General features: G+C 46.4%; 1 protein-coding gene and 1 long non-coding RNA gene across 2 annotated transcripts; one reads left to right on the top strand and one right to left on the bottom strand.

Moving 5' to 3' along the window:
* Positions 1-3210: 3210 nt before the first annotated feature.
* Positions 3211-4516, top strand: CPLX2 (complexin 2). The gene is made up of 3 exons (XM_052647040.1): positions 3211-3241; positions 3385-3560; positions 4319-4516. The coding sequence occupies exons 1-3, from the start codon at positions 3211-3213 to the stop codon at positions 4514-4516; spliced, it is 405 nt and encodes a 134-aa protein (XP_052503000.1).
* A 19409-nt stretch (positions 4517-23925) lies between these two features.
* LOC128054408 (uncharacterized) lies at positions 23926-64805 on the bottom strand. The gene is made up of 3 exons (XR_008200004.1): positions 64685-64805; positions 53744-53871; positions 23926-24047 (listed from the first exon to the last, which is right to left on the bottom strand). It is a non-coding gene; the product is annotated as an uncharacterized LOC128054408 (long non-coding RNA).
* Positions 64806-72089: the final 7284 nt, after the last annotated feature.

Raw genomic sequence — 72089 nt, 5'->3', positions numbered from 1 at the left:
AAGAACTGAGTCACAGAAGCAAGAAAGGAGACGGCTTTGGGGATACAGTGGGGTGGGGAGCAGTTCAAATGTTTCAGAACTGCTTCAACAGAAGAGCTGGGAAAAGGGCCCAGTAGATCATCTGACTTTGGAGAGAAACTTGCCAGATCAGCAAGTTAGGGATGAGGCAGGAACTAAAGCCCAGGTGCCCTGCGGACCAGTCTGAAACATGTCCAATGAGGCTCCTGCGCCCAGGAACTAAGGCCCAGGTGCCCTGTGGACCAATTTGAAACATCTCAAATTAGACTCCTGCGTCCTCCACCACCACCTGGCAATTTCTTGAGCTGCATGTAAACACAGAGAAGAAACCCAAGAGTTCCTGAAATCATTTGATTATTATTCGTTTCCTGTTCTTAGAAATGCAGTCTCTTTACAATATTTTTAGTCAAATGAAACATCTTGATTGACTGAGCTGAGCCGCCTTCAAACTCAGAATTCTGGATCAGGATGGGATCTCCTGCATTTCCTGGAAATCCTGTTCCTTTCTGGAGTGTCTTCATAAACATGCAGTCAGTGATGGCTGGCATTAAGGACCAGCCACACACCAGGCACCTGACCAGTATCTTACCTTCCCCTTCTAACATCGGCGCAGGGTTAGCCTTTAACACCCCTTCATTTTGCGGGGAACAAGCTGAAGCTCTCCCAGAGAGCCACAGCCAGTGAGGACTGGGGGTGGGGGCAGGATTTCAAACCAGGTATGTCTGATACCAAAGCTGCTGGGGATGGTTTTCAACTCCATCATGACTTTGTCTCCTCAAAACAACCCATCAGGTGATGTGTTCACGTAAAAGTCCTCAGATGAACTTCCAGGACCATTGTATGCAAAGATCTCAGTCTGCTGATATGTCTCCTCATTTTGAAAGAAATGAGGAAAATCCATCATCAGAAAACAGCCAGTGACCTTGAACTCAACCTGGTTGTAATATCTGGCCTGACTCCTCTGCCACCATTTCCTAGGACCCCTTCATCCTCCTAGCCAAGCATAAAGACCCCAAGGCTGTGTAGAATAAAAGGCCTCGGGGAGTAGGTCTGGCTTCAGTTGACCATCAGGGTACACGACACTTTGATTAGCTCATGGATGTCCCCTCCACACCTGAGAAAGAATTTGTGGTGGATTTGCCTACAAAGGCACCAGTGAAATGGAATGATTAAAATAAAAAGAAAGCGTCTGAGAGTTAGAACATCTGGGTTCAAATTCTCAGGGATGCAGGAAGAACAGCGTAAGAAGGAAGCCAAGGGTAGAGAAAGGCTCTAGGCTACCCCTCCACTCCCACCCCGGCTGGAAGAGTTCCATTTTTATGTGTTTTGCATAATGAGATTCCCATTAAGAGTTTATTTGGAGAAAATCTTCTGAGGCAAAATAATAACAATAAAAAATATAATAGAAACTGAAAGTTGGTGATTTAGGGAGAAGGAAAGGAGGACTAACATAAGCTGAGTGCTTACAACACCCAGTGCTTGGTACTTTAAAGGCCTAAGCCCCAAGAAGATTACCATGTCTCCAACCCCCTATGCATAATTCAAAATAAAAATCATTATTAAGCTATGTAATAGAAAACTTACATGTATGATGCAATGAAAATAACTAATTTCTCCATTTGTCTAATTTCAGAAGTCTAGATATGTTCAACATAAGCTGGCTGTTCTCATTTTTCCATCCACTTCTGATTTGCTGGGGCCCCAAGTGCAAGCTCAGTCCTTCTAGGGCTTGATGCAGCAACCCAGGCTGGAATTCTCTCCAGTCTCCACAGCAGCTCTGAGAAAGGAGGCACTGCCATCTCTGTCTTACAGAGGAGGGAACAGGGGCTCAAACAGATTGGATTACTTGCGTGGAATTCACACAGTAAATAAGGAGTTCAGTTCAGTTGCTCAGTCGTGTCCAACTCTTTGCGACCCCATGAATCGCAGCACGCCAGGCCTCCCTGTCCATCACCAACTCCCAGAGTTCACTCAGACTCATGTCCATCGAGTCAGTGATCCCATCCAGCCATCTCATCCTCTGTCATCCCCTTCTCCTCCTGCCCCCAATCCCTCCCAGCATCAGAGTCTTTTCCAATGAGTCAACTCTTCGCATGAGGTGGCCAAAGTACTGGAGTTTCAGCTTTAGCATCATTCCTTCCAAAGAAATCCCAGGGCTGATCTTCAGAATGGACTGGTTGGATCTCCTTGCAGTCCAAGGGACTCTCAAGAGTCTTCTCCAACAGGGTAGCAGTTAGAACCCAGCTCCACCTGCATCCAGATTCTGCACTTTCTACAGCTTTCCTGGACTCAATCAAATTAAAACAATACAGAAAAGATGAGGGCTTTAAAATATGGATCAGAAGTCATTTGACAGCATCTACATGCCTGGCACAGAGAAGGCGATGGCACCCCACTCCAGTACTCTTGCCTGGAAAATCCCATGGTTGGAGGAGCCTGGAAGGCTGCAGTCCATGGGGTCGCTGAGGGTCGGACACGACTGAGTGACTTCACTTTCACTTTTCACTTTCATGCATTGGAGAAGGAAATGGCAACCCACTCCAGTGTTCTTGCCCGGAGAATCCCAGGGACGGGGGAGCCTGGTGGGCTGTCGTCTATGGGGTCACACAGAGTCGGACATGACTGAAGCGACTTAGCAGCAGCAGCAGCATGTGCCTGGCACAGGGCTTCACAATAGCTCAGTGGTTAAAAAAAAAAAATCCACCTGCAATTCAGGAGACATAGGAACCATGGGTTGGATGCCTGGGTCAGAAAGATCCCCTGGAGGAAGAAGATCCCTGAGTCAGAAAGATCCCCACTCCAGGATGCTTGCTTGGGAAATCCCACGGACAGAGAAGCCTGGTGGGCTGCAGTCCATGGGGTTGCAAAGAGTAGCCAGACAGGACTGAGGGACTGAGCATGTTCACGCACTCACGCCTTGCATGAAGCAAGTGCTCAGGAAAGAGTTCCTTTCCATCCCCTTTCCCTGAAGTACCAAGCACTGGGTCTTAGCGTCTGACTGATGGTGCCTGATGCTGAACTAGAGTGAGGCGTTCCTCTGTCTGACTCCACCAGCCTGCCTATGCATAGGCCTCACCCATCTGACCTCCAACTCTTTTTGCAGGTAGCCGCATCGCCCCCAAGCCAGGCCTGCCTGGAGCCCTGCATGCAAATTCAGCCGCTGGCTAGGGCACACTAACGCGCGTTGTAGGCATGGACTTCGTCATGAAGCAGGCCCTTGGAGGTGAGGCCCCAGCCCTACACCCCCTTCTCCCCGCCCCCCACCCGCTCCCCACTCCCAACCCAGAGGCCTCAGTGCCCCGGGGCTCCCTATGCCAGCCTTGCTACCATGACGCCGCCTCTTCCTCCCCCAATCCTCCCCGACAGGGGCCACCAAGGACATGGGGAAGATGCTGGGCGGAGAGGAGGAGAAGGACCCTGATGCACAGAAGAAGGAAGAGGAGCGGCAGGAGGCCCTTCGGCAGCAAGAGGAGGAGCGCAAGGCCAAGCACGCCCGCATGGAGGCTGAGCGTGAGAAGGTCCGGCAGCAGATACGGGACAAGGTCAGCGCCACCCTCCTGCCCATCCTAGAGTGTAGGGGGTAGAAGAGGTCCCCCACAACCTCAGCTTTCCCTGAATCCCAGCGCTCGCCTTAGGCCTAGTTCCCTCTGAGCCTCACTCTTTTCATCAGAAAAATGCATGTCACAGAACACCCTCCCTCAAGGACCGTTTTGGAGATTAACTAACATAGTGCACACAGTACCTGCTCCCGAATGTTTGCTGCTATAGGTCCATGACCTTGTGCCCGAAATCTGGAGACCATACAAGTTTGGAATCCAGAATTTAGATGTTTGGGGGAAGGACTATAGTGCCCCGAGCACTGTCATGCATCACTTCTGGTGGGTTTGCAGCTGCCACCCTGTGCCAAACAGTTCAATATTTGTCTGCTTGCCCTGCAGAAAAACCAAGGCTCTAAATAGCCTTCCATCAGCTCAAGACAAGTTTTGTCACCAAAATTAGGCCCCAAGCATGTGGGAGACCCTTCAGTTTTCAAATCTTGAAAGATATCAAACAAAAGCAGAGAAATTATGGGGCCAGGTATTTATTTTAAAAGAAACCCCACGCATCGTCTCTCTCTTGTTAAAAACCCACAGAAGACAGGCCCAATCCCACAAGGAAGATGCCCTTATGCCCATTTTACAGATGAGAGGCCCGAGGCTTAGCAAGTTCCCATGGGCTGCCCCAGCTGCACGTGCATGACTGTGAGACTCAGCTCTCCCCTTGCCCCGTTCACGCTCCTCTCCACCCTTCCCCTCCCCAGTATGGGCTGAAGAAGAAGGAGGAGAAGGAGGCCGAGGAGAAGGCGGCCCTGGAGCAGCCCTGCGAGGGGAGCCTGACCCGGCCCAAGAAGGCCATCCCGGCAGGCTGCGGGGACGAGGAGGAGGAGGAGGAGGAGAGCATCCTGGACACGGTGCTCAAATACCTGCCCGGGCCGCTGCAGGACATGTTCAAGAAGTAACCGGCCCCCTCAACCCCCGGCCCCATCCACGTGTTACTTTTTTTTTTTTTGGTTCTTTCTTTTCTTTTTATTCTGTTAAGTCTCAGTTCTGAAGGGGAAAACCTCAGTTGGCCTCTGCCCCACTTCCCCGGCCAGGGGCTCCTCCCCCTCAGCACTCCTTCATGGCCCCCTTCACCCAGGGTATCCCGCCTCCATCACCTCACTCGCAAGCTGCTTGAAAAGAAGACGACAGCTTCTCTCCAACAGGAAGTGTTGAACCCAAGGCGGGAGGCACTGGAGGCCCCCTCCAGAAGCCTGAGGTTTGTGCCGGTGTGGTGATGCACATACATTCCTTCACGCGCCCCACTGCCAGGAGGACCACTGTCCCCAGCCAGCCAAAGTAATGACACATTCCAGCCCTGCCCAGCATGCTGACCTTTGGCCTCTAAATCCCCGTGGGCCTCCAGGTCAGGGCAGGGGTTGAGTGGCCTGGCTCTGAGAAAGGGAGTCAGGGTAAGTCTGGCCTATCAGGGCCTAGCCTGAGGCTGGCCTGCTCTGTTGTGGCCAGGCCCGGGGCTGGGGCTCTCCTTCTTGCCTCCCTCTAATGACACCCGGTCCAGGAGCACCCCTCCACCACCCCCACCCGAAGAGGCACAGCCCCTGCCAAGCCAGTCCCTCCACACGGATCCTCTGTGGACTTTGACTCATCTATGGAGGGACCCCAGGGTAGGGCAGCCCCTTGTCCCTCCCTCCACTCCACTTAGGTCTGGAGCCCCACTGCCAGGCTGGGCCCCCCCAGCCAAGGGGCTGCCCAGACCCCCAGAAAACACTTGGAGCCATTGGGCAGTGATGGCCCATGCCGTGGGACTCCCCCACTGGCGCAGCCTCGCTGCCCCCATTCTTACCCACCCCTCTTCCTCACATTGTCTTGTTCACGGGCTTCCAGGGCTCCACAGTCCCCAGGAAGACCACTGTTGACCTTCCTGGCCAAAGCCCCAAGCTTTTGGGGAAAAGCCAGTTCCCACTTGACAGAAGGTGTCTGTTCATTCATCTCACTGGCCAAGAACAATCTCTCCTCTAGGATGTGAGACGGACATTTGTTCCCCCCACCCCAAATTTTCAAGGCCTCCTTCTCAGTCAGTTGTGTGAGACCGAGGGAGTCATGGAGCACATGAGAGAGGAAGGTGTGTGCCCAGCCATGCATGAATGTGCATGGTGGAGACTGTATCAGCAACTGTGTGTCCAGAGGTCATACATATAGCCAGCCCTATGATTAGTGTCTTGAGATTTTGTGTGTGTGTGTTAGTCATCATCTCTGTGTCAGAGACCCATGTGTGTTAGGCAGCCTTGTATACGTATGCTTGTTTGAGGTGGTATGTATGAGTTGAGATTGTCAAATGTGCGAACTAACCATCTCGTATGTGTGTTACAGCTTGCATGAGTTAGCTTGTATCTGCAATTGTTTTCAAAAATAGTGTATACATCAGGAGTGATAAGAACGTGTTAGATGTTGTAAAAGTACGTGTTTGAGAGAGCTGTCAGATATGCTGAGACTATTGTATGCATGTGTGTGGGCTCTGAAAAAGCAGTTGTGTGCTGGATGTGTGCTTGGGGAAAAGGAATATAGGTAAGATGACTGCTCTTGGACCCAAAACCACTAGTCACGGGTGCCCACATCCAACAGGAGACCTTGTCCTTGGCCTGGAGTCCTCCTGCCCTTGGGGGGTTCCTGCCTGAAGTCCTAGAAGTCCACTGAGACAGACCCAGGCAGTGCCCCAAGAAGCCATGCTGGCCCCCACTAGGGCCTACCCCAAAAGCAGGGGCCAGGGAGGGGGCGACTTGCCTGCCCCGAAGCCCCTGCCCCATTGGCCCCAGTTTGCATTCTGCAGGTTTTCCATTTTAGTGAATTTATGCTTTTATTTCAGGGACAGACATGTGTCTTCTCTGTCTGTTTCCAATAGTTAAAGCCATATCAGTTAGACTGCAATACTTTAAAGACAAGACAAAACAATCCATATGTTTAGGGAACCTGAAAAGTCCCCTGGTCTGTCCCTTCTCTGGGGAGCAGGGCCTCAGCAGCTCCAGTTCCCTGGACATGCCCTTCTCCCCTGTCCCTACCACCTCCGCTGTGCCCCCGTGTCCTGCCCCCCAGGGGGCCTGTGTCTGTGCCTGTGTCTGTGATGGGGAGCCACCTTGCACCCCTGTTGTCTGCTTGTCTATTTGTGTCTGTTATCCTGGGCAGGATGGTCATTCTCAGGGGCCCTAGGGGCCTGAGGCAGAAACAGACGGGGTCCAATCTTGGGGCCCTAGACCTCCCCAACCCTGTATGTAGGTTCCACCTAGACACAGGGATGGGCCCCAAGTGTTTAGAGAGGTCTCCCTCTTGACAAGGGCCCACAGACCTCAGAGGTGGTACCAAGGCACAGAGAATGTGAGATGGGCAGTGGAGATTAAGGCGCAGGGGGCTTCAGACGCACAGGGGAACCTAACCACACATGCAGGACATCCCAGGCAGGCCCGAGGAGCGCCAGACCCTCAGAGGGTGTCTCTCAAGTCTTCACAGCCCCTCTGCACCCCCAGAGTGGGCTCAGGGCTTTTCCCAGAGAGTGCCTTCCAGGCTATCTGGCTTCAGGCTGGCGCACATCCTGGACTCCTCCAGCCTGCTTCTGAGCTGCAGGACTAGCCGTCTTTCTGGAGGAGGAGACAGGGGAAGAATTTCTGCTGGGGCATACACTTCCAGGGGATGACTCCTGGATCCAGAGAAACACGATGACCATCGTTCTTGACACAGACCTCACTGTGGAGAGAGGCTAATATGTGACCAGAGAGGATGTCATGGGCACACTTGCTGGGGCACAGAATGTTTGTGGGGCACTCTAGTCGGGAATGGATGGTCCCATGAAGTACATGGGGTGAGAGGGACGTGAGGCCGCTGATGGGAGGACGCAGAGCATACGTCACACCCAAATGGGGCAGTGTGCATGCCACACACTCAGGAGGCGGGGCAGGGAGGGAGTAACCCCACAATCCACACGCGCACGCACAGCATACAAGGGAGGCATCCCCTAGCTAGGAGAAAGAAAGGAGCAATCAGCACCCATGAGTGAAAACAGAACAAGAGGCCAAGGGAAGGCCTCCTTCTTGCTGTATGTCTGGGAACTGACCACTGAAGAGCAGAGAAGGGGCTTCTCTAGGCCCCCTGTGCTGGGCACAGGTACATCCTGCGTTCCAGGGCCGGAAGGTGTCCTTAACTACGAAGCAGTCTCCTCCAAATGCAAGGTCAAGAGACTCTTTCGGATGTGAAAGAGGGCAAGAGCCAGAGAGAGACAAGGGGACAGAATAACTCCAGCTCAGGTCCCTTTCAGATGAGACAGCTGGTGAGCAAAACAGCCTCCCCACAGGCACCTGGCTAGAGTAAAAGGGGGGCAAAGCAGCAGCCCCAGGAGCCCCTGAGCCCAGCTGGCAGGGTTGCCCACCACCACCACGCCGCTGCTCCATCTGACTGGGTCCCTCACACCATTGACGTGGGGACCAGCAAGGGGGCTGGGGTTGGACTGGCACTGAGGACAGGCCCCCCCCCCCCCACACCACCTCTGCTCTCCTCCCACTTGTGTCCCCCATCTTCACTGCAGAGAGTAAGAGGCGCTCCTGCTGGCCCTCGGGGCGGGGCTGGGGGGTCCCAGGGAGGCCCGGGTGAGGATGGCCATCCTACCCATGTGGGGGAACCCCTTCCCCACCTCTGTGCTGTGTCCTTGTTGCTCTGCTTCCTTTAAATGTGTCAGTGCCTGGGGGGAGGGGAGGGGCACCCCTTCACGCCCCCTGAACCTGACCAAAAGCCATGGCTGTTGCTCCCCCTTTGTATGACGCAGATGCTAAGATGTACCAAACCAACATGACACAAAGAAAAGACCTTGTACAGTAGCTCTCGGTCTGTCCGTCCTCTTCTGTCCATCGGCACTGCCTGGCGACGTGCGACACCAGCTGAGATGAGGGGCCAACCCACAGAGCTGGAGAGGCCCCAGAAAACCTTCCCTTTTACCTTCACTTCTGGCCAGGACATTCTGGCAATGAGTGACCCCCAGAAACCAGCTGAGGCCAGAGTGAGGGCTGGCTCCAGAGATTCAGGGCCATTCACATCCTGCCCTTCAAAGCCAGCTGGCAACCCCAGGAGCTGGTGGCTCAGCCTGACTGTAAGCCCCACACCCCATCTCTTGCCACCCTTTCCCACAAGTTCCTTGGGTGTGGCATCCTGACACAGAGTCAAGTCACATCAGTTCAGTTCAGTTTAGTCGCTTAGTCATGTCCAACTCTTTGCAACCCCATGAACTGCAGCACGCCAGGCCTCCCTGTCCATCACCAACTCCCAAAGCCCACCCAAACCCATGTCCGTTGAGTCAGTGATGCCATCCAGCCATCTCATCCTCTGTCATCCCCTTCTCCTGCCCTCAATCTTTCCCAGCATCAGGATCTTTTCAAATGAGTCAGCTCTTCGCATCAGGTGGCTAAAGTATTGGAGTTTCAGCTTCAGCATCAGTCCTTCCAATGAACACCCAGGACTGCTCTCCTTTAGGATGGACTGGTTGGATTTCCTTGCAGTCCAAGGGACTCTCAAGAGCTTTCTCCAACACCACAGTTCAAAAGCATCAATTATTCGGCGCTCAGCTTTTTTTATAGTCCAGCTAAGTCTGTCTCTAGTTGTCTCACCAACATTGATGGAGTTTCTACCTCTGCTAGGCTGTGTGCAGGAGGCCGGGGACCCAGAGAAAGGGTGCCATTCAGCATTGCTCCTGGACACAGACACATGCCAGGCCTTGTTGAGGGTCAGGGCTAGATCACCTTTGGCTACCCCTCCCCCGCATAACCCTTCCTTAAGCTAAGCCTCTTCTCTCTGCTTGGATAGACATTCATTCCCCACACCCTGGTCTCCTAAACTGTCTCTCTTCCCTTCTATCCACCCTTTCCCCACCACCCCATCCCACCTAAAAGACTCATCTAAAACTCAGACTTAGCCATGTCACTCTGCTGCCCAACATCCTTCAGTGGTTTACAGGGCAGCATCACCATTGTCAAAATGGCCGTGTGTGATAAGACCCCCGCCGGCTAGGTCTGACCCCACCTAACTGTGCTCCAACCACCACCCCGCCCCCCACTAGTTCCCACACATCTCATGCTGCTTCCTGTTTGCCTATTCTGTCCCCTCTGCCTAAAATGAACGGTGCCCTCCCCCTCCTTAGCTTCTCAAGACCCAGTGCCATTGTCCCCTCCTGCATGATGCTGGAAAAGACCCTGATGCTGGGAGGGATTGAGGGCAGGAGGAGAAGGGGACGACGGAGGGTGAGATGGCTGGACGGCATCACCAACTCGATGGACATGAGTCTGAGTAAGCTCTGGGAGTTGGTGATGGACAGGGAGCCTGGCGTACTACAGACCATGGGGTCGCAAAGAGTCGGACATGACCGAGTGACTGAACTGAATTGAACTGATTGGTTAGGAGTCACAGGACCCAACCACAGTTGCAGGGAAAGGACTACACAAGGATACAGACACTGGGACAGGGGTCACTCGGGTCATCTTAGAGTCTGCTCCCACAGAGGCCGAGGCAGCCCCTTCCCCACAGAGGAGCAGGAGTTAAGCAGAGCTTCAGTGGAGCCAAGCCACAAACTTCTTCCGCCCTGGGTGGTGGGGGAAGTGTCTCAGAGCAGGGCAGGGGCCAATGCTATGCTCTCTTGGGGCTTCTCCAAGACTGAGGCCATTCTCAGAGCTGGGGTCCAGGTTCCGAGGCCCTTTTCTAGCATGGGAGTTGGAGAAAAATGGTCCGTGAGGGCCTCTTGCTTCCCTGGGAGTCCACCTGTGTGCTCCACCAGTATGCCAGCCAGTGTCCCTCCAAGGCCCAGGTCCCTCCTCAGTAAACTAACAGCTCCAGGCATTCAGATGTTTATTCTCTGCCTCCCTCTCCTCTCTTTTACCTCAGATGCACCCCAAAGCGCCCTGGTGGGAAATGCCAGCATTCTCTGACTCTGGGCCTTGAATGTTTTGTCCTAAAGAGTCAGTTAAACAGTACTTACTGGGCTCCCACCACCTGCCAGGCAGCACTAGGTAGTTCTAGGTACCAAGAACATCAACTAACAGCCCTTCCATCCAGAAATCTACTCATTAGTGGAAGAAACGGGCAGATAAACAGACCTATCACCCACCTAAATATTTGCAATGATACAGGCAAACTCCAAGCACTTGAGGAAGGGTCCCAGAAAGAGGCGGCATCTGAAATGAGTCTTAAACGAGGAAGAGTCAAGCTGGTAGAGGAGGGCACCACAGGCAAATGAGCTGGCATTGCCTGACATGGGTGGTGGAGGAGGGTAGGAAGAGGTGAGGGATGTCTACAGGAACTTGAGTTCTTGGTGAAAAGCTGAGAGTCTGGGGACACCAACCAGGGTGGGATATCACACAGCGGAGCTTGGGCTCTTCCTGCAGGTGGTGGGGAGCCCTTGAAGGGTCCTTAGAAGAGTGTGACCTGATCAGATTGAGGAAGACCATTAGGGTTGTGAAGAGGATGAACTAGGAGCCTAGGGAGGAACTGGGGCAATATCAAGATCAGACATGGCAATACCTGACGTCAGGCAGTGGCAAGTGAGTGGGGAGAAGTGGGTAGACCAGAAGGCCATATAGGAGGGAAGACTGGTAGGACATGAGGATTGGCTGTGAGGGGTATGGAGAAGGAGGGTGTAGTCCAATGCTTGTGTCTCCATCTTAAGTGTTAATAGGAAGATAATGAGTTTGATCTGGGTTTCTGGGTTTGAGGCACCTGAGGAAGAGTCCAGTAGGGAGTCTGGAGGGCAGGAGAAGTACAAACCATGTGATTGCTGGGCTAGCCCTCCAATGGAATGATGTCTTGACCATTTAGCTCACCACAGGGATCAAAGCACAGGACATCAAGCAATCTGGACTGGGACGCATTTTAGCTAAATGCGTCCTCCCATGCTACTCAGGGGTCCCTCCTGTGCCATCTCTGGTACAGGGCACTCTGCTTGCACGTTTCCCGCCCCCCCTCCCCACCAGAGTGAGGGAAAGACCCTTACAGAGAGAAGTGGACAGGTCCTAAACCAGGAGCTGCCAGGAGACAGGGAGTTAATGAAGCCTCCTCCAGCATCCCTTTAATTGGCTGCAAAACTCTGCTTTCAGAGCACTCACTTAGTGCCTGTAATTAATTGGGGCTTTCTGCCTAAGCTGAGAGATGATTTGATACCCCCCAAGGACAGTGTTTTCTTAGCTGGATCCTCTAGCTGGAGCTGTGTCTGCACACTGGCCTCTCCATGGTGCACCGACTGTGACTGCAGGCTCCTGCAGGGCTCTTCCCCATTCCAGGCAGGAACCGAGTGGTGCAGACTCAGGGTACAGGCTGAATGGGTGGGGCCAGGGGCTAACATTACCACCTCCTTGGGCTCCAGGGCCAGGCACCCACTCCATCCTGGGACAGGCCCATGGTCTCCAGCTCTTGGCCACACTGACTCACATTAACTCTCATAGTAAGAGGCACTTCGCATGACCTTGTCGACAAGAGGGTCAAGGCAGTGCATCTTAAAGTACATGGGGTGGGGGCGGAAGCTTCCACTTACTAAGCCCCTGCTACATGGCATCCACAGGGTGGATTGCTTTAAAGGCATCACCTCTGCTCATCCTGACAGGAGTCTCTGAGATCAGGTTTGTGCTCGTTTTCCTCATGAGAACACCAATGCTCAGAAGTAGAGGTTTATAATGGGAATAGGCACAGGCTTTGGTTTTCAGACAAACCTGGCTTTGAATCCTGATTCTTTCTGTCTGGTCTTGGGTAGATGATTCAATTTCTCTGAACCTTGGTTTCTTTATCTTTAAAAAATATATATTGAGTACAATAATGCTCAACCTGACTAACACCACCAGGGTCTCTGAAGGAATTAAAGAAAATAATGTCTATAGGTCTGCTGGCACAGTACCCAGCACAGAGCAGGTACCTAAAAAGCGACAGCCACTACTACGAAATGCTACTTCTTCCATGGGCAGCCTGATGAAGACAAATAAGAAGAGGAGGACCGGAAAGGAGGGAGAAGATATGGAAATGAGAAGGAAAAGAATTAATTTCCATAGTAAATTGAGAAGCCTGGATTTAGAGCCAAATGTATTTCACGTCTTTTCTCTGTAACACAAGACAAGCTGGGAGACAAGGGTCACAAGTGAGAAGGGAGGCAGAAGGGAGTAACTGTCTTTTCCAGGAAGCTCTTCAGCTCAAAAGAAACTTAGGAATATGTATTAGTTATCTGTCACTGCATAGCAAATTACCCCAAAACTTAGTGGCTTCAAGCAATGAACATCTCTTTTCTCTCTCAGTTGCTAGAATTCTGGAGTGACTTGACTTGGTGGTCCTGGGCTGAGATCTCTAGTGAAGCTGGGGCTGCAGTCTCATCCGAAGGCTTGACTGGGGCTGGAGGCCCCCTGCCAAGATGGCTCAGACACATTGCTGGCAAGCTGGTGCTGGCTGCTGGCAGGAGGCTACCTTTTCAGGAGGGCCTCTCCTGAGGGCTTCTTGAATGTCCTCACAATATGGCAGCTGGCCTCCCCTGGAGTGAGTAATCCATGAAAGCAAGGTAGAAGCTGCAACATCTTCCATGACCTAGGTTCAGAGGTCACCCACCATCACTTCTGCAGTATCCTGTTTGTCACATAAACTAGCTCTGATTCAGTGTGGGAGGATACTGCACGGGACATGGGCACCAGGAGGAAAGGGCATTGGAGGTCGGGGAGCATCCTGGAAGTGGACTACTTCATGATCCATGCCTCAGCCCATCTTTACACTCTAGTCAACAGACATTCCTTCCTTCATCCATCCACATGACAAACTCTTCCCAAGGGCCTCCTCATGGCCAAACACTGGGCTAGGCACTGACCCTCCAATCTGAGTGATGTAGTCATAAGAGCTGAGAATTCAGACACACACACCAACATATGGTAAATCACTGTGAGCAAACATTTGGATTTTTCCCATCAGTTCTGGCCCCAAACCCAGCTTGTAACATTGAAGCAATTTGACCTTGAGCAAATTAATTTATCCCTCAGAGCCTCCATATAAAAGGATAATAGTATCTGCACTGCACAGCAATTGCAACAAGTGTATTAAAATACCTAGCACAAAGCAAGTTCTCAATAAATGATGACTAATACTTTCAGTATTATTACTTTAAGTAAATGGAGAGTGCACTCCCAAATCTAGGCAGTGGTCCTATCTAGGCTTCCCCTGCCCTGCAAGAGAAATTTGGGGCTCTTTGACCCCAAGGCTGCCCCCTGGGTCCTGCCTGTACCTCCTCCCAAGGCCCTGCAGTGACTCTGACAGTCTGAGGCTCCTGGCTGCCAGCCCTAATCAGTAGCTCCAGCCGAGACCTCAAATTGATTTGCCATCGTTTAGCTGGGAAGCGAGAGCTCTTCTTGACTCACAGCCAAAATCTATTCTGTGATAGCAAAGTAATCACCTCCGTGGCAGGTGTGCGGAGACTGTGATAGAGATCTCGGACAAAAGTCTCCATCCTGCACCCAGAACCTGAGCTCACTGCAGTTCATCGCTGGTCCCCCTTCTCCTGCCTGTGTGTGGCCTGCTTTGTGCATCCCCACGAGTCGCATGTGTACCCCCACCCCAGCCCTGGCACACACACATCCATACTTCACGTGGTCTAATGCAGTGAGCAGTTGGCAAATTTTGCAGAGAGTGCAACGACCTGGGGATCCTTAAAAAAATACTGATGCCTGGCTCAGGCCTCCAGACATTCTGATCTAATTGGTAAGGGGTGCCCCCTGGGCACTGGGGTTCTCGTCAGTTATCCTGGAGGTTCTTATGGGCAGCAGGGTTGCGGAACTGCTAGTCTGGTGCACACAGCAGTAGCTTCACCTAGATGCATGTCCCTCCACATTCATTTAGCACTCGACAGTTGTTTATTGAACATGGACAACGTGCCAGGCACTATTCTAGGAGATGGAGAGTCCACAGAGAACAAAGTCACTGCCTGAGCTCATGAAGCTGGCATTCTGATCAAAGAGGCAGATGAGAAATTATGACAAAATTATAAGGAAAACACATTATATGCTAGATGAGAATAAATGCCTGAAAGGTCACATGTGGCCAAGGCCACCTTTATATGATACCTGGGTCACCCACACACCAGCTGGGGCTGCCCCCTACAGCTGACCAAACCCAGGCTGAGTCTCCACTTCAGCCATATATGAACCCAACTCTCACAAAGACCCCCACCTGGTCACACTCTAAGCCCTGACACCAGGCACAGGGTGAGGTTTAGCCCCAGTGGCAGATAAGCCCTAAGTCCTGGTAGTCCCTGACCATCTGCTCAGGCCCCCAATTCTCACATGAACCCAGCACTTTATCTGGAAGATTAAGCCTCTCTGGCCCCACTGCAGATCCCAAACTTAGCCCTACTCTCCGAAACTTCCCCCACAGAAAAACTACGGGTTTTCTAAGAATTCTTACTACTAGTATTTAGAGGCACAAGAAAACAGATGGACTAAACAGATGGGAAATGCCCCCAAGTGGTAGGGTTGTTGATGCTAGAAGGTCCTTTAGAAAGCATCCCACCTCCCCCTTCATGTTACAGCCAGGCCCAGAGAAGTTAATAAGTAACTTGCTCAAGGTCACACAGCAAGCCCACAGCAGAACCAGAATGGGAACCCGGGTCTCCTCTTAATTCAGTGCTCTCTCTGCTACCTTCTGTCCTAAGACAGCGTAGGGAGCATTGCCCATCTGGTAAAATAGCTCCCAGAATTTTCTTTGGGAACCCACTCTTCCCCTGTTCTCTACACAGGATTGGGTCAAATCCAATCCACCCAGCACCAAGTATTCCCATGACCCTGTGATCAGTTGTGGGCAAGACTCAGAAGCCAGGGGAGGCAAAGCAGAGACCCAGCAGCTCCTCTGGAACCTTGAGCTATGGGGCAGGAGTGGCTGCTGCCATATTGTTATTTCATGTGGACTGAGGACTAAGCCAACCTGGGATGGACAGCCCATTTGGGAGATGAAGAGAAATGGAGTTGCAGGGACATCCTCTGACCCCAACCAAGCCATACCGAGAGGAATTCTCACCTCTGGTTCTTTTTTAGCTTCGTGAGTCAAAAAAATCCGCCTTGTGCTTAAAGCCAGTTTGGAGTGGGTTTTTCTTACCTGAAGATCTGACTACAGACAGGAATCCCTTTCCAGCTCTCTCAGAAACTCTCACCTGCACCGAATCACCTACTCTCTGACCCCACCTCACCTCTTTTGCTCTTGGTCTCCCCAACTCTTAGAGTTTCACAGAGTCTGGTCCCTAAGTTCACACAGTACTACTTCTCCCTTCTTCCACATTGTGTTGGGCAGAACAGGGTTTCCCTGCAAAGATGTGCACATCCTAATCTTTGGAACCTGCGAATATGTTGTTACCATACACAGCAAAGAGGAATTAATCCTGCAGATGAATTTAAGGTTGCTAATCATCTGACCTGAAAATGGGAGATAATCTTAGAAACTCCAGGAATTGGTGATGGACAGGAAGGCCTGGCATGCTGCAGTCCATGGAGTCGGAAAGAGTCGGACATGACTGAGCAACTGAACTGAACTGAATACAGTTGGGCTCACTGTAATCACCAGGATCCTTAAAAAAGAGGAAGCCAGAAGGGAGAACCAGAGAAATGGCAACATGAAAAAGACTCAAGCCAACATTCCAGACCTTGAAAGTGAGGAAAGTGCCCACAAGCCAAGGAAAGTGGAAAAGATCCCATAAGCTGGAAAAACCAAGGAAATGGATTCTCTCCTAGAACCTCCAATAGGACCCTAGCCCTTTCCACCATTTGAGGCTGGTCCAGTGAGACTGACTCCCATTGGATCTCTGATCTCCAGAACTGTAGAAGAATGAATGTGCTGTTTAAACCACTAACTTTGGGGTGATTTGTCATAATGGTGATGCTGCTGTTGTTCAGTTGCTCAGTTCTGTCTGACTCTTTGCAATCTTATTGACTGCAGCACACCAGGCTTCCCTGTCCTTCACCATTTCCCAGCACTTGCTCAAACTCATGTCCATCCAATCGGTGATGCCATCTAACCATCTCACCCTCTATCATCCCCTTACCTTCCTGCCTTCAATCTTTCCCAGCATCAGGGTATTTTCCAACAAGTCAATTTTTTGCATCAGGTGGCCAGAATATTGGAGCTTCAGCTTCAGCATCAGTCCTTCAAATGAATATTTAGGATTGATTTCCCTTAGGATTGACTGGTTTGATTGCCCCACAGTCCAAGGGACTCTCAAGAGTCTTCTCCAACAGCACAGTTCAAAAGCATCAATTCTTTGGTGCTCAGCCTTCTTTATGGTCCAATTTTCAGATCCATACATGACTACTAAGTAATATACACATTAAATGACCCTGATGTTACATTAAAGAGATTGGTCAACATCTCATTTCTTTCTGCAGTTCTGGTCAAGCATTTACCATATGCCTAAGCTGGATACTGGGAACACCAACCAGACACCTGACCCTGGCCTTCTAGGTTCCCACAGCCAGCTCAGAGCAGAGGACAGGATCTGTAGTCAATTTGAATGGACAGTGCTAAGTATCATGATGCAGAAGCATATGGGATGCTATGAGAGCCCACAGGAGATGCAGCTAAACCTACCAAAGGCAGGGAGAAGGGACATGTTCAGGGAACATTTCCTGGAGGAGTCAAAAGCTAAGATCACAACCGAAAGCAGGGAAAGTTGTTCTTGGGGGATGCAACAGCAGACACAAAGGCTCAGTGTCAAGAAACATGGCACACTGTGGGGCATGGAGCATGCAAAGCGTGGGAAGGGGTATGGGAGCAGAGGCTCCAGCAGGGGCTGGGCCATGTACAGGCTAGAATGCCAGGATGAATATAACCGTCATCCGCAGGCGTGGGGCATGCATGCATGTGTAATCAATACCTGGTCTCCTGCATTGCAGGCAGATTCTTTACCAACTGAGCTACAAGGGAAGCCATAGTCACTCACTCGTGTCCGACTGTCTGTGACACTTTGGACTGTAGCCCGCCAGTCTTCTCAGTCTGTGGGGTTCTCCAGGAAAGAATATTGGCATGGGTTGCCATGTCCTCCTCTGGGGGATCTTCCCAACCCCAAGGATTGAACCCATGTCTCCTGTGTCTCCTGCATTACAGGCGGGTTCTTTACCTGTTGAGCCATCAGGGAAGCTCACAGGTGTGGGGAGCCATGGAGAATTTTAAGCAGGAGAGAGATATGAACAGGGAGCAAGGAGGGTCAAGCAGAGGTTCAGAGACCCACATGCAGACTCCAGGAAAGAAGGAAGGGTAGATGAACTAGGGCACACCCATGGAGAAGGGCACAGAGAAGGAGACACTGAAGAGCTAATGAAGAATGGAACAGGCTAGGTGTGGCTTCCCATGGTGCATCCAGGAAGGGAGGGAGTTGGGAATAACTGCATTTCCTGGTCTGCTCTAGTGGGAGCCCTTCTCCAAGATGGTGGTGCAAGGGAGGCGGAGCAGACTTGAAGGAGAAATGAGAAGAGGTAAAGTCAGTGGAAACTGGAAGCAGCCCCAGGAGACGTCCAGGAGGCAACTGTTCAGAGTGAGTCTGAGCCGGGGGGAGAAATGTGAGTTAGCACAGATGAGCTTCGAGGCTCTGGAAGCCGATGACCCAACGGCATACTGGGAAGAGAGAAGAGGAGAGGCCAGGCAATTCAGTCACTTAACAGATTTCTCTACAAATGGGAGCAGGAAGACACTTCAAGACTACAAAGAGAATTGTCAGGATACTCAGAGACAGACAAGGACCGAGGGTCCGCTGGACCCCACAGCTCCCTGCCTAGCCATCATGGCAGCCAAGGAGACTCCAGGATGGCAGTGCATCTTGGAGAGGCCTAGGGACGGCTCTGGGGTCAATCCACCTCCATGACTGCATCCGAGGATGCTTAGGACACCAACCCTACTGCCAAAGAAGTTCCGGTACCATGGTGACAGGTTTAGAGCCTGGAGAACCCCAGTCTCAGCCATGCCCTCATATAATGAGAAGGGGTTCCCCGGTCTGGACAGAGGCAGACAACCTCCCGCAACTTCCACAGTTGCTTTCTTCCCTCCTCTGCCAAGCTCACCATCCTAGGGAGCATTTAATAACTGGCTGCCAGGTCTCCTGGGGACAGACTAATGAAGCCGCCTTCGGCCTCCTGCAGCCCTTGGGGCTCTGAGCCCTGCCCCTCCCCGCCTACTCCCACCCCTCCTGTCAAACCTCCCACTCTCCCCTTTGAAGCGCTCAGGCCTGGGGGCCTCTGTCTGGGCCTTAAATTGCCAAGCTTTAGATGACAAAGGGAGCTCCAGGCTCCAGGAGAGGCCACAAAAGGAGGCACCTGTCTGGGGCAGGGGATCCTGGGGCCAGAACGTCCCTTCCTGGGTCTTAGATCTGAGTGTTCTCAGAATGTCTGCGGAGTGGCTGCAGGAAACAGCCAGCACACCCACCCGCCTCCCTTCTAAGGGCATCAGGCTGCACATAGTTCTGCATCCGCATCAAAGGGGGCCCGGTTTGGAAGAACCAGGGTTTGCATATTAAACGAATGTCTCTGCCTCACAATGTGTGACCTTGGGAGCCTAACTTCTTGGAGCCTCGGATCTTTCCTACTTAAAACAGGGACAATGATACCCCCTCACGCAGAACGGATAAAAGGAGGTCATGTATGTGAAGCACTTGACACAAGGCCTGGGGCACAGAATGTTCGCAATAAATTATACGCCAGAATGTTTCAAATTGCACTCCCTGGCAAGGTGAGGTGTCCAATCAGGATGTGGCTGTTGCCCTGGAAACACAGGTTTCTCTGTACAAAGGGTGAGTGGATGCTGCGGGACTGGCCTCCCCTCTCTGGCTTCCCCTAGGCCGGTTTCTGTCCCTCCAGGGGTTGGTACTAATTTGGAAAACCCTTTTCCTCCTCTTGCTTAATCACCGCGAATCCCTGGAGTGATTTGTCAGACAGATTCCATGGTTAGGCCCATGGATCACAGAAGCTCAGATCTTTCCATTAAACCTCCTTTGTGTATGAGTGCATAGTCGCTTCAATCGTGTTCTACTCTTTGCGACCCTTTGTACCGTACCCCTCCAGGCTTCTCCGTCCATAGGATTCTCCTGGGAAGAGTACTGGAGTGGGTTACCGTGCCCTCCTCCAGAGGCTCTTCCCAACCCAGGGACTGAACCCGCAGCTTTTATGTCTCTTGCATTGGCAGGCAGGTTCTTTACCACTGCACCACCTGGGAAGTCCCTTTAAACCTCCTTACTCCAAACTGTAATCCACAAAGTGTGGGGAGGAAACTGGATGCTGCCTCCCCACCTGCGGGGCTGCCTGTGACCAGGCCAGTCCCTAGCAAGGGCTATGGCACTCCCAGGTGTGCTGTTGTCTGGGGCCCTGACTGCCTCCCCTACAGGAGTGCATGAGGGCTTTCCTAACGCCCGGATTTTCCTCAGCCGGGGTCTAAGGAGACCCAGGGGCAGGTCTGTCTCCACAAACCTCTTCTGTGGGCTCCTCTGGGCCGTGTGAGGAACACCCACTTAGTCGGCTTGCATGTCATCTCCCCTCCTTCTAGATGTGGGACCCAATATTACCTTGAGGAATCGGTTCTCCCACACTCTCAGCTCCTGTAGTGCCAGATGCCAGAGCTTTGGGTGTGGTCACGTGACCCGGGTCTGATCTGTGAGAGGCTCGTATCCTCTAGCCATTTGATTGGTTCAGAAGTAGCCATGTGACCAGGCCTGACCTGTGAAAAGGCCACATTCTTTTAGCCAATTGATTGGCTCAGGGATGGTCACATGACCCAGGTGTGACCAATGAGAGGACCCATGCTCCTAGGCACAGTGATTGATTTGCCAATGGCCTGTGACCCAAGTCTGAGCAGTGAGAGCCCTACCTGGGACTTCACCTGAAACCACCAGGAAAGAGGCTCCATCTCTCCTGTGCGGTGGCTGAGTTGGCCCAGTAAGAGCTTTGAGCTTCCCGCAGTCATTTTACTACTTATGTGGAAAACTCATCTGTGAGGGTGAGAGAGGAGGAGCTCAGGGCTAAGCTATGGTGAAAGACACTGATTTGAGCTCTTGAGCACCAGGCGATCACCCCTCCTTCAAAAAGCAGAGTTGCCCATGTCCCATAGCAGCCAAACTTACAAACTCTGAGTTGCCACCTGAATGAATCTAGGGAGTGATAGCACTCCCAAGTGCTGAAGTGAGCATTGACCATCAGGCTCAGGGTCAGATAGAATTGGTTATGGGCCCCAGCTCTGCATTCCTGCATGCTTAACCTCAGGCAGGCTACACCTTTTGTATGAGATGCAGTTACATTCTTTTTGAAATGGAGTTAATACCTGAAGGCAAGCTAGAAGACCCCTTACTATTCCTTGGTTAGAGTGTACTACTTCCACTTCTCGATCTTGTGAACTCCCACTTAGCCTTCAAAACCCCACTCATTGTAACCTCCAAGCAGTCTTATTATTCCTTCCAACCCTCCCCCTACAGAGATAATACATATTGAGAGCTTACTATATGCCAGGCATTGTGCTATTGCATTAGGGTACACAATAACCCTAAAAGATGGGAGCTAAAATATCCCTATTTTTCAAAGAACGCATCAGACACTCAAAGAATTTAATTAACTTACCCAGAATCATACCTTCCTCTCTGGTGTTGTTTCTTGTTAGTCTCCCCTCCCCACCCCCAACAAGATTCTGAACTCCTTGACCTTGTGCAGCCCTGCATCCTTATCCACTCACCAGAGAGCCTTTACCATCAGTCGGAAGCATTCACACACAGGTTGACCACCAAGAAAGACTCATGAATACTCCTTCCTATTTATCTAGCCATCTTTCTCCTCACCTGCATTGCCCTGACATTCACCAAGTGTCCCCAGGAAAGATGAGGAGGGTGCGCTCTAATGCTGATGCCAAAAGCTCAGCTTCTCCATACATCAGTGCTGAATAAAATCTCGGAGACAGAGTTTGGGTGAAGTAGAAAAGGAGAGCTTTATTTTTGCCAGGCAAAGGGGGCCACAGCAGGCTAACACCCTCAAAACCATGTGCCCCAACTTGCGGAAGACAGTGAGAAGCTTTATAGTAATTGTTCAAAGAGGGTGTGAGCAGCTTGTGGACATTCCTCTGATGGGTTGGTGGTGAGGTAAGTGGGAGTCTGCATCATCAGCCTTCAGGTCCAGCTGGTCTGGGGTCTACATGAGTGTGGGCAGCATATGACTAATCATTAACCTTCCCACCTGGAGGGGGTTTGAATATCTGCAGAATGGCTCAGAGCTATCGTTGTGTGTATCTGTTGATGGGAAAACAGAACCTTGCCCCAAGGCTGCTCTTGACTGCTTGTTTCTCCCTGGTCTCGCATCCCCTCCCTTCCCTAATTAACAACTGCTTGAGTCCACCAATCGGAACTCAGGGAAGGTTATGGAGGCTAAACGAAAGCTGTTTCCTATAATCAAAGAAATGAGGGACACAGAAAGGCCTTGTGCCCTGGAGCCCAAGGGGGTACAAGGGGGCACCAACAAGGTCCCTGCACAGTATCAACGCCTCAGGGACCCAGTGGATCTGTAAAGAAGAAAGTGGGTGGCAAGGAGACTTCAGTTAAAGGAGAACTGACTTCTCTGGGTGGCCAGCGACTCTCTAAAGATTTGGAAATATCTGCTAGATACATCATTAATAGCTCAGTTAGTAAATCATCTGCCTGCAATGCAGGAGACCCGAGTTCGATTCCTGGGTCGGGAAGATCCCCTGGAGAAGAAAATGGCAACCCACTCCAGTATTCTTGCCTGGAGAATCCCATGGGCAGAGGAGCCTGGCAGGCTACAGTCCATGGGGTCACAAGAGTCAGCCACGACTTGGCAGCTAAAACCACCACCATTGTAAGTGAAACTCAAAGGAATATCTATTCTTATTGTTTGTTTTCCTTAACCAAAACTGGGAGGATACACAAGAATCTAATACAAGGGTTTATTTGTGGTGAGGGGTTGAGAACAGACTGGATGGCAACAAGTGTGGGAGTTTAGACTTTTCTTTTTATTCTGTTTTGTACTGTTTTGATTTCCAAACTCTAAGAATGTATTATCTATTTAAAATAAAACAAATAAAAAATGTTAAATAACTGAAGAAGAAAGCCCCATTTATCTCCAGCTGACTGTTGCCATGCAAAGATGTGGTTCCTGCATTGCCAGAGTTTGCAGTTCAGAAGAAAACAGAATACAGGATTTTAATGTGAACTAGCCCCATTTTTAAATGTCAGGAATGACGTTTTCACATTTGAAAAATCACTGAATTTGGGGTTCATCTTGCAATTGATGGCATGTCAGGGTTTGTGAGCTTTTCTTCCTTAATGGTACATAAAATGGAGGTATATCTTCAGTCAATCTCACAGTAGGTTTGATGAAATAATACAGTAATGGTAATGTAAATAACGGACTTCTCTTGTAGCTCAGTTGATAAAGAATCTGCTTGCAATGCAGGAGACCTGGGTTCAGTTCCTGGGTTGGGAAGATTCCCTGGAGAAGGAAACAGCAACCCACTCCAGTATTCTTGCCTGGAGAATCCCATGGACAGAGGAGCCTGGCGGGCTACAGTCCATGGGGTCACAAGAGTCAGACACGACTGAGCAGCTAAACCAATATCAATGTAATTAAATGCGTGAAAACTGCCCAGCCAAAGAGAGCACACCCCAGATAGGCTGGGGGCTTCTGAGCCCGACTCCCCTCAACCATGAGCTCTGAGCTGCCTTGTCCCATGAACACGACGTGGCCAGGCCCTCAGGCACCCCCAGCCTCTCACTGGAGAGGGGCCATCAGCTGCCACCACCAGGGCTCAGCACTGGGGCTAAGAAAAGCAGAGGCTGAAAAATGTGTACTGAGTGGATACAAGAATGCAGAAGGAATGATTTAAGGACAAACTGGAGTCGGAGGTGGCCTCTCAATCCACCTGCATTTAGCCTCTGTCCCAGGACCCAGCCTGACGTTCCCCAGAGTCAGGTCCAGTGCGCCAGGAAGCCATATAGATGCTTCCCATGTAGACATGTGAGACACATCCTTGAAAGCAGCACATGCCCCCAAATAGACAAGACCAGTCTGATGCCCTTCATCCTCTAGACAGAATGAAAGAGGTCTTTCCAGATGGAGAGGGCATGGATACTTGTCTTTGGGTTGTTTGCTTTTGTTTTTAACTAGCATCTCCCTTTTATTTTGCTCAGAGTTTCTCAGTTTTCCTTTGGGAAACCTCTTCTCCCCAACTTCCCATCAAGAGGGGCTAATCACATCCCCCACCCCCCACCACCACCAGTTCTAGGGATGGGCACATGACCCAGGCCTGGCCAATGAGTGTCAGCTCTGAGATTTACCTTAGAACTACTCATCCCTGGGTGGGATGAGGGGTGAGGGGTGGCTCCCTCTGTTGCTGATCTGGCAGGACATGGGCTTGAAGCTGTTGGTGGCCATCTTCCAGTCCACAAGGCCAGACTGCTTCAGACTCCAGCTGATGCAGAGGAGATCGGGACTTAAGAGATGGAGAGACAGGTGTGTGAATGTGGCGAGAGATTAAGACCCATCCTGATGATATCTTTTGAGCTCCTAGACCCATCCATTTCTGAAGTCCATGCCATCTTCTTAATTATGTGAACAGTACATATCTTGTATTACTTAAATCATTTTGAGTTGAAGTTCTATCACTTGTTCAGTTCAGTTCAGTTGCTCAGTCGTGTCTGACTCTTTGCGACCCCGTGAATTGCAGCATGCCAGACCTCTCTGTCCATCACCAACTCCCAGAGTTCACTCAAACTCATGTCCATCCAGTCACTGATGCCATCCAGCCATCTCATCCTTGGTCGTCCCCTTCTACTCCTGCCCCCACCCTCCAGCATCAGGGTCTTTTCCAATGAATCAACTCTTCGCATGAGGTGGCCAAAGTATTGGAGTTTCAGCGTTAGCAGCAGTCCTTCCAATGAACATGGCATCTGGTCCCATCACTTCATGGGAAATAGATGGGGAAATAGTGGAAACAGTGTCAGACTTTATTTTGGGGGGCTCCAAAATCACTCCAGATGGTGATTGCAGCCATGAAATTAAAAGACACTTACTCCATGGAAGGAAAGTTATGACCAACCTAGATAGCATATTCAAAAGCAGAGACATTACTTTGCCAACAAAGGTCTGTCTAGTCAAGGCTATGGTCATGTATGGATGTGAGAGTTGGACTGTGAAGAAAGCTGAGTGCCGAAGAATTGATGCTTTTGAACTGTGGTGTTGGAGAAGACTCTTGAGAGTCCCTTGGACTGCAAGGGGATCCAACCAGTCCATTCTAAAGGAGATCAACCCTGGGATTTCTTTGGAAGGAATGATGCTAAAGCTGAAACTCCAGTACTTTGGCCACCTCATGTGAAGAGTTGACTCATTGGAAAGGACTCTGATGCTGGGAGGGATTGGGGGCAGGAGGAGAAGGGGACGACAGAGGATGAGATGGCTGGATGGCATCACTGACTCAATGGACATGAGTTTGGGTGAACTCTGGGAGTTGGTGATGGACAGGGAGGTCTGGCATGCTGCAATTCATGGGGTCGCAAAGAGTCAGACACAACTGAGCAACTGAACTAAACTGAACTTCCAAAGAACTCAACTTCCAATGTTGAGCTTTAAGCCAACTTTTCCCACTCTCCTCTTTCACTTTCATCAAGAAGCTTTTTAGTTCCTCTTCACTTTCTGCCATAAGCGTGGTGTCATCTGCATATCTGAGGTTATTGACATTTCTGCCGGCAACCTTGATTCCAGCTTGTGTTTCTTCCAGTCCAGCGTTTCTCATGATGTACTCTGCATATAAGTTAAATAAGCAGAGTGACAGTATACAGCCTTGACACACTCCTTTTCCTATTTGGAACCAGTCTGTTGTTCCATGTCCAGTTCTAACGGTTGCTTCCTGATCTGCATAGAGGTTTCTCAAGAGGCAGGTCAGGTGGTCTGGTATTCCCATCTCTTTCAGAATTTTCCACAGTTTATTGTGATCCACACAGTCAAAGGCTTTGGCATAGTCAATAAAGCAGAAATAGATGTTTTTCTGGAACTCTCTTGTTTTTTCCATGATCCAGCAGATGTTGGCAATTTGATCTCTGGTTCCTCTGCCTTTTCTAAATCCAGCTTGAACATCTGGAATTTCACAGTTCACGTATTGCTGAAGCCTGGCCTGGAGAATTTTGAGCATTACTTTACTAGTATGTGAGAGGAGTGCAATTGTGCGTTGAATGGTTCTATGAAGACCTCCAAGAACTTTTAGAACTAACGCCCAAAAGAGATGTCCTTTTCATTATAGGGGACTGGAATGCAAAAGTAGGAAGTCAAGAAACAATGGGAGTAACAGGCATATTTGGCCTTGGAGTACGGAATGAAGCAAGGCAAAGGCTAATAGAGTTTTGCCAAGAGAACGCACTGGTCATAGCAAACACCCTCTTCCAACAACACAAGAGAAGACTCTACACATGGACATCACCAGACGGTAAACACCAAAATCAGATTGATTATATTCTTTGCAGCCAAAGATGGAGAAGCTCTATACAGTCAGCAAAAACAAGACCAGGAGCTGACTGTGGCTCAGATCATGAACTCCTTATTGCCAAATTCAGACTTAAGTTGAAGAAAGTAGGGATAACCACTAGACCATTCAGGTATGACCTAAATCAAATCCCTTATGATTATACAGTGGAAGTGAGAAATAGATATAAAGGCCTAGATCTGATAGACAGAGTGCCTGATGAACTATGGACGGATGTTCATGACATTGTACTGGAGACAGGGATCAAGACCATCCCCATGGAAAAGAAATGCAAAAAAGCAAAATGTTTGTCTGAGGAGGCCTTACAAATAGCTGTGAAAAGCAAAGGAGAAAAGGAATGATAAAAGCATCTGAATGCAGAGTTCCAAAGAATAGCAAGCAGAGATAAGAAAGCCTTCCTCAGCAATCAATGCAAAGAAATAGAGGAAAACAACAGAAAGGGAAAGACTAGAGAACGCTTCAAGAAAATTTGAGATACCAAGGGAACATTTCATGCAAAGATGGGCTCGATAAAGAACAGAAATGGTCTGAACCTAACAGTAGCAGAAGATATTAAGAAGAGGTGGCAAGAATACACAGAAGAACTGTACAAAAAAGAACTTCACGACCCAGATAATCACGATAGTGTGATCACTCACCTAGAGCCAGACATCCTGGAATGCAAAGTCAAGTGGGCCTTGGGAAGCATCACTACAAATAAAGCTAGTGGAGGTGATGAAATTCCAGTTGAGCTACTTCAAATCCTCAAAGATGATACTGTGAAAGTGCTGCACTCAATATACCAGCAACTTTGGAAAACTCAGCAGTGGCCACAGGACTGGAAAAGGTCTGTTTTCATTCCAATCCCAAAGAAAGGCAATGCCAAAGAATGCTCTATCACTTGTAAATATCCTCAAATAACTACCTATCAAGTATACAATAGTTTATGGAGTCCTTATTGATTAGCCAAATACCAGCTAAGAACTTTTTCATCTTTCTTTTACAAATAAGTACACTCCTTGCATGGATAATGTGATACACCACTCAGGTACCCTTTCAAGAATAAAAACCTTTTTATCCCAACTACAGAAAATTGCCTCCATCAGACAGTCCTCAGCTATCAGCTCCTTCAGGGATTGCCTCACAAGAAGGGGGCCTACTACCTAAGGTGACTTCCTATTCTCAGGACTTCACACATCCTGTGACTGATCAAAATGGGGATATAAAGGCCAGGCCCATTTGCCCCAACTCAAGACACCTCTTAACGTACTAAGGATATGCCACTTACAGAACTCACCCCAGGGTCAGCTGAGGCTTCGACTGTCAGAGCAGGGCAACGCAACTTCCCTCTCTGCCCCATCCTGCTTCTTTCCCTTTCCCTCCACAGGTGTTGATTCTAAGAATAATTCTTAATAAATATCCTACACACTGAATTCTGTCACAGAATCTGCTTTTTGAGAGCCCAACCTGTTACATACAGCTGGTACCGAAAGTGGGTCAGGAAAGCAGACACTGGGATGAGAGCTTGGAGCTGAAATACCTGCTAACCAACCAGCTGGCAATCCACCCCCCCCCCCACCCCACCCCCAACAGATAGCCCCCGGCATAGGTGATAAATTAGGATGGCAGCCTGGAAAAGAGAATTCATTAACTGGTATGATACATTTGAGAAATATGGTGGGAACAGTAACTAGCAGGACAATTGAATTGGGTGGCTATTGTTAAACCCAACTGATCTGGAAAAACATAACAAAGGGTAGAGTGTGGTTAATCAGCAATTAAAAGCTAAATGGGAAAGCCAGAGGCCCTGCTGTTGGCATTTAGAGAAGCTGTCATATCCCTCCATGGTAGGGCAGAGAAATGAAAACTCATCCCACGCTCCAAAGAAGGCTTGACTCCAGCCAAGGCTGGTCCACTCTGCCACAGTCAAAGCCCCAGCTGGGAAAGAGTGGCGCCCTGACGCCTGGGATGGAGACCTCTGGATTGACTCTCCAGATTCTCCTGAGCCCTCTAAGCTTGCAGAGGACCCACCCCTTCCTGCTGGGGGCTAGCGCTGCCTCTTCACTGGAGGACTGCAGAGCCCATGCAGACACAGGATCTGCCCCATTTCTCCTGCTGCCATTGGGCCAACAACGAGGCTTAAGTCACAACAGAAACTAGCTGTGTGCATGTTGGTCCTGATGTGGAAAGACGGGGGTTATACCCCAAAGGAGCAGCAGTACAGAGTCTATGTGGGCCTAGATTTGGACAGAGGGTATTTGGTCAAGAGCCCCAGATAATAAAGTAGGATAAAGGGTGAAAGTGAAAGTAGCTCAGTTGTGTCCGACTCTGCGATCCCAGACTACAGTCCATGGAATTCTCCAGGCCAGAATACTGGAGTAGGTAGCCTTTCCCTTCACCAGGGGATCTTCCCAACCCAGGGATTAAGCCCAGGTCTCCCACATCACAGGCAGAGTCTTTACCAGCTAAACCACAAGGCAAGCTTATTAATTTCAGAGCATTCTTCCAGGATGCAGGATTTAATACTCTGACAAGTACCCCAAGAGACTTGACGTGGGCAACGCAACTTGAAGTGAGAAGCAGCCTGGCACACAGGAGAAGAGGGGATGGAAAGGCTCAGAGAAGTGGGCATGCCAGAGGAGATGTACTTTGTAAGGCTGGAAACCCGACCCCACCTCCAAAGGCCAGTGTTACACCCAGTATCCAGAGAACACCCCACTCAGCCAGGCTGTCAGGAGAGTGCAGGTGAGCAGTCCGCCCCAGCCCCCATCACTTGAAAGTCCAATGATGGCTCTTCCTTGTAGGCTGGGGCTGGAGATAGATAGATGCTGTTAAACAACTGGACTTGTTCACAGCAATGGGGAATATATGAACCAAAAAAAAAAAAAAAAAAAAAACCAGAAGCCATCCAAAGGCAGAAAGACGCAATTTTGTGATGCGTGGTAAGGTGCAGGAGCAAACAGGAAGTCCTGCAAAAAGTGATGGAGTTACTGGAACGCATCCCTAGGGTAACATAGGTGGGCAGCTAACAAGGGCACGACTCCATCTGCAAAATCCAAAGAGATCAGGGACGGGTGGTCAGGAGGCTGACAATAGTCACCCCAATATAAAATAATAATCCCTTCCCTAGTCTCATACTTGAGCAGGTTTTTGGACCTGGAACTCATTAGCTAAAAGGAAGAAGGACCCCAGTCCTTCCCCAGAGTTACTCAGATAACTGAAGGCTGTGGAAAGGGGTTAGCCAAGCAATTCTAGAACAGCTGGACACAGAACTGAAACTCACATTGATACTTGGAAAGCTAAGCATCCTCATGGTCCCTGCTAAGATGGGGGGATTGATGAATGGAGCTCTAGCCCAGGACGATCTCTCAGTAGTTCCAGCTACACCCCACTCCATGGTCTCCAAATGGATAATCAGAACTAACATGCTTAAAGCGTCTGCCTGCAGTGCAGGAGACCTGGGTTCGATCCCTGGGTCGGGAAGATCCCCTGGAGGAGGGCATGGAATCCACTCCAGTATTCTTTGCCTGGAGAATCCCATGCACAGAGAAGTCTGGTGGGTTACTGTCCATGGGGTACCATAGATTCAGACACGACTGACTGGTACAGACACACACACACACACTCCTCCTAATCCTATGAGGTTAGAGCTGTCATGATCGGAAGGATGGATGAAAGCTTTGAAACTGCCGCTTCTGGCTAAAACAGTAAATCAAAAACAGTGTTACATCCCCAAGGGATGACAAAGATTAGTGCTGTTTCAAAGATCCAAAGGGTGCAGGATGGTAATTCTTTGCTCCTTTGAACTCCTGGGTTTGGCCCCCATGGGAACTGCAGACGACCAGGAATGTGAAAAGTGGCAGCCCTGTATCGCGTCTTACCAGGAATGACACGGCCGCTGCAGAGGTCAACGTGAACTCTGGAAAACGTTATGAGGCCATTCATTTGCTGAATGTATTCTCCTCAGGCTTCCCTGGGGGCTCAGTGGTAAAGAATCTGCCTGCTAATAATGCAGGAGACTCAGGAGATGCGAGTTCCATCCCTGGACCGGGAAGATCTCCTGGAGAAGGAAAGGGCAACCCACTCCTGTACTCTTGCCTGGAGAATCTCATGGGCAGAGAGGAGCCTGGTGAGCTACAGTCCGTGGGGTCACAAAGAGTTGGACACAACTTAGCAACCTGACAACAAACCATCCCAGTCAAGAAAGAGAATCAAAAAGAGTCCACACTCACAAGGAACAGATGACAGTATGCATCCGCCACCCTTAACAGGGCACTGCCTGGGTGGTCCAAGGAGATGAGCACCATTCGGCCTGCTGCCAAGTGTCACACTGATCCAGTACACCGCCCACACTGTGCCGATAAGACTGAGGACCAAGAGGTACCAGGGAGCTGGAGGCCAGAGGCAAGAGAGAAAACTAATAAAGACCCAGGGGCCCACCGCATCAGTAAAATTTCTGAGACTCCAGTGGTCTGGTAAATACTGGAGCACGTCTCCGAAGTAAAGGCAAATTATTCCATCTTTCACTTCCCATCATGAAGAAGAAAACAAAACACCTGATTGATGAGTCTGGAGGCAACATGCTCCATTAGCTGGGACTCCTGCTCCAACTCCCCAGGCAGGTGACATGAAGAACCACCACGGCCCAGAGCAAGGAAGGGCTCCACAGAAGGTTCCAGCTGCTGCTACTGTTAGCCTTATGGCTTGGGCCATGTGGCCCCGCAGCCCCTGTGGTGTCAGACATAAAGGACAGTGACATGCACAGAATCAGGTAGTGATAGGGTACACTTCCCGCATGGTTCAGAGGGTAAAGAATCTGCGTGCAATGCTGGGAACCTGGGTTCCATTCCTGCGTTGGGAAGACCCCCTGGAGAAGGAAACGGCAACCCACTCCAGTACTCTTGACTGCAGAATCCCATGGACAGAGGAGCCTGGCGGGCTATAGTCCATGGGGTCGCAAGAGCTGGACACGACTGAGTGCTATCTTTCTTTCTTTTCTAGTCATAGGAAGGCTGTCACATGACGCACGGGCAGACTCTAAGGAGAGAATCACAACCGCGGTCTCGGGGATTTCACAGCAAGGAGATCATTTACAGCCAAGAATCACACACCTTCTTAAAAGGAGGTTGTGGTGTGCTCCTGAAAACAGAGCACCCGATCACAAGACACTGAGCAATCCTGTCACCGGGACTGCCTGACACGGGCCGGGTCTGTCAGACCCACCGCCTCAGAAGGTGGGCGCATCTTGAGCGGAACATGAGCAGGACTTGAGTTCACAGCAAGCTACACCACAGGTAGAAAGACCCCCGGCACCACCACTATTGCACCAGCACCAGCTCGTGCCGCCAGCCACATCGGGGTCCTGTGCCACCTAGCTGGAGAGGAAGACAAACCTCTGGATTGGTTTGGGTCAGTATGCGGCAAATGACTATACAGGACTGACCCCGCCGCCCCCAAAAGACCAGTAGAGACTCGCCTTTCCTGCCCATGGTTCTCTACCCAAGGGCTTATGAAGCATTTGATTCAATAGCACATGACCTCCCATAACCTCACCTCAGATCGAAAAACCCACCTTAAGGGCTATAATCCAGGAAGTGTGGGATGGGCTGGCCTGCAACTGTAGGATCCACCAGTAACACCACACAGCCCACCACCCCAAATCTCCAGCCAGATGGAGCAGTGTGATGGGGTGGAGCTGAGACAGTGGAAAAGCCAGCTCAGAGACAATACCTCATGAGGCTTTGGCACCGTCCTCTGGGAGGCAGGATCACCTTAAATCAAACACCTTGTATTGCACTGTGTGCATGGGTCTAACAGTCAAGGGGTGGAGGCCAAAATGGCCTTCTCCCCATCATTCCACAGACCCCTCTCCGCTTAGGGATTCTGTGGTCTCCATCCCTCAGCTCCGGGCTCTGTGGGTTTAGACACCCTTGTCTCCAAAGAAAGAACACTCCTGCCAGTGGACACAGCAAGAATCCCTTAAACTATAAATTTCAGTTGCCTCCTTGGCACTTCAGGCTCCTGTGTCAGGGGACTGGCAAGCAAGAACAGTCACCATTCTGGACAGAGCAACTGTCCCTGGACGTCAGAAAGAGGTCACCCTTGGGGACAAGGAAGAATGCGCTGACACCTCGGTGGTGCCCTTGGGCGCCTCTTGGCACTTCCATGACCATGTGGATAGTGGACTGACCAGTGCAGCCACCCTGGCCTGAAAAGGATGCAGTGACCAGAGTCTCTGTCCCCGGAGAGATGAAACCCAAGGCGGGGGGTTAGTGAAGAGGGCTGCAGAGGAGCGTCCTTGCAGCCCTGAGACCACAGCCTCGGCGAGCGAGCAATCGTTCACCCACTAGCCTCTCCCTTCCAATGCCCGGAGAGGTGCATCTCCCAGAAGAAGGCTCTGTCAGGCACCGCCCAGGTCTCCCTGAACCGATAGAGGACTTACTACCCTGGCTGCTGGGCAGCTGTTGGCAGGTGGTTGTCAGCCCCTCCCACTTCATTCCCCAGTCCAGGAGACATACATGCCACGACAGACCAACACGCAGGCACCCAGGCTCAGCCCTTTCACCACAACTCAGGACTCCCTGAAGTGCCATCCTGCCCTCGGAACTCCCTGCAGGAGAAGCTGAGCTTCTATCGAGACAGCGTCATAGGTGGGCATCCCGTCTGGCCCAGTCCCGTGTCTGTCCTCTCCCTTCCAAAGACATCGATCTGCAGAGCATCCCCTAATAACCCCCTGCCTGCTGCATCACAGAGACCAGCCCTAAGTCACTCTCTGAGTCCTAGCAGCAGAGACCGCGCTGCAGAACTCTCCTGGCCCAAAGCCCATACACCTTCCTCTAGAGCATCAGGCCTTCTTTACCCAGAGACCCGAGAGGTCAGCACATGCAGGCCCCAGAAGAGGAGATGCCGAGCAGGCCTCTTCATGGAATTCACAGCAGCCAGATTTGGGCTCCATACTAGGAATGTCCATCTGATTCCCTAAGCTGCTGCACGGTGATGGGCACTATCGCTGAGTTCCACCCAGAGCAGAGGAGGGCAGACGCTCAGCTTCGGTTTCCTCAACTCCAAAATGGGACCAGTAAGGCTGTCCACGTGCATGTTTGCACGCCTGCGGGGCTCCTGGCAGGCAGACACCTCTGAGAATGCAGCCATTATCATTCAGGAGCCGTGGAGCTAATTAGCCTCGCTGCTGATGCAACAGGAACTCACAGCGGCAACTGGCCTGCGGAGGGGAGGAGAGGCTAGAACATCTCATTTTGACAAATGGCTTTTGTTTACCCATGACTGGCAAACAAACGCTCCACGCCATGTGGCTAATCACCTAAAAATAACAGCGCATATGTTCCCTCTGAGGAGTGTTCCTTGCTAACAAGCACAGGGGCTGTAGGGTGTTGGCGGGGGGAGGCTCTGTGCTCCCTTCCCTGCCCCCCATAGCCCTGAGAGAGTACCCGAAGGCTCTGGACACCCAGCTTCCTATTCTGCACATCCAGCCGTCACCCAGTCCCTCCAGCCCCAAGAAGCCGGCCCTCCCTTCTGTGGCCCCAGCCGTGGCCCCCAGCTGCACTCCTAGGCCAGGCCTCGCCACTTACTTGCCAGGACTGGTACCCCACTCTCCTCATGGCTCTGTCCTGCCCAGGACGGGCCTCCTATAACACACAGGTCTGACCACTGCCTACAACCCTCCCTGGCTTCTGGCCCTCAAGACCATGCCATCCTGGTTTTCCCCAGCTTGTCTCAGCCATCAGCACTCAACCCTCCTGGTGCCCTGAGCGCACCCAGACTCTCAAGCCTCCAGGCCTCTGCAGATGCCAGGAGCAGGGCCGCTTCCATCTACAGTACCCCTCAGTGCCCTCCTCCAGGGGCACAGAGACCAGAATGCTGGCTCCGGTGGTGACAGATGAAGGGAGTCTTCTCCCAAACTCCAGGCCCATGAGTCCAACCACTTACTCGATGTCTCATGTTGGTTGTCAAGATGCATTTCAACAGTGTGTCCAAACACACACACACATACACGTATGCACACTCATGCGTGTTCAAACACACAGGCACACACACACTCTCACATTCCTCCTGCTATCATCCCAACCCTTCCAGCTGCTCAGGCCGGAAGTCCTAGGGCTGCCTTTGACTCCTCTCTTCCTCCCCCAGCCCCTAAGCAACCCTTCAGCACATGGACCAGCTCCATCTTCCAAACCCATCAGACTCGCCCCCAGCAGTGCCATCCGGTCTCCACCTCTGGCCTCTGCCTCAGCCCACCACACAGCCCCCAGGGGGTCCTTTTAAAACTGCTGGCAAACTCCCTCCTCCTCTCCAAACCCTCTTGCAGGTTCCCATCTCAGAGTCAAGCCAAGTCAGGGAAGGTAGCCAAATACAGCAAGTAAAAATGCAGGACACCGGGAATACAGGACCTCTGAAATTTGAATTTCGGAGACAGGCAAATTAGACTGGGACATGCTTATATTAAAAAGTCATTTATGGTTTAACCGAAATTCACATTTAGCGGGGTGTTCTGTATTTTTCCAGCAGCCAGGCCCGCCCCCACGCTCCCCTCCCCAACTCTCGCGTCAGCCCCACCCTCCCTGGCAGCCCGGGCTGGCTTTCCCCAGGGCCCCTCTAGCGATTCTTCCACATCCCGGACAGTTTCCTGCCTACAGAATTTTCCTCTACATCACTTTTGACCTGCCCCCTCGCCCGCTCCAGTCTCTGCTCAGACGGAACCTGCCAACAAGGCCTGCCCTGACCCCCGAGACCCAACAGCAAGCACCCTTGCTGCTTTGCTTCCTCTTTCTCCACAGCCCGTGTCCCCGCCCACCAGAAAGTCGTCTCCTCGAAGGCAGAGATTTGTCTGTTTTGTTCACAACTGTATCCCTTCACTTAGCACTGTGCCTGGCACATCATCGTCAGTAACTATTTGTGGAATACATGACGTCTCTGCTGTCCCGCCCCCACGTTGCCTGGCAACGCCTCCTCAAACTGCAGGGACCGCTGCCCGGCCTCTCCTGACCACACTCGGGGGGCACCAGGAAGGAGGCATCACCCCTTGTCTGTGCTCCCGGCCGCCGGGGCTGCCCCCAGACGCAGCACAATCCAGCCTATCCTGGTTGATACACTCCCACAGCTCCAAAGAACGCAGGTGTGCTGGCCTCATTTCCTAAATTTAAAAAAAAGAAAGAAAGAAAGAAATGTGGAACTTCCCTGGAGGTCCGCTTAAGAATCTGTGCTCCGAATGTCGGGGACGGGGGTTCAATCCCTGGTCGGGGAACTAAGATCCCGCATGCTGCATGGCGAGGCCTAAAAAAAAAAAAAAAACTGATAGGGATGAGCCACGTGTTAATGAGGATGGTGTGTGAGACAGTAGATTTAAAATATCTGGAGAAAATCCAGGCTGCAGAGTCTGAAATCAACAGCTCTCCTTAACCTGCATTGGAGCTGTTCTCTCACCCTTTACAGGCATCCCCACTCGTCGGGGCCCTACCAAGTGGAAATCGTGTCCCATTCCCCTGTTTATCCCCAGTGCCTGATCGATGGGAGGTGCTCAGTAAATGTGAAGGAATGAGCGAAGTGCATAAGTCAGTGAGTAAAGAATTAAATAGCTTAGGCAACAAACAGAGTTCTAGTCTAAGGCTTTCAGAGAGGCTGGTTTGAGACCCCCCATCCCTAAAGGTAGAGTCCAGGTATTTAGCTCTGCTGAGCAAAGAAGGATGAAGGAAGAGGAGCCAGTCTTCCCTCTAGCCCACATCCCGTCAAGCTCATCCATGTTAGCATCCTCTCAGCAGCCCCAAAAGGGCTCCTGAGACTCCTGGTCCAGATGGAGAGACTGAGCCCCAAGGAGACGCAGCCGTTTGCAGAAGGTCACACTGTGAGTGGTGAGAGGAGATGGGGCTGGGGTCTCAGCCATGGCTGAGCTGCCTCGCCCCAGGTTACGTGGCAGAAAGGGCACTCTGTTCCCTGGATGCTCTTTTGCACAGTTCAGGGAGACCCCCTGAGCAGGGAGGCGGGACAAGTCAGACTGCACCAGAGAATAGACCCTGTGGCTTTGCTCCAGTCTTCCCACTGGCTGTACCGCGGACCCGGCCTGGCTCTCCTCCTGCGTCTACACTGTTCCCTTCTGCCTCTTACCACGGTTCCTGGGCCCACACTAGCTTCAGAGTCAGGCCGATGTAGGTGCCTGCCCAGAATCATTGCATTTGTCTCAACATTTTTTGATATTAATATCATTCTGGACTAATGAGTCCAGCCCACTTCATCCCAGCTGGAGCCTCGGATGTCTGCTGATTAATTTGTGCAGAGCTCGCTGGTGGAGGGAGGTAAGGGGGAGGGGGGAAGGAAGAGGAGGGAGACGGAGAGCTGCGTGGCTTCCAGAGTAGAAGCAGGTTTTCTCTGCTCACCAGTGATTTTCCCCAGGTTCTTAAGCCCTCTGCCAGTGATGGGCACAGAAACGAGGAGGCCCCTCCCTCCCTGGGTACTTGCTGTCCCAGTTCAGGGGGAGGAGATGTGTGCTTTCTCCAGGCTGCAAAAGCGTGGGCTAGAGGAGAGCCCTTGGCAGGGGCTGGAAGAGCAGGCTTCTGTGCTGCCTGGGGGTAGGCGTTGTCCTCTCTGAGCCTTGTTTTCCTCATCAGAGAAACAGGAGCAAAGATCCCAGTAGAGCACAGTTAGTTTGAACTCAGATTTGTCGACTTGGCTTTCATTTCCAACTCCCCCATTTGGGGCCAGGTGGCCTTGGGCAAACCACTTAACCTGTATAACGGGACAGTGAACAGCAGCTACCTAAGCTGCAAGGATTGAACAAGCTCTTAAAAGTGCTCAGCCTGGCACTCAGCAGGACCCAGTGCTAAATGATCAGCAGCTAACTGTCACCACACACAGCAATAGTCAACTGATGAAGCAAAGCCTTGTGACTCCACTCAGTGGTATGACACAGCTGCCAAAAAGGATACACAGAAGTTTACAGGGTGGCCCAGGAAATGTCCATGTTTAAATGACTGTGGAATGTTACACAGCTACCAAAAAGGATACACAGAAGTTTACAGGGTGGCCCAGGAAATGTCCATGTTCAAATGACTGTGGAATATTACACAGCTACCAAAAAGGATACACAGAAGTTTACAGGGTGGCCCAGGAAATGCCCCTGTTCGAATGACTGTGGAATATTATTACACAGCTACCAAAAAGGATACACAGAAGTTTACAGGGTGGCCCAGGAAATGTCCATGTTCGAATGACTGCAATATACCTATTTGAGAGACTCTCATCTCCCTTTCACAGCAAGGGTAGCCAAGCCTCAGAGAAAGGATTTGATTTGTCCCAGGCCCTGGGGAAGCACAAAGCTGAGCTGAGAGTCCAAGACAAGGAAGATCAGCCTCACAGTGAAATCTCTCTCCTCTTTGCCACGATCCCTGCACATCAAATTTTAAAAATTGATTTATTAAAATCATAGTCTGTGGACATTTCATTCTGGTTCCTATCCATGTGACTGTGATATTTTTGTGCCATAGATAATCATTTTTTAAGGCAGATAATAATCCCCATCCCATGTTCCCCACTTGGCTGACATGCTGATCAAAGGAGCTAATGGCTGTGGGAAGGTTTTGGAAATAGGAAATGGCTGGGCCCCAGGAAGTAATGGTCAGCATCATTACAGGACCTGGGCGACTGAGCTTAATGTTACACATCCATCTATTCATTCATTCAACAAGCATGCATAATGTCTAAAGTTACACATTCTAGGCTTATGGCAGAAAGTGAAGAGGAACGAAAGAGCCTCTTGATGAAAGTGAAAGAGGAGTGTGAAAAAGCTGTCTTAAAACTCAACATTCAAAAAATTAAGATCATGGCATCCAGTCCTATCACTTCATGGCAAATAGATGAGGAAACAATGGAAACAGTGACAGATTTTATCTTGGGGGGGCTCCAAAATCACTGCAGATTGTGACTGCAGCCATGAAATTAAAAGATGCTTGCTCCTTGGAAGAAACGCTATGCCCAACCTAGACAACATACTAAAAAGCAGAGACATTACTTTGCCAACAAAGGTGCATCTACTCAAAAGCCAGTAGTCATGGATGGATGTGAGAGTTGGATCATAAAGAAGGCTGAGCACCAAAGAACTGATGCTTTTGAACTGTGGTGTTGGAGAAGACTCTTGAGAGTCCCTTGGACAGCAAGGAGATCCAACCAGTCAGTCCTAAAGGAGATCAGTCCTGACTATTCATTGGAAGGACTAATGCAGAAGCTGAAGCTCCAATACTTTGGCCACCTGATGTGAAGAGCCAACTCACTGGAAAAGACCCTGATGCTGGGAAAGATTGAAGGCAGGAGGAGAAGGGGACAACAGAGGATGAAATGGTTGGATGGCATCACTGACTGGATGGACATGAGTTTGAGCAAGCTCCAGAAGTTAGTGATGGACAAGGAAGCCTGGTGTGCTACAGTCCATGGGGTCACAAAGACTCAGACATGACTGAGCAACTGAACTGAACATGTTCTAGGCTTAGAAGATAGTGCAGTGAACAAAAGAGATGATACTCCTGGTCCCTTGAAGCTGACATCCTTCAGCTTCAGGAGACAGACCATAAACAGACAAACAGACACAAGTGTTACGAGGCGAAGAAAGCAAGATAAGGGCACTGGGGAGTGAGGTTCTTTGTCTATAGTGTCACGGAGGGCTTCTCTCGTAAGGTGACTTGGAGGCTAAGTGTTGTGTTTTGTTTTTCCTTTTTTTGGAAGCTAAGTTTTAAACAAAGTATGAAGGTAAATGATGATATCAAAAGCAAATGCATTCTAGTTCAAGGGAGCAGCAGCAAGTGCAAAGGCCCTGAGGCAGGCGTATACCTTGGATGTTCAAGAAATGCCAAGGCCAGTGTGGCGAAGGTGAGTGAGGGGAGAATGGTTAAGAAAGGGGGTCCAGCAGGGATGCAGAGAATGTAGGGCTTTGTAGGCCATTGTAAGAGCTTCAGGATTTATATGGCTCAACTCAAGGATTTCCTTTACCATTTTCTCATTTGGTGTATTATTTACATTGCCTTTTCCTTCCAACAATTCCCCATTTCTGACTGGATCAAACCAAATTCCTTGACATAGCACTCAAGGCCTTTCAGAGTCCTGGCCCCCATGTAACTTTCCAGCGTGCGGTCTCTTGGTTTTCCATGCCCTGCTCTCAGCCCCTCCACCCACCTCTATGCCTTCCCCCATGCACTTCCCTCTGCCTGGCTTCACTCAGGCTCACACTTAACAAATATCTGGTGAGCACCCATTAGGTGCCAGGCCCTACAGGAGGTGTCGGGGGAAACAGAAACATCTGCCTGCTGTCCCTGTTCTTCTGGCCTCTAGCAGAGAGGACAAACCAGGAAAGTGTGGGAAAATGAGTGTGTGATTCCCAGAGCTGTGGGGCCGTGGCAAAGGCTAACAGGGCCCCCACTCTGGGCTGGGGGGCAGTCAGGATGACCCAAGAATGAGCAGCAGTCAGCCCAGGGCAGAGGTGGGGAAGAAGAACCTACCCCTGGAGAGCAACCAGAGGAGAGGGGAGAGAAAGAGGCCAGCCTCACACGACCCTGTGGACGAGCTCAGGAATCAGGCCTTGATACCAAGCCCCGTGCAGGGCTTGGTGGCCAAAGGCTCAGCTGACTGCCCACCTGGCACAGCCTCTGTGCCCAGCTTCCTCCTGGGTATCTGAACCAGGCCAGCAAGGCAGCTCAGCAAATAGGCAGCACTCACCCGGCTCAGCGCTGGGTAAACAGGACTCTGCCCTGCAACTGCTGCCCCAGCTCAGCCCGCAGCTGCCCGGGGATCAATATTTGCCTAGAGCCCCATGTCTCCTAATAAGTGTTGGGGCATCTGCCAGGCAGACCTGACCCGAGGGGAGCTGGCAGGAAAGGGATCAGCCTCAGGGAACCCCCATGTCTCACTCTCTGGGGTGCTGGAGTGCAGGACCCAGACCTGGAAGACCCCCAGCCAGGACACCCTTGAAGGTCTCTGCCTGTGTTTCAGTGGGGTCTCAGGAAACCTCATGCCAGCTGGAAAGCCAAGAACAGAGTGAGCTGGAGGGCAATCCACTGCCACACCCAGCCACAGAGGAGCAGCCAGTGCCCTCCGCCTTTCTCACTCACTTCCCCTCCCCCTGCTCCTTCTGAATACACTACATTCTACATCTGGCAGGGGAGATGGGAACTGGAAAACTGTACTCCTCCTCTCTGTGCCTTTTGAATGATTTACCTTGTGCATTATTCAAATGAGTAAACTGTAAGGTAATATGCGTTCATAATTTTGGCTATTTTACAGTAGGTCCCTGTTGGTTACCTATTTTAAATACGAAGTGTGTACATGTTAACCCCAAACTCCCAATCTATCCCTCCCCTCCAGCCTTCCCCTGCTGGTAACCATAAACTCATTATCTAAGTCTGTGAGTCTGTTTCTGTTTTGTAAATAAGTTCATGTGTATCATTTTTTTAAGATGTTCATAATTTTTTTTAAAAATTGTAAATAAGAGTATATGAGTTGCAAATGAAAGTTCCCTCATCCCCTGATCTTGCTTTCCAATAGAACCTCATCTGAGCTTGGGTGAAATTTCATTTTTGTTATAAATAGCATCATGTGGTACATTCTGCTTTCTACCTACATGTACGCCCGGGACTCCCTGCCACACTCACACGTCCAGGGTCTCCTCCTGCTTCTCACTCACTGAATTTGTTCTGTAGTTTGGATGTACTGTGATTCATTACACAGTCCCCTTTTGATGGGCATTTGTTTCTAGTTTGTTGCCATTACAAATATTATTGTACTGAATGTCCTTTTACCTGTATCTTTGCATATTTGCTGAAGTGGATTTGTGGAATAAATTTCAAGCTGGAGGCCTAGTGGCTTGTTCGTGTTCACATTCAACAGAATTGCCAAATTACCCTCCATAATGCCAGTGTCGTCCTCATGAAAGTGCTCATTTCCCCATCCCCAGGTATAAGACAGCCTTTAGCTCTTTGTTAAACTTCTGGGTGAAAAATGGTACCTCATTTTTATTTCTATTTCTTAATTATTAGTGACATTAGACATCTTTCAGGTGTGTGCTTGTTATTTGTATTTCTTTTTCCGTGAACCGTGAACTTCATACACTTTGAACAGTTTTTAGGTAGGGCTTTTCTTTCTTTGTTTCATATCAACAGTGTTTTGGCACCTAATCTGTGGTGGATATTGTATTCAACAACCTCTCAAGAAATAGGAAAAAGTATGTCCACACCCAAGCAAGGGATGGAGGCAGTCCCAAGGCAAAAGACAGCCAAGAAGCTTTGAATCTTATGTAACTCGAAGCCCCTGATTACAAGTGGGCTGGGTCTCCATTTTCTTGTCAGTAACGTAGAAAAATACAGTAATTCCTGTTCATTAGTGAAAAAAGAACAAAATTGTTTGTATAAATCAGAATAATTCAGAAGCAATTGACAGAAAACCAATCAAAACTGGTAAAAACACAAAAAGGAAATGTATTAACTCATGTGAATAAAAGTGTGGGTTTCAGGGATGCTTGGCTCTAGGTGCTCAAACAACATCACCAAGATGAGGCTTCATCTTGCAGTTCTGCTTTCCCTTGTATTCTCAACCTAAACATATTAAGATGGCCCCTCAGCAGACTAACACATATCTTTTTGGTTCAACAGCCCATGAAGAGTAACTATTTTCCAGCAGCTCTAGCGAAAGTCCAGAGACCAGTTTTGATTGGTCCTGACAGGGTCATAGGTCTGTCATATGTCATATGTCATAGCTAATCATTCAGGTCTGAGTGATAGACTATGTAAGATGAGGGATAAGAGTGAGTCCTGTATGAAGCATATAGCTGGAATATGAGAAATTCCACACTGCACTCAATATGGGAAATTTTGACTGCCATTACTAAAAGAAAAAACAGGCTAAAATTACAGCTGTCTCTACACTGGATTCTAGCCCTGCCTTGTCTGTGTACCCCTGGACAAGTCATTGCTTCTCTCTGGCCCTTAAGTTCCTCACCTGTAAAACTTGGACATTAAATTCAATCACTGATTTTGATCTTCTACAGATCAAAAATCTGTCTCTTGGCAGATTCCCATCTCTCTCAATCAGTGACTTACATCCTTCCTCCTACTATCTTGCGACAGTATCCAGTTAACCTGCCTCAGTTCAGACAAAAGGGACTCCGGGAAATGCAAACTTTCTTTACCAAGAAAAGGAAAATGATAAAATTTTTGGTACCTCTGCCGCAAACTCTGTAACATTTACTTATTATAAGGTCAATCACTTAAAACAATGATGTTGTTTTAAAGGATCAAGAAGAATAGGAAATTAGATATTTGATATGCTTGACAGATACAATCATGTTTCAGCCTCAGCACTGACTTTTTAAAGTCCTGTCCTTTTTAAAATTGTAAATATCAAGAAAATCCCAAGTTGCAAGGAATGCGAGGTGGAAATGCTCGTGGCATTTAAAAGTTTGCTTTGAAATTTCAGTATTCTCTGTAATTACACAGAGACAGAGGAGAAACTTTAGTGTCAAGCCTGCACTCAACATGGAGGAGAAAATGGCAGCCCACTCCAGGATTCTTGCCTGGAAAATTCCATGGACAGTGATGCCTGGCAGGCTACAGACCATGGGGTTGCAGAGAGTCAGATACGCCTGAGGGACTGAGTGGGCAGGCTGCACTCAGTCCAGGTAACCGAACATGTAAGAAGCTGTGCTGGTTGTCTCTGCAATATTAATATTTAGCATGCAAGACATCTGAGGGGTTTTGGTGCACTGGCTGCAATGTTTAAATAATTGAACATATTTAAGCTGTGAAGTTCAAGTATGACATTCCTGGAGCCCTCTGCCTTGGCGAGCACAGTGCCAGGTGATCTGATCTGTGAGCTTTCCCATGCGTGCACCTACGTGGAGTCCTGCTGGGTGTCCTCCTCAAGATGCTTCACTTCATTAGGCTTTGGTTTCCTCATGTGTCATGGGATCCCTTGCAAACCCAAGGAAATCGAACAGAGAGACAAAAATTTTTAAAAAACAAAAGGACAGACCAAAATGTGTCACTGTAACATGCAGACATCAGTGACTCCATTGGTGGCTTTTAATTTAACAATTGGCAAAGACCATTAAGCACGAAGCTCCAGTTTTAACAGATCAAAACAGCCAAATAAAGGCAATTTTGCATACAATACAGTTGATCCCTGAACAACATGGATTTGAACTGTGAAAGTCCAGTTAGTGCAGACTTTTCTTCAGTAGTAAAGACTGCAGCACCACATGATCCACCAAGAGTGGACCCATGGATGCAGAACAGCAGGTACAGAGGAACTGTCGAAATATGGGGCCAACTGGAAGTTATAAGCTGATTTTCAACTGTGTGGAGGGTCCTAATATACAAAAACTGGTAGTTCGTGGTTCTTTTCTATCCCATAGACATATTTTATTTTAAAAACACAAACTGAGATATTTCACATGACAAACAGATTTCTAGTCTCTCTTTAGAAGAAAAAGTTCCTACACAAACACATATGAGAAAATCGTTGTGATCATGGGTTGGGCAAAGACGTCTTTGCTACACAACAGTAGAAGAATGACCAGTACAGTACAAGAAAAAGTTGATAAACTGGACACCATCAAAATTAAGAATTTCTTCTTTTCAAAGACAATGTTAAGAGAATGAAAAGATTTCATACTTGAGAGAACGTGTTTGCAGATCAAATATTTCACTTAGAACAATCTGTATCTTGACATACAGAGAACCCTGAAATCTTTGAGGCCATAAATCTTTTTAATCTATCATATAAATAGTTAAGATTCTATTTATATGAAATGTCCAGAATAGGAAAATCCACAGAGAAAGAGGGAGGGGGAATTGGTGATGGGAGTTGTGGGTGATACATACAAGGTATGAGATTTCTTTTTGAGGTGATAAAAATGTCTTAAAGTTGACTGTGGTGATGGCTACACAATTGTTGGAATATACTAAAAATCATTGAATTGTATACTTTATTTTTAATTGGAGGATAATTGCTTTACAACAAATATTGTGTTGGTTTCTGCCCTACATCAACATGAATCTGCCATAGTTATACATATGTCCCCTCCCTCCTGGACCTTCCTCCCACCTCCCGCCACGTCCCACGCATCTGGTTAGTAACAGAGCTGCAGGTCTGAGCTCCCTGTGTCAGAGAGCAAATGCCCGCTGGCTGTGTTTTCCATGTGCTGATGCGTGTGTTTCGGCGCTGCCCTCCCACTTCATGCCACCCGCTTCTTCCCCACTGTGCCCACAAGTCTGTTCTTTATATCCGCGTCTCCACTGCTACTCTGCAAACAGGTTAATCAACACCATCTTTTTAGGTGCCATGTACATGCATTAATGTATGATATATGTTTTTCTCTTTCTGACTTACTTCACTGTATATAATAGGCTCTAGGTTCATCCACCTCATTAAAACTGACTCAACTGCATTCCTTTTTATAGCTGAGTAACATTCCATTGTGTGTGTGTGTGTGTATATATATATATACCACAATTTCTTTATCCATTCATTTGTTGATGGATATCTAGGTTGCTTCCATGTACTACTTATTGTAAATAGTGCTGCAATGAACATTGGGGTACATGTGTCTGTTTCATTCTGGTTTCCTTGGGGTATATGCCCAGTAGTGGGATTGGTGGGTCATATGGTAGTTTTATTCCTAGTTTTTAAAGGAATTTCCATATTGTTCTCCATAGAAGCTATATCAATTTACATTCCCACCAACAGAGCAACAGGGGTCCCTTTTCTCCACACACTCTCCAGCATTTATTGTTTGTAGATTTTTTTGATGATGGCCATTCTGACCAGTGTGAGATGATACCTCATTGTAGTTTTGATTTGCATTTCTTTAATAGTGAGGGATGTTGAGCATTTTTTCATGTGTTTATTAGCCACCTGTTTGTCTTCTTTGGAGAAATGTCTGTTTAGGTATTTTGCCTACTTTTTGATTGGGTTGTTCGTTTTTCTGGTATTAAGCTGCATGAGCTGCTTGTGTATTTTGGAGATTAATTGTTTGTCAGTTATTTCATTTGCTATTATTTTCTCCCATTCTGAGGGCTGTCCTTTCACCTTGCTTACAGTTTCCTTTGCTGTGCAAAGCTTTTAAGTTTAATTAGGTCCCACTTGTTTATTTTTGTTTTTATTTCCATTACTCTAGGAGGTGAGTCATAGAGGATCTTGCTGTGATTTAGGTCGAAGAGTGTTCTGCCTATGTTTTCCTCTAAGAGTTTTACAGTTTCTGGTCTTACATTTAGGTCTTTAATTCAATTTTGAGTTTATTTTTGTGAACAGTGTTAGGATGTGTTCTAATTTCATTTTTTCACATGTGCAGTTTTCTCAGCATCACTTATTGAAGAGACTGTCTTTTCTCTATTGTATATTTCTGCTTCCTTTGTCAAAGATACAGTGCCCATAGATATGTGGGTTTATCTCTGGGCTTTCTATCAGAAAGAGATATTAAAGGAACAATCCCATTCACCATTACAACAAAAAGAATAAAATACCTATGAATACACCTACCTAAAGAGACAGAAGACCTACATGCAGAAAACTATAAGACACTGATGAAAGAAATCAAAGACAACATGAACAGATGGAGAGATATACCATGTTCTTGGACTGAAAGAATCAATATTATGAAAATGACTATACTACCCAAAGCAATCTACAGATTCAGTGCAATTCCCTATCAAACTATCAATGGTATTTTTCACAGAACTATTAATAGGGCAAAAAAATGTCACAATTTGTATGGAAACACAAAAGATTCCAAGTAGCCAAAGCAATTTTGAGAAATAAGAAGGAGCTGGAGGAATCAACCTTTCAGACTTCAGACTATACTACAAAGCTACAGTCATCAAGACAGTATGGTACTGGCACAAGGACAGAAATATATATATAGATAGACAGATAGATAGATAGATAGACAAATGGAACAAAATAGAAAGTCCAGAGATAAATCCATGCACCTCCTAGAGTAATAGAAATAAAAACAAAAATAAACAAGTGGGACCTAATTAAACTTAAAAGCTTTGCACAGCAAAGGAAACTATAAGCAAGGTGAAAGGACAGCCCTCAGAATGGGAGAAAATAATAGCAAATGAAATAACTGACAAACAATTAATCTCCAAAATACACAAGCAACTCATGCAGCTTTAATATCAGAAAAACGAACAACCCAATCAAAAAGTAGGCAAAATACCTAAACAGACATTTCTCCAAAGAAGACAAACAGGTGGCTAATAAACACATGAAAAAATGCTCAACATCCCTCACTATTAAAGAAATGCAAATCAAAACTACAATGAGGTATCATCTCACACTGGTCAGAATGGCCATCATCAAAAAGTTTACAAACAATAAATGCTGGAGAGGGTGTCTTACACTGTTAGTGGTAACACAACTGGTACGGCCACTATGGAGAACAGTGTGGAGATTCCTTTAAAAAACTAGGAATAAAACTACCATATGACCCACCAATCCCATTACTGGGCATATACCCCAAGGAAACCAAAACTGAACAGACCCATGTACCCCAATGTTCACTGAAGCACTATTTACAATAGGTAGGACATGGAAGCAACCTAGGTGTCCATTGGCAGACGAATGGATAAGGAGGTTGTGGTACCTATATACAATGAAATATTACTCAGCTATAAAAAGGAACACATTTAAGTCAGTTCTAATGAGGTGGATAAACCTGGAGCCTATTACACATAGTAAAGTAGGTCAGAAGAGAAAAACAAATACTGTACGTTAATACACATATCCTTATGGCAGAAAGTGAAGAGGAGCTAAAAAGCCTCTTGATGAAAGTGAAAGTGGAGAGTGAAAAAGTTGGCTTAAAGCTCAACATTCAGAAAACGAAGATCATGGTATCCAGACCCATCACTTCATGGGAAATAGATGGAGAAACAGTGGAAACGGTGTCAGACTTTATTTTGGGGGGCTCCAAGATCACTGCAGATGATGACTGCAGCCATGAAATTAAAAGACGCTTACTCCTTGGAAGGAAAGTAATGACCAACCTAGATAGCACATTGAAAAGCAGAGACATTACTTTGCTGACAAAGGTTCGTCTAGTCAAGGCTATGGTTTTTCCTGTGGTCATGTATGGATGTGAGAGTTGGACCGTGAAGAAAGCTGAGTGCCGAAGAATTGATGCTTTTGAACTGTGGTGTTGGAGAAGACACTTGAGAGTCCCTTGGACTGCAAGGAGATCCAACCAGTCCATTCTGAAGATCAGCCCTGGGATTTCTTTGGAAGGAATGATGCTAAAGCTGAAACTCCAGTACTTTGGCCACCTCATGTGAAGAGTTGACTCATTGGAAAAGACTCTGATGCTGGGAGGGATTGGGGGCAGGAGGAGAAGGGGACGACAGAGGATAAGATGGCTGGATGGCATCACTGACTTGATGGATGTGAGTCTGAGTGAACACGTGAGTCTGAGTCAGTGATGCCATCCAGCCATCTCATCCTCGGTCGTCCCCTTCTCCTCCTGCCCACAATCCCTCCCAGCATCAGAGTCTTTTCCAATGAGTCAGCTCTTCGCATGAGGTAGCCAAAGTACTGGAGTTTCAGCTTTAGCATCATTCCTTCCAAAGAAATCCCAGGGCTGATCTCCTTCAGAATGGACTGGTTGGATCTCCTTGCAGTCCAAGGGACTCTCAAGAGTCTTCTCCAACACCACAATTCAAAAGCATCAATTCTTCGGCACTCAGCTTTCTTCACAGTCCAACTCTCACATCCATACATGACCACAGGAAAAACCATAGCCTTTGACTAGACGAACCTTTGTCAGCAAAGTAATGTCTCTGCTTTTCAATGTGCTATCTAGGTTGGTCACTACTTTCCTTCCAAGGAGTAAGCGTCTTTTAATTTCATGGCTACAGTCATCATCTGCAGCGATCTTGGAGCCAAAAAAAAATAAAGTGTTTCTCCATCTATTTCCCATGAAGTGACGGGATTGGATACCATGATCTTCATTTTCTGAATATTGAGCTTTAGGCCAACTTTTTCACTCTCCTCTTTCACTTTCATGAAGAGAATTTTTAGTTCTTCACTTTCTGCCATAAGGGTGGTGTCATCTGCATATCTGAGGTTATTGATATTTCTCCCAGCAATCTTGATTCCAGCTTGTGCTTCTTCCAGCCCAGCATTTCTCATGATGTACTCTGCATATAAGTTAAATCAGCAGGGTGACAGTATACAGCCTTGAGGTACTCCTTTTCCTATTTGGAACCAGTCTGTTGTTCCATGTCCAGTTCTAACGGTTGCTTCCTGACCTGCATAGAGGTTTCTCAAGAGGCAGGTCAGGTGGTCTGGTATTCCCATCTCTTTCAGAATTTTCCATAGTTTATTGTGATCCACACAGTCAAAGGCTTTGGCATAGTCAATAAAGCAGAAATAGATGTTTTTCTGGAACTCTCTTGCTTTTTCCATGATCCAGCGGATGTTGGCAATTTGATCTCTGGTTCCTCTGCCTTTTCTAAAATCAGCTTGAACATCTGGAAGTTCACGGTTCACGTATTGCTGAAGCCTGGCTTGGAGAATTTTGAGCATTACTTTATAGCGTCTGAGATGAGTGCAATTGTGCAGTAGTTTTGAGCATTCTTTGGCATTGCCTTTCTTTGGAAGTGGAATGAAAACTGACATTTCCAGTCCTGTGGCCACTGCTGAGTTTTCCAAATTTGCTGGCATATTGAGTGCAGCACTTTCACAGCATCATCTTTCAAGATTTGAAATAGCTCCACTGGAAATCCATCGCCTCCACCAGCTTTGTTCGTAGTGATGCTTCCTACGGCCCACTTGACTTCACATTCCAGGATGTTTGGCTCTAGAGAGATGGTCCTGATGATCCTACTTGCAGGGCAGCAAAGGAGACACAGACGTAAAGATTAGAATTCTGTACTCAGTGGGAGAGGCGAGGGTGGAATGGTTTGAAAGAATAGTATTGAAACATGTACATAAGTAAGATAGATGACCAGTGCAAGTTCAAAGCATGAAGGAGGGCACCCCAAGCCAGTGCTCTGAGACAACCCAGAGGGATGGGGTGGGGTGGGAGTAGGGGGGTCAGGATGGGAGGGACACATGTATACCTGCAGCCAATTCATGTAGATGTATGGCAAAAACCATCACAATGTTGTAATTATCCTCCAATCAAAATTAATTTAAAAAAACAAAAACAAAAACAAGCAAACCCATGAGGGATGAGGAGGGAAACTTAGAAGATGATCAGAAAATAATTTGGGACCTGACTGAGGAAAGCTTTTAATGCCAGTGTAAGAATTCCAGCGTTTATCCTGTGAGCCACAAACAGTTCTTCATCTTCCCTCACATGTGGCAAATTATTATTTTCCCCCTTGGCATGGAAGGCTGTCCCCTCAGTAGCCCCGTGACACTCTCTTCATTCAGGTCTCTGCTTAGACGGTCATCAGAGGAGCTTCCCTGCCCTCACTATATGACAGTGCTCGGTCTCACCCAGCAGCACACCTGATACCCTTACCGCACTACTCTTGTTTCCATTAACACTTAGCACCACCTAACAATCCTCCTGTTCACTGTCTTTATCGCCTCACTACAACAGAAGATCAAGGACAGCAGGAACTGTTCACTGCAGTGTCCTCCGGGCCCACAACAGTATGAGTCAGTACGGAAGTCTGATAAAATATTTATTGAATAAATGAATCCAAATTTTACAGACGAGGAAATGAGGTCTTTGCAGCTAGTAAGTGGTAGAGCTGGGACCCAGACCCAGAGATTATATCAGTTGGTTGAAAGAACGTTCTTGTAACCAGGATCCCACGGAGGGATCTCAGGGTCTAGGCCATGGAGTCAGAAAGACCTTGGCTTAAATTAGTGACTTTTTATCATTTTGGAATCACTGATCCCTTCAAGAATCTGTTGAAGATTTTAATCTTTTCTCTTAGAAACAGACAAAAGTGCAAACAGGAAACATTTTGCAGGTGACTTCAAGGAGCTCACGGACACTCTTTGGTGTCTTTGATGAGTGTCCTGGCTTGTGTCTCTAGACGAGTCACCTCAGCCCTCTCAGCCTCAGTCACTGCTCTAAAGTGGAGACAATGAGGCTGATCTCACAGGGTTGAGAGAAGATCCAACCAGCTCAGCACAAACACCCAGTGTTCAAACCCGTCATTCGCCATCCCCATCTCTACCTGAGCCACCTTGTGGCTGGGGTCCCAGGCCAGCTCATGTGACTCTCAGACCCTTATTTTCTATAAGCCCTGGTTGCCCCACCAGGGAAGATGTATTACTGCTCATTTAACAGAATGGATCAAGTGAGATAGTGAAAATCCTCAGGAAACACTAAAGCCCTGGAAATGTTTCCCAAGACATCTCTGAGAGCCATAAATTGCTTTATTGTTTCAATTTCGGCTACAAAGAACATTCTGCAGACCCAGGCCTAAGGAGTTCAAAGATAATGCAGGTCAAATCCCATTACACCAAATCCTATTAGAGTGCCACCCTCTCATGTAGGCTCTCACCGCTGGCTTATGGCCCCCCTGGGGAGGTCAGGCCAACTTGCCTTGTCTCCTGCCAAGCCTGCACAGAGCCTGGCACATTCTGAGAGCTCCATGACAAAAATCTCCTCTCGCTTGCAGTCAAGAACTTGTTGTTTGGTTCACAGGATTTCTGTTTTAATAAGATGCCAACATTTAACAGTTGAGAGAGTTCATAAACGAACTGAGGGTTTTGGCCTCTCTTGGGAAATCGATGCTTTATACCCTGAGGTCTGGTTTCCACATGTGGAGACAGTCATCTGGGGATGAACTGCAGCTGCTCCTTGTCTCTTCCAATGGCACCTGTCATGCGTCCTCTAGTCCTTGCAGTCCCCATAGTTCCTATGCATACGTGGTATGTGTGTCTAACTCCAGCCTCACATCAACAGACATGCCACCAGGGCCCCTATTCTATATCCTAGAAGCACTGTAGAAAGCCCATCCCAAGAACCAACTTCTATAGCCCATAAGAAAGTTCCATGAACTAGCTACTAACAATCCCATATCACAGATGCTGAAAGGCTCCAAAAGACAAAGAAACCCACCCAAGACCACAAAGCTTTGATAAGAGATAAGAAACAAAAAGAGATATTTACAGACAGAATTGAGACTCAACCATGAATTCCTATTAACTGAGGATAGAGTAACCTATAACAATGGTCCTACTTATTGAAAGCAAAAGTCACTGCAACTACACTCTGCCCTAAAACTCTGAGCCAACCAGACCTGGTGTCAAATCTGAACTCTGCTGTATGCAACCACAAGACGTCACTTCCTCTGTCTCGTGTCTCTCAAATGGAGCCTGGAAGAACTTCCATTCAGGGTTCTTCCCTCAGCCTTCATGGTCTTGGTCAATGAATCCAGAAAATGCCACCCTGACACAAGAATGCAATGAGAGTCAGCGTAAGGTTTTGGCTTGCTTTGGTTCTATACAGCCTCTCTGAGGAGCTGTAGAAAAAGAGGCAGTTTCCTAAAAATCTTTGAGCCAGGCAGTCACAGTTGAAACTGAGGCCTAAAGAAGCTATTTGGAGTATCCTATCTGATTGGAATAATACGATGAGGGAACGGTAATTCTCTGGGACTTATACTGGTGGCCAAAACTCGTTGGGTTTCCCCAAGCCTCATCTTCTTCCTCCTGGCCCCATGGCTAAGCTGCAGGTCCCAGACAGCTCCGTGCGGCCCAGTGACTGAGTTCAGGCCAGAGGAATGTGAGCAGAAGTGGTGCACATCACTTCAGGACTGCCCACAGAGCCCTTCCCTGCATTGTCCCCCATGGCCTCCATGCTTTCCTGTGGCCTGCTGCAGGCAAGCATCTCGGCGGTCAGGCTTTGAAGCTGGATGGTGGAGCCACTCAGTGGCAGGAACCTAAGTCCCTGCATCAGCAGTTGAAGGAGAAATGTGCACCCATCAGAAATATCTATTCTGAACAAAAATAAACTGATTTTATATGACCCATTTTATATTGGAGGGGGGCATATTTGCTATAGAAGATAGTGTTGACCCAGACTAATACAAAACCAATATTTCTGTTATGAAATGAGGAAGGTAAGAACTCAACAACTGTCCCTCTGGGTTAGACCACAGACTGTGTGGCTTAAACAATAGGAATTCATTTCCTCTCAGTTCTAGAAGCTAGAAGTTCAAGATCACATGCCAGTGGGTTCGGTTTTCTCTGAGCCTCTCTCCGTGGCTTGTAGATGGCAGCCTCACGGTTTGCTCAGTGAGCGTCTTCCCTGTGTTTCTGCACGTTTCTGGTATTTCCCACTGTCCACATCCTCACTGCCTTTTATTAAAACAATACCGGCCACATTAGGTCAGGGCCGCTCATATGACCTTGTTTCACTTTAATTACCTCTTTAAAGGCCCTGTCTCCATCCTGAGGGATTAGGGTTTAGGGCTTCAACACATGAATTTGAGGATATCACAATTCAGCCCATAAAAACCTCCGAGACTAAATTTTTGGATACTAAGACACATCACTATGATTCTCCACGGCTTACTTACTGTGTCATTCTAGGAAAGGGGAGGCCTCAGATGTAGACACTAGCCTTCCAGTCAGTATAAAGGACTATTCACCTCCTACCCATGCCAAACAAAATGCACTGACTTCTGATTTTTGTCAGACTTTTGTATAAATGTTTAGCCATCAAGATTCAGTTCTCCATGGAGTACATCAAGGCTGTATATTGTTACCTTGGTTATTTAACTTATATGCAGAGTACATCATGAGAAACGCTGGACTGGAAGAAACACAAGCTGGAATCAAGATTGCCGGGAGAAATATCAATAACCTCAGATATGCAGATGACACCCCTTATGGCAGAAAGTGAGGAGGAACTAAAAAGCCTCTGGGTGAAAGTGAAAGAGGAGAGTGAAAAAGTTGGCTTAAAGCTCAACATTCAGAAAACAAAGATCATGGCATCCGGTCTCATCACTTCATTGGAAATAGATGGGGAAACAGTGGAAACAGTGTCAGACTTTATTTTTTTTTTGTTCCAAGATCACTGCAGATGGTGACTGCAGCCATGAAATTAAAAAGACGCTTACTCCTTGGAAGAAAAGTTATGAGCAACCTAGATAGCATATTTAAAAGCAGAGACATTACTTTGCCAACTAAGGTCCACCTAGTCAAGGCTATGGTTTTTCCTGTGGTCATGTATGGATGTGAGAGTTGGACTGTGAAGAAGGCTGAGTGCTGAAGAATTGATGCTTTTGAACTGTGGTGTTGGAGAAGACTCTTGAGAGTCCCTTGGACTGCAAGGAGATCCAACCAGTCCATTCTGAAGGAGATCAACCCTGGGATTTCTTTGGAAGGAATGATGCTAAAGCTGAAACTCCAGTACTTTGGCCACCTCATGTGAAGAGTTGACTCATTGGAAAAGACTCTGATGCTGGGAGGGATTGGACGCAGAAGGAGAAGGGGACGACAGAGGATGAGATGGCTGGATGGAATCACTGACTCAATGGACGTGAGTCTGAGTGAACTCCGGGAGTTGGTGATGGACAGGGAGGCCTGGCGTGCTGCAATTCATGGGGTCACGAAGCGTCAGACATGACTGAGCGACTGAACTGAACTGTTTTATTAACTTCTGATTTACTAAAATGTCTAATTGTTAGAAGCAGTAAGATTGGGTCTGAAGCACGTACCAGGGCCTGGGGAACAACAGCAGCTGTGGAATCAGGCAGATTTGAGGTCCAATCCTGACATCACCCCATCCACGAGCTGTGAGAGTCTGGGTACATGCAAAACCCTCTCTGGGCCTCATGTTCTTCGTCTGCAAAGGGAAAGAGTAGTTTCACTGGTTAGAGCTTTAGTTAAAGTGACAGAATCCTAAGCTTATGAGCTTGAGCAGAGATAAATTTCTGGTCTTTGGTAGGTTGACAAATAAGGCTTTAAGGAGCATTCATTCATGATGACTAAGAGAACAGGAAAGGAAATAATGGCAACAAAATCATGGATGCTGGAAAGAAAGTGGATTGATGATATTGACGATAACTGTCTTAGCAGTCCAGAAGAAACAGCTTCTCCTCAATTGTGGGGGAATGCGTTCAGTTAGCACCATAAATCTCTAGAAAAGCTCATGAAGTGAAGGCACCAAGTGCCTCAGACAAGGGTGTGAAGGTGGCACTCACAGCAGAGGACTGGGGGAAAGTCTGTTTGAGACAGAGATGGAATCAAATGAGGAAACTTAGTCCCACTAATGGTAGGACTTTCTGAGATTATTATAATAATAGGACTTTCAAAAGAGGTACACAGCTTATACTATCAAGTCTTCTTGCCACTATATTTAACAAGAATCTAATAAACCTTGAGACTGAGCTTTCAGTCCACGGGGAATTCAGGAGAGGGAGGAAGAAGTCAAGTGAGAATAATCAACTAGACTGTGGGATATTTTGCAAGACAGACAACTGGCCTGGCCTCTTCAGAAAGTCAACGTTCTAGATTTTAAAAACTAGATGACATATAAACGCATATGACAACCAAATACCATGGATACTAGTTTTTTTAAAATAGGCTGTAATTTAAAAGAATGAAATAATTCCATTCACAGCAACATGGGTGGACCTGGAGATTGTCATACTGAATGAAAGTAAGTCCGAGAAGGACAAATATTGTATGACATCCCTTATATGTGGAATCTAAAAAGAAATTATATAAATGAACTTACAAAACAGAAAGAGATTCATAGACTTAGAAATGAACCTATGGTTGCCAAGGGGAAGGGATATTTAGGGAGCTTGGGATGGACATGCACACACTGCTATATTTAAGATGAATAACCAACAAGGGCCTATTGTATAGCACTCAGAACTCTTCTCAATGTTATGTGGCAGCCTGGATGGGATGGGAGCTTGGGGGAGAATGGATACAGGTACACGTATGGTTGCGTCCCCTCAGTGTTCACCTGAGACTATCACAACATTGTTAACTGGCTATACCCCAACACCAAATAAGAAGTTTTTAATAATAGGCTGTACGGAGAAGTTTGGATACAGATTGAATATTGGATGATGAAGCAGCCAGCCTCCAAGACAGGTCACAATGGTCACTTCCTCCGCGCCCTAATTAGGGGGCACTGATGAAGTCCCCTTTCATATTATGCCAGGGTTGGTGTTTATTATGGTGTCCAGCACTACATTGCAGAAGGGACATAAGTCACTGCCACAGGTAGGCTATAAAAGGTTACACTCTGGCACTCTGTGGCTCTAAGATACCCTGTTTTGGTCAAAGCTAATTGCCATGCCACGAGGACACTTAGGTAGGCTATGGATGGGGCAATGAAGCAAGGATCCAAGGCACCCAGACCATGCAATGAGCTTACATGTGGATTCTTCAGCATTATTCAAGTCTTGAGATGATTGGCTTCAACCAACAGGTTTACAGCAACCTCATGAGAGACTCTGAACCAGAACCACCCAGCTAAGCTACTCTCAAATTCCTAAATTCCATTTATAATTGCATCAAGAATAAAATAGGTAGGAATAAATTTAACCAAGAAGGCAAAAGACTGGTACACTAAAAACTATTAAATGTTGCTCAAAAAACAAAAGAAGACACAAACAAATGTAAAGACAAGCCATGCTCATGGGTTAGAAGATAATATTGTTAAGAGTACTACCAATGGTGATCTGTAGAGTCAATGTTTCTCTATCAAAATCCCAAAGCCTTTTTTATAGAAGTAGAAAAATCTGTCCTAAAATCCATATAGACTCTCAGGGAGCTCCAAATATTCAAAACAATCTTGGAAAAGAAAAACAAAGGTGGAGAATTCACACTTTCTGATTTCAAAACTTACTACAAATATAAATGAATTAAAATAGTGTGGTACTGGCGTGTGTGTGTGTGTGTGTGTGTGTGTGTGTGTGTGTGAAGTCATTCAGTCGTGTCCAACTCTTTGCAACCCCATGGACTGTAGCCTACCAGGCTCCTCTGTCCATGGGATTTTCCAGGCAAGAGTACTGGAGTGGGGTGCCATTTCCTTCTCCAGGGGGTCTTCCCAGGTCTCCCACATTGTAGGCAGACGCTTTACCATCTGAGCCACCAGGGAATCACTGTGGTACTGTCATAAATACAGACATATAGACCAATGGAATAGAATAGAGTGCCCAGAATAAATCCTCATATATATGGTCAAATAATTTTTGACAAGGGAGCCAGTATCATTCAATGTGGAAAGTCATTTTTTTTTAATGTTGGTAAAGTTGGATAGCTATGTGTAAAAAAAAAAGAAAAATGAAGAAACTCTTGGAAGAAAACATAGAGGGAAATCTTAATGACACTGGATTTGTCTGATTTCTTGGATACATTACCTAAAGCACAGGCAACAAAAATAAAAATAGGTAAAATGAGTGACACCAAAAGTTAAAACTTCCATGCATCAAAAGACACAATCAGCAGACTGAAAAGCAACCTATGGATCGAGAGGAAATGTTTGTAAATCATATACATTATAATACATTAATATCCAGACTATATAAAGAACATATGTCAATATATAAAGAAAATATGTCAACAACAACAAATACAACAACCCACTTTAAAAATGAACAAAAAACTTTGTTATGGACTGAATTGTGTCCCACCCAAAATTTGTATGTGAAGTCCTAACTTCCAATGTGATTGTATACGGAAATGGGCTTTTAAAGGAAATAATTAAGGCTTAAATGAGGTCATAAAGTAGAGCCTTGATACAATGCAACTGGTATCACACGCAGAGGAGAAGGTATGCGAGGACATAGTGATAAGGTGACTATATACAAGTCAAGAACAGAGTCTTTATCAAAAACTAAATTTTCTAGCACCTTGATCTTGGACTTCCAGCTTCCAGAACCATGAGAAAATAAACTTCTGTTGTTTAAACCACCCCGTCTGTGGTATTTTGTTATGGCAGTCTGAGCATATTAAAACAACTGACCTTTGAACAACACAGGCTTGAAGTGCATAGGTCCACTTTAACAGCATCACCTTTTACGATTTTAAATAGGTCTGCTGGAATTCTGCCACTTCCACTAGCTTTGTTCATTCTAATGCTTCCTGAGGCCCACTGGTTCTAGGTGAGTGACCACACCATGGTTATCCAGGTCATTAAGGCTTTTCTAGTTCTGTGTATTCTTGCCACCTCTTCTTAATCTCTTCTGCCTCTGTTAGGGCCTTATCATGTCTGTCCTTTATCATGCTCATCCTTGCATGAAATGTTCCCTTGAGATCTCTAATTTTCTTGAAGAGATTTCTAGTCTTTCCCATTCGATGGTTTTCCTGTTTTTCTTTGCATTGTTCTTTGAAGAAGGCCTTCTTATCTCTCCTTGCTATTCTCTGCAATTCTGCATTCAGTTGGGTATATCTTTCCCTCTCTCCCTTGCCTTTTGCTTCTCTTCTTTCCCCAGCTATTTGTAAAGCCTCCTCAGACAACCACTTTGCCTTTTTGCATTTCTTTTTCTTTGGGATGGTTTTGGTCACTGCCTCCTATACAATGTTACAAACCTCCATCCACAGGTACTCCATCAGATCTAATCTCTTGAATTTAAGCATCACTTCCACTATAAAATCATGAGGGATTGGATTTAGGTCATACCTGAATGGCCTAGAAGTTTTCCCTACTTTATTGAATTTAAGTCTGAATTTGGCAATAAAGAGCTCATGATCTGAGCCATAGTCAGCTTCAGGTCTTATTTTTACTGACTATATAGAGCTTCTCCATCTTTGGCTGCAAAGAACGTTATCTGATTTCATTACTGACTATCTGGTGATGCCCATGTATAGAATCATCTCTTGGGTTGCTGGAAAATGGTGTTTGCTATAACCAGCATGTTCTCTTGTCAAACCTCTGTTAGACTTTTCCCTGCTTCAGAGTAATGATCAACTCATACCCACAAGAAAAATACCTGAGGCTATGGAAAGAACTATCTAAAAGTGTGGGAACTAACAGAACCTGGCACTCATATAAGGCTGAAAACAATGCCTCTTGCCTAAAGTTTCACAGAGCATTAGGTAGAGCAATCATAAGCGTCTTCCTTTACTTCTGGAGAATAACTCATCCTAGATTAAGCACTGCCCTAACAATGCTTACGGCATTGTTAGAACTTGTTAGACCTTCCTAACAAATCACAAAAGCAAGAACCGAAAAGATCAAACTGTTTCTAAGTAACTTCACTACATTCCAGATCGAAGATTAAGAAGATTATACACGAAATATTTAAACAAATAAATAGGAAAATTTAAAAATAAACTAGTAAACAGGCTATAAAAATGACGTGGCAGATTGAATAAAGATTGACACTAAAAAATGAAAAATACCATTGCTGAAATTACTACCTCAATGGATAGGTTAAAGAGCAGATTGAACAAGAGGAAGAGAGAATTAATAAACTGGCAGACAGATCTGAAAAAATCCCCTGGGATTCAGCACAGAGAAATAAGAAAATATATGATATAAAAGAGAGGTTATGCAAGGAAGTGATGAGCAGGTCCAGCCTACCTCCAAAGAGCCCAGAAGGTAAAGATGAAGAGAATGGAGAGAGTCCGACTGAATTTATCACGTGCCCAGAATTTTTATCATAATCTTCTCTGCTGTAAATATCTTTGTCACATGCATTTTTGCTGAAAATACTCTTGCCACATAACTAATTGGCTGTAAGGCAATTTTGCTGTAAAAGATAAAATATCTGGCTGGTTGTTTGGTTGGATATACAGAGTACAGAAATCATGACAGATGATGATGATTTGCCCAAGTTGGTTTCTTCTTCTGAAGCACAAGACATGGCAGGAAAGAGGCCAAGGACCTTGAAGGCACAGAGGTGAATCTGCGTTTCCCATAAAACTTTGTAATGTCTATTGAAGGCATGTGACAAAATGCCAAGAACAAACAGCAGTGCAGAGGCTTTTATGACACAATAGAAAGCTCAGTTACAAACATGCACCCTAGCATTTCGAATTGATACCTCTCTTCAAGAACGAGGAAATTTTGCTGAAAATAACATTGCAATGTTGAACAAGCAGACAAATTAGTAGCAAAAAAAAATGTGTAATACTATGAACAAAAGACTTGGAAGGCAAGTGCTTAAGTTCAACCCACAGAATAAAGTTGCTTACTTGCAAAGTATTGTCATGAGTCTCCACACACATTAGATGTATTCAGATACTTTGTATTTCTCAATAAAATCTTTTTAATTTTGTTATTCAAAATAAAAGAAGATGTATAGGTACACAAAAATATCCAGCACCCACCAGGTAAAATTCAAAACATCTAGGATCTAATGAAAGATTACTAGAAATGCAAAGAGGTAGGAAAACACAAACCATACAGAGGAGAATAATTAATAAATCAAATCTGACCACTAACTGACACTAATTCAAAGAAATACATTAAAAGCTATTTTAAAACACACAGGATAGGATTAAGAGCAAATAAAATACTGCAGAAATAAAGACTAGTAAACTTGAGGATATTGCAATAGGAACTCTTCAAAATAAAACACAGAAAGAAAAGGGGGAAAACATTAAGAGTATCAACAAATCTGTGCCGACAAAATTGATAATTCATATGCAATGCAGCAATTTCTTGAAAGACACAATCTATATTAACTCACTCAAACAGAAATAGATAATCTGAATAAGTCCAGAAGACTAACACACATATAATTTAAGTCACCAAAGGACTGGAGGATGTGAGGAAACAAAAATAATTTTGAAGAAACAACCAATTTTTTCCAAATTTGGTAAAACCTGTAAAGCCACAGATTCAAGAAGTTCAAAGAGCTCATACACACACAAACACACACCCTACTTCTGAAGAAAATTGTACCAATGTACATTATAATAAAATTGATCAAAACCAGTAAATAAGAGAACTATTTAAGGCAACTAGAGATAAAAGGCACACCATATTGCGAGGAACAAAGATAAGATGACACAGATTGCTAATCAAAATTATGGCAACTAAGAAGACAGCAGAGCAACATCATTAAAGCACTCAGGGATCTTGTCAACAAAGTCTATACCCAGCGAAAGTATTTTGCAAAAATAAAGATGCATTATGAAGGAATTCATCCTGGCAGACTCACACTACAGGAAAGATAAAGGAAGACTTTTAGGCAGAGAGAAATAATACCAGATGGAAATCTGAATCTACACAAAGGAATGAAGAGCAACAGAAACGATAACTATATGGGTAAGTACAAAATATTTTTTTCTTATTTTTTTTAATATCCTTAATAGATATTTTACTATTTAAACAGTAATAATAATATATTCTGGAGTTTAAACATAGCAAAAGTAAGACACATGACATTAATAGCATAAAGAATATGAAAGGAAAAGTGGAAGAACACTAATGTAAACTTTTTATACTATACATGAAGTGGTGTAACAGTACCTGAAGACAGACCATGAAAAGGTAAAGAGGTGTATTATACACACTGAAATAATCACTAAAGTAATAAAACAAAAAGTATAGCCAATAGTTTTCTGACTAAGGTCCGTCTAGTCAAGGCTATGGTTTTTCCAGTGGTCATGTATGGATGTGAGAGTTGGACTGTGAAGAAGGCTGAGCACTGAAGAATTGACACTTTTGAACTGTGGTGTTGGAGAAGACTCTTGAGAGTCCCTTGGACTGCAAGGAGATCCAACCAGTCCATTCTGAAGGAGATCAGCCCTGGGATTTCTTTGGAAGGAATGATGCTAAAGCTGAAGCTCCAGTACTTTGGCCATCTCATGCGAAGAGTTGACTCATTGGAAAAGACTCTGATGCTGGGAGGGATTGAGGGCAGGAGGAGAAGGGGATGACAGAGGATGAGATGGCTGGATGGCATCACTGACTTGATGGACATGAGTCTGAGTGAACTCCGGGAGATGGTGATGGACAGGGAGGCCTGGCGTGCTGTGATTCATGGGGTCACAAAGAGTCGGACACAACTGAGCGACTGAACTGAACTGAACTGAATAGCCCAGTAATGTGAATTATATAATTCATTCATTCACATTTGTGAATTATTTTAAAATTTATCCAAAAGAAGTCAGGGGCAAAAAATGATAAAAGAACAGATAAACAGAAAGCAAATAGCAAGATGATGAACTCACATGTAACCGTATTAATAATCACACTAAAGTGTAAGTGGTCTAAGATTAAAATGCAGGGATTATCAGATTACATTTTATAAAAAGGCAGTCTAGACTACATGTTATCTACAAATAACACACTTTAAATATGAAGACACCAATAGGTTAAGAGTAAAAAGATAGAAAAGATACAGTATGCTAACACAGGTCAAAAGATACCCGAAGTGGCTATATTAATATTAGGCAAAGTAGATTTCCTAGCAAAGGATATTACAAGAGAAAAAGACCATTTAAAGTAAAGGGGCCAATTAATCAAAAGAACATAACCACCTCAAACAGTTATGCACCTAATAGCAGAGGTTTTAAATACATAAAATGAAAACTGATAGCACTGCAAGGAGAAATAAACAAATGTACAGTCTTAGTCAGAAACTGCAAATCCATCAATAATTAATGGAACAGTGAGACTAAAAGTCAGCAAGAATATAGAGGACTTGAGCAACACTTAACAACTTGACCTGATTAAACATTTACAGAAGAGGCCATCCAAAAGCCACAGAATACACATCTTCTTAAGTGCACATGGAACGTTTACCAAGACAGACCACACGCTGGGCCATAATGCAAGTCTTGATGAATTTAAAAGGAAGCAAGCTATAAAAAGTGTGTTTTCTCACCAAAATAGAATTAAATTAAAAACCAGTTGTCAAAAGATCTCTGGGGAAAAAAGACCCTAAATATTTGGAAACTAAATATTCCATTTCTAGGTAACCCATGGATCAAAGAAGAAATCAGAAAGACACTAGAAAGTATTTTGAACTGAATGAAAATGAAAATACAACATATCAAAATCTGTGCAAGGCTGCTAAACCACTATTTTGCTAAACCACTAAAAGCCTTTGTTAGGAAATAATAGAGATTTTAAATTAGTGAGTTCAACTTCCCCTAGTATAAAACTAGAATAAGAAGAGAAATTAAACCCAAAAATAAGCAGAAGAAATGAAACAACAAAGAGTGGAACTATAAAATGGAAAAAGAACAGAAAATATAAAAGAAAACACTAGTTTTTTGAGATCAATAAAATTCATAACTTCTAGCCAGATGAATTGGGGAAAAAATAAAACAAAATTACTAAACTTACAAAAGAGAGAGGTGAGATTATTATAGATTCTACAGGTGTAGAAAGGATAGGAGAATAATTTTATAACAATAAACCTGAAAACTTAGGTGAAACAAACAAATTAACTGAAGGACACAAACACAAAAACTCAAGAAGAAACAGTTAAGAGGATAGCTTCCCATATATTTTAGAAATTGAAATTGTAGTTAAAACCTTCCCACTACTCAAGGTCCACAGGGATTCATTTGTGAATGTTATCAAACATTTACAGGGTAAAAAAATGCCAGTTCTATATGAACTTTTCCAAAAAATTGAAGAAGAGCAATGTTTTCCAATTCATTCCATGAAGCAAGCATTACCAGACAGCAAAACCAAAAGGAGACATTATGAGGAAACTACAGACTGATAACTCTCAATAAGCACAATTTGTTTTTAAAGCCTAAACAAACTTTAGCAATTTGAATCTAAGAATATACTAAATGGATAACATATTATGACCAAGTGGATTTTATGCCAGGAATTCAAGGTGGGTTTAATGTTTAAAAAGCCAATCAATGTAACTCACAATATTAACAAACAAAAAAATTGTGCCTCAACATTCAGTTAAAGTGAAGTCACTCAGTCGTGTCTGACTCTTTGTGACCCCAAGGACTGTAGCCTACCAGGCTCCTCCATCTGTGGGATTTTCCAGGCCAGAATACTGGAGTGGGTTGCCATTTCCTTCTCCAGGAGATCTTCCCAGCCCAGGGACTGAACCTGGGTCTCCCACATTGTAGGCAGATGCTTTACCGTCTGAGCCACCAGGGAAGTTAAGTTAAGGTCCTTAATTAATTCTCACTGAGACAGCTTGGTACCACCCATCTCTGGCAATTTCTTTAATGGAGGAATGGATGTGCTGAGTGGCCTAGCCCAGGCCAAGTGTTCCCCTCTGGAGTCAAGCTGTAGGGGTAGGCAGTGTTTCTATAGTCCCATAGCTTTGGGAAGGGAGAAAGGGAGAGATGTCATTAGAACCTCCTATTTTCCTTTGTTTCTATCTGCATATGTGTTTAATTCTTTCAGTGTCTTGGGCTGAAGAATGTGTCTTTCAGATTATAGTCAGACACTATGCTACGAAGATAAACAGAGTTGTCAGCTCCAGTTTTTTTTAAATCCCAAGAAAAGGAGTGATTGCCCTAGTTTGGGTCACATGCTCATGCCCGGCACAAGAAGTATTGCCAGGGAGATGGGCTATGTGCCTGGCATAGCTAGCACCAAATGCCTACCCTAAGCCAGGAAAGGTGCTGGATTTACAGCACCTGCTTGGGTAGACAAGATAATAGGAGTCCATTTCTTGAGACAATGTACACGAAGTTTCTTCTTTGGCAGTGTGTCTGTAATACCTAATTTCTTTCCCAACCTCCCACCCCTATCTTACTCCAAGTTTGCCAAAGTGAAGGGCAGACCTTGAAAAAAAATAAAACAAAAACCCTTGGGTGACTTCTGTGTAAGCGGGTTCTGATTCCCTCTTTATGTCGCTCATCTCTCTCATTTAAAATAAAGAAATAAAATCAGAAAGTGCTCAGGTAGCCACCACATCCCTGAGACTCAGATTCCTCACCTGTCAGATGGGGTTAGTGACAGTCCTCAACTCGGAAAGTAATAGTGCATGATGTGAACTGAGTCAATGCACGTGAAACAGATTCTGAGCATACAGTAGGAACTTAACAAATGGTAACTATTATGCGCCATTCCACACTTTAAAAAAATTGTCCAAAGGGAATCTCACTAAAAATAAATTGCGCAAGAACATTCCAAAGTCTTCCCCAGGGCCAGGAAAAGACCACATCACTTTTTTTTCCCCAAGAAGCACCTGCCCCCGGGATGTTACCCTCTGCTGTCCCCACTTGGCCCTCTGCACACCCACGCTGACCACACTCCCCCCCAGTTTCTCAGAGCTCCGATTCCACGTTTGCCTCCCACCACCTCCATCCCCACCCTCCAATCATCTGTGCTGCCCACCCTGACAAGCTGTCTCCCTAACACCTCACCTACTCACGTCTTCATTATTTTATTCTTCTACCTTTATTTCTCACGCAGAGAAAGGTGGGAGCAGGGATGATCACACAAAGCAGGAGGCCCTGGGCACTGGCTGGAACGCACCCCTGGCCCCTGGTGCCACACCCTGCACACACACCCTCTGGCCCTCTGACGCTCCCTTCTTCCCCCATCCCTCTCAGTCACCCTGTCTGGCAGGGTGCGTTAGCTGGGAGACACACTCCCTTTCTCTGAGGTGGGTCAAGGAGAGGTGCAGTAGGAAAACCACTCACAGAAGCCCTGACCCTCTCCTGCTCCCAGCTCATTAGCCCTGTGACCTGGATCCCACCTTTTTTTTTTCTCCTCTTTCCCCAAAATACTTTAAAAACCATAACAATACCTCCTGGGAGCTACAAGGGCAGCACTGTAGAGGCCTGTGGCTTAATCTTTTATAGACTGGGTGACTTTGGACAAGTCTCTCCACCTCTCTGAGGCTCGGCTCCCTTCTCCATGAAATGGGGATGATCTGACACCCACCTCACGGGCTCGCTTTGAGGGTCAGAGCAATCGCAGGATGAGGAGCACGCAGCCTGCTCACGCGTTTGCTGTGACAAAGGAAGATTGCTTCAGAGGAGGATTTTGAAAGGAACATAATAGAATAAAAACGTAATGGACACTTCTGCTTCCAGCCAGATGAGGTAATGGAGCAGATTTACTCTCTCATCTGACACAACTGAAAAATAAAACCACCAAAAACATGGAGCAACAGTTTTCAAGACAGTAAGGGCGTAAGGCAACAGAGGATAATGACTCCCACGAGACACAGAAAACAAAACGGAGGAAGCCCTACCTCACGGCCTGGAGAGAGAGTCCAGGCTGCGGTGTGAGGAATGGGAAGGAAGGCAAAAGCTGGCAAACAGCTTGAGCTGAAAGACCAAGCTGAGAGTCGAGAGAGACTGGGGTGTCTTCAGCACCCAGCGCAGAATACCCACGAGGAGAGAGAGCACCAGAAGGAGAACGCTCGAGGCCTCTGCAGCGTTTAGCAGAGCGCAGAGCGGTGCCTGCAAGCACGTGAGGAAACTACTTGAGGCCAGGGGAAGAACGTCCAGGGCATGAGAGGCACAGCCCCGGCCACACACGGGGTCATGGGGCTGGAAATAGGGCTGTTCCTACCAGCCAGACTGTACAGCTTGCCTTTACAGTGAGGAATGATTAACCCTTCACTCTCCATGCCCTATTCCCATGAAGCAAATCTGGAAAGCAAGACACACAAAAGAAACTAGTAATTTAGCTGCTTTCCAAAGTAAAGTTGAAGGATATTTTTTTATTATTAAAATAGATTAAAATAGCCAGAAACCAACAGGGTAAAATTCACAGTGTTTGGCATCCAGCAAGAGGGTTAATAGTCATGAAAAGAGGCGGGAAAATATGACCCATAAAAAGAAGAAAAATCAATTAAAACCAATCTAGAATTGACACAGCTGTTAAAATTAGCAAAGAAGGACATTAAAACAGCTAATATATCACATTAGAATATATTTTAATATAATACCACATTATAATATACTATATATTTAAAATATTCCATATTTTAAAAAGTTAACTGGAGCCATGTAAGATATATTTTTTAAAGAGACCTCAATTTTTAGAGATAAAAACTACAATGTCTAAGCTTAAAAATATACTGGTGGAATTAACAGCAAATTAGTTATTGCAGAAGCAAATATTAGTGAACTTGAAATAGCAACTTCCTAAAATTAAACACACAGAAAAAGAAATAAATTTTGAGAATTAAAAGAGTACCAGTAAACTATAGAATAACTGAAAAGGCCCTAATGTATATGCAGCTAGAGTTTCTGAAGAAGGAGGTAGACAGAAAAATAGTTAATGACATCCAAAATGTTCTAAATTTGATGAGAAGATAAGCTCACAGATTCAAGAAGCTCAACAAATGCCAAGAATAAGAAACAGCAAGAAAACTACACCAAGATACATAATAAAATTGCTCAAAACCAGTAAACAAGACAAAATCTAACAGAGGAGGGGAAAAGCATGTCGCGTATGGAAGAACAAAGACAGGACTAACACAGCCTTCTCATCAGGAATAATGCAGGCAAGGAGAAAGATCGTGGGGCGATATATTTAAAGGAAAACAGTAAACCTAAAAGTGGGCTTCCCTGGTGTCTCAGTTGGCAAAGAATCCTCCTGTAACGCAGGAGACCCTGATTCCACCCCAGAGTCGGGATGATCCCCTGGAAAAGGAACTGGCAACCCACGCCAGTATTCTTGCCTGGAGAATCGCATGGACAGAGGAGACTGATGGGCTACAGTACATGGGGTTTCCCAGGGGTTGCAAACAATCAGACACAACTGACCTAAAAATACACTTTGTTGTTGGGTCAGAATACTTAATATTATTAACATGTCAGTACTCCCCAAATTGATCCATATATTCTACACAAGCTAAATCAAAATGTCAAGGGAGAGGGTGGGATGATTTGGGAGAATGGCATTCTAACATGTATACTATCATGTAAGAATCGAATCGCCAGTCAATGTCTGACGCAGGATACAGCATGCTTGGGGCTGGTGCATGGGAATGACCCAGAGAGATGTTATGGGGAGGGAGGTGGGAGCGGGATTCATGTTTGGGAACGCGTGTAAGAATTAAAGATTCTAAAATTAAAAAAAAAAAAATGTCAGAAAGCTTTTTGTATAAACAGGCTACCTGATTCTAAACTTCATATGGAAATGCAAAGGAAATCCACATATACAACTCTGAAGAAAGAAGAACAAAGGTGAAGGGCTAAGACCACCTGATTTCAAGAATTATTATAAAACTATATTAATCAGGAGGTTTCCCAGGTGGCGCTAATGGTAAAGAACCTGTCTGCCAATGCAGGAGACCTAAGAGACACAAGCTCAATCCCTGGGTCAGGAAGATCCCCTGGAGAATGGAGTGGCAACCCACTCCATTCTTGCCTGGGAAATCCCATGGACAGAGGAGCCTGATGGGGTACAGTCCATGGGGTCACAGAGTCAGACATGACTGAAGCGACTTAGCATGCAAGCATATTAATCAGGACAGCGTAGTATCAGCATCAGAGTAACCATACAGATCAGAACAGAAGACTGAGAAATTGCCCCACACATATACAGGCGTTGACAAAAGTGTAAAGGAAATGCAGAGGAGAAAAAGATAGCCTTCTCGACAAGTGGTTCTGGGACAACTGGAAAGTCATATGCAAAAACAAACAAACAACAACAAAAAAACCTTTGGATCCATACTTGTCACATCTATAAAAGTTAACTCAAAAATGTATTAAAAATTAAAATGTAAAGGCTGAAACTACAAAACTACCAGGAGAAACCTTAGGAAAAGAAACTTTGTGGCCTTGGGTTGACAGCATATCAAAGACTTCTTAGAGCTGACACCAAAAGCATTACTTGTAAAAGAACAAATTGACAAGCTGGACTTCATCATAAGTAAACACTTCTGCTCTTTGAAAGACACTTTTAAGAAAATAAAACTAACAAACAACAAGTAAAAAACACTTGTGAAACATATTTCTGATAAAGGGCACATCCAGAATAAAGAACTCGCAAAACTCAACATCAAGAAAACAGACAATCCAATATTTTAAAACATAGGGAGAACATCTGAACAGACTTTTAACCAAAGACGATATGAAGATGGCAAAAAAGCACTTGCAAAGATGTTATTCGGTGACTAAGTCGCATACAATGCTTTGTGACTCCATGAACTGCACACGCCAGGCCAAAATGCTCTACATCATTAGTCATTAAAGGAATGCTCATTAAAACCACAATGAGGTACCACTACACACCCTTTAGAGGGGCTGAAATTAAAGGCTGACCATAGCAACTGTTGGTGGAAATATGGAGGAACCAGAACTCTAAAGCTGATGAAGTTAAACATATACTTAAACATACATTTACATATGATTCAGTCATTCTGCCTCTAGGTGTTTTTTCCAAGAGAAAAAGAAATATATATCCATACAAAGACTTATGTACAAATGTTCCTAGCAACTTTGCTTCTAATAGCCAAAAACTGGAAATGATGCAAATGGCCATCTATAGGAAATGGATAAACAACTCATGGTATATTCATCTGATGAAATACTATTTAGCAACAAAAAGGAAAATAACTATTTATACAAGCAATATCATGGATGAATCCCAAAATAAGAATGCTTTTTGAATGAAGTAAGACAAAAAGAGTATATGCTGTATGATTCTATTTCTATGAAACTCTAGAAAATGCAGTCTAATCTATGGTGACACAGAATAAATCAGTGATCACCTGGTTTGGGGGGAGGCAGGGAGAAAGGAGATAAAGAGACATGAAGAAATGGTTGTAAGAGGTGAGTATGTTCACTACTGACTGTGGGGATGGATCTCATGACAGACTGCATATGCCAAAACCTACAAACCCACAGACTTTAAATATGTGTACTTTATTATATGTCAATATGAACATCAAAAAAGCTATTTTTAAAAGGTGGATGAACCTAGAACCTATCATACAGAGTGAAGTGAGCCAGAAAGAGAAAGACTAATACCATATTCTAATGCATATATATGGAATCTAAAAAAATGGTACTGAAGAATTTATTTACAGGGCAGCAACAGAGAAACAGACATAAAGAACAGACTTAGGGACATGGGGAGAGGGTGAGATGTATGGAAAGAGTATTATGGAAACTTACATTACCTTATATAAGATAGATAGCCAATGGGAATTTGCCGTATGGCTCAGGAAACTCAAACAGAGGCTCTGTATCAACCTAGAGGGGTGGGATGGGATGGGAGACCGGAGGGAGGTTCAGAAGGGAGGGGATATATGTATACCTATGGCTGATTCACGTTGAGGTTTGACAGAAAACAACAAAGAAGCAATTATCCTTCAATAAAAAACAAATAAATAATAATAGTAATAAAGGTATTGCTAAAATGTGACAGGAATCTAGTCTATGAACCTCTGGCCTCCGAATGAGGTACTTAGGCAGTTCTAGAAAAAACAGGGTTTGATGAACAGAAGCCAGAAGTGAGTCTGCGATATTACACAGATGTGCCAGACAGGCAATTAATACAAATATTACGTTATTTTCTGAATTTTGTGATGTTTGTAACTATTGCTTTTTCCATTCTAAATAAATATTCATTTTCATGCCTAAAACAAAAGGTATTGCTTATATTATGATGCATCTGGTACAATCCACTTTAGGTCTTTTTCTTAACTTTTATTTTGAAACCATTTTACACTTTGGAAGGGTTGCAAAGACAGCAGAGAGTTTCCAAATACCTCCAGTTCCCCCAGCTCTCCCTAAGGTTAAGAACGTGAGTAGCCTTGATACAATCACCAAAATCTGCAGTCTAAATCCTCCCCTCCTCACCCTCTGGGACAGTTAGCTGCAGTCGGCAGCCCTGTCCCCTCCAGTGAGCAGGTCTAAGGCCCAGCCTCTCCTCTGGCTTTACGTCGGCTGCTCTGTGTGCAACCGACACTCCACGCTCGGGACTGCTCCACGCCCACCCCCAGCCCCACCTCTCATGTGAGGCATATGAGATCTTAAACTAACCGTGCCCTACATGTGTAAAACTGAATACATTATTTTCTCAAAATCCCCTTCCTCCTATGATCTTGAACTCAGAAAGTGGCATTGTCACCTGGCACTCAGTCAGACATCTCAAAGTCTTCTCTGATTCACTGCCCTCTCTGAAGGTCTACATACGATGTCACCATCAAGTTCTTTGTTCCTCCATTTGTTGCTCAAACCCCACCCGTAGGTCCCATGTCCACCATCAATACCTTGATTTAGGCCATGATGTTAGGGCTGTTAGGACAGGTTTTAAACATTCCTGTATTTCTAGGCTCCTACTTTTGGCCCAATTGCCCCGAGTGATCTTCCTAAAATGTACACTGGCCAAAATCACTTCCTGCTAAAAACAACAACAACTCTGCAATGATTTCCAAATGCCCAAAGGGTGACATTCTAGCTCCAGGTATTGTATCCAAGGTCCCTTTAAAAGAACCTTTGATATCCTCTTCCCAGGTGGTAAAGAACCTGCCTGCCAACACAGGAGACATGAGAGAAGCGGGTTCGATCCTGGATCAGGAAGGGGGACATGGCAACCCACTCCAGTATTCTTTCCTGGAGAATCCCATGGACAGAGGACCCTGTCCATAGGGTCATGAAGAGTCGGACATGACTGAAGCGATTTAGCACACATGCTCCTCACTAATAACCATCAGCTCAATCAAGTGCAATGGAACTCCTCTCCCTCCTGAACCCACCAGACATCCTCATGCCTTTCCCTGTTGTTTTCTCAGCCTAGAAGGTCCTTTCCCATCTCTCCCACTGGAGACTTCTATACAAAGCACAGCTCTGTTTTCACTCAGAATGAAGCCTTCTCAAAAATAGGAGGCAGAAGAGAAAGTCTTTTGTGTACAGAGCCCTGTATACATACCTTAGGGGCAGCTTTCTGTGTGTCTTCCTCCACAACAGGTGAAAACCTAAAGAGCAAAATTTTTACTTATCTTGGCCCCCAGCACCAGACTTGGGGTTTTATAGAGGCATTGATAACTGGATGAACAGATAAAGAAATAAGAAGATGTATTCATGGATGGGTGGAAAGAGTAGACTGGTGACGAGATCATAATCAGTTCAAGGGCAAACATTTCTTCTTACTCAACTTATTTTCACATGCTCAGTACATAGGGTCTAGAATTACAGTAATAGATATTCAAATATATTATTGAAGGAGAGGATGAATGATTAAGGACCAGGTTATTGTGGTAAGTGTTTCAGACTGAGTCAGAGGACCTCATTTTCAGCTCCATTCATATCCTCAAGTTATCTTTGTGCACATGAGCAACTTAACAAAACATCTTCAATTTACTCTCCTGTAAAATGGGTAGACTGGGTTAAATTACTTCTAAGGTCTTCTCCAAACACTCTTGTGTTCCCTGATTTGAAGCCATGCAAATCTAAGGTAAGGCTATCAAATGGGAGGAGGGGCCACATTAGAACAAATGTGTGTTTACTTACAACTTGTCCTAATGCAGAGCTGATACTCCATCTCTGCCAGCAACGGGGGAGGAGTTAACACACTCCAGATGAGATTCTGTTCAAATTGTCTGGCTGAAAGCCTGTGGTGGAAATGAAAGACAGGCTGAGAGGAGAGCCTGAGGGGTAATTAAGAGAGAAACAGGAACCTCTGTGAGGCTGTACCCAGCCCAAGTTGAAAGGAAGGCGGGAAGGGCCAGGCTACAAAGCCTCCTGTACAAAGCCTCCCAGGGCTCTTGGCTGCTGGCCAAAGGCACCCTTTATCCAGAAGGATGGTTGTTTGTTCTCAGAGCACGTGGTCTGCACTGCCAGAGATGCACCTGGACTCCTAGTGTGCTCTGGAGTAATAATTGTACTGAGAAGGCATCTATCATTAGTTATAGAACAATATGTGCCAGGCACTGTCTACACATCACCTCATCACTTCTCCCAATAATGCTGGCAGGCAGGAATGATGACCTTCAATTCATTGAGGAGAAAAATGTAGCTAGTAAGGGGCTGATTGAGAACTTGACCCAGGGGGCTTTGGCTACCTGTGGACAGGTGCCCTGGAACTGGTCAAGTAATAATTCAGAGACTTCAGATTTCATTTACTTTTTCAGTTCAGTTCAGTTCAGTTACTCAGTTGTGTTCCACTCTTTGCGACCCCATGAACCGCAGCACACCAGGCCTCCTTGTCCATCACCAACTCCTGAAGTTCACCCAAACTCATGT

The sequence above is a fragment of the Budorcas taxicolor genome, chromosome 10, assembly GCF_023091745.1.
Source record: "Budorcas taxicolor isolate Tak-1 chromosome 10, Takin1.1, whole genome shotgun sequence".
Taxonomy (NCBI): domain Eukaryota; kingdom Metazoa; phylum Chordata; class Mammalia; order Artiodactyla; family Bovidae; genus Budorcas; species Budorcas taxicolor.
Note: the sequence above shows the minus strand (reverse complement) of the source record. Positions and strands in the feature narration are given on the sequence as shown.

Coding starts and splice junctions, on each gene's coding strand:
- CPLX2 (XM_052647040.1), top strand. CDS start 3,211: ATGGACTTCGTCATGAAGCAGGCCCTTGGAG. Junction 3,242..3,384: donor CATGAAGCAGGCCCTTGGAG/GTGAGGCCCCAG, acceptor CCTCCCCGACAG/GGGCCACCAAGGACATGGGG. Junction 3,561..4,318: donor GGCAGCAGATACGGGACAAG/GTCAGCGCCACC, acceptor TCCCCTCCCCAG/TATGGGCTGAAGAAGAAGGA.